The sequence below is a fragment of the Apium graveolens genome, chromosome 3, assembly GCF_009905375.1.
Source record: "Apium graveolens cultivar Ventura chromosome 3, ASM990537v1, whole genome shotgun sequence".
NCBI lineage: Eukaryota > Viridiplantae > Streptophyta > Magnoliopsida > Apiales > Apiaceae > Apium > Apium graveolens.
In genome coordinates, this window is record NC_133649.1 from 245,995,336 (window position 1) to 246,067,424 (window position 72,089).

A 72,089-nucleotide genomic window follows, 5' to 3' on the forward strand; every position below is an offset into this window, starting at 1 on the left:
AGATTCACCCCGCCTGTGATTTAGGAATAGGGGAACAATCTTTTAGTGTTGATCTGATTCCTTTTAAATTAGGGGAATTTGATGTAATTTTGGGAATGGACTGGCTATCTAGCAATGATGCTCAGATAGACGGTAAGGGGAAGAAAGTTAAGTTGAATATCCCAGGGAAGAAAAGAGTCATATTTAGAGGGAAGAGGCAGACACATAAATTTTTGACCATGGCCCAGGCTAATAAGATGCTACGAAAAGGAGATGAGGCTTACCTAGCCTATGTGGTGGACACACAGAAGGAGGTGCCCAACTTTCAAGACATTCCGGTAGTCAACGAATTTGAAGATGTATTTCCACAAGACCTTCCGGGACTACCACCCGATAGAGTGATTGAATTTGCTATTGAGTTGGCCCCAGGGACGGTGCCAGTTTCAAAAGTACCATACCGGTTAGCCCCATTAGAAATGAAGGAACTGGCTACCCAATTACAAGAACTTTTGGATAAGGGTATGATAAGACCCAGTGTGTCTCCGTGGGGAGCACCAGTATTATTTGTTAAAAAGAAAGATGGGAGCATGAGGTTGTGCATCGACTACCGAGAGTTGAACAAGCTAACCATAAAGAACAGGTACTCATTATCCAGAACAGGCGATCTATTCGACTAGCTAAAGGATGTTGTTTACTTTTCCAAGATTGACCTGAGAACTGGATATCACCAACTAATGATTAAACCCGAAAATATTCCAAAGACTGCGTTCTGAACCAGGTATGGGCACTATGAGTTCTTGGTAATGTCCTCTGGATTAACCAACGCCCCAGCGGCTTTCATGGATTTAATGAACAGAGTTTTCAAAAAGTACTTGGATAAGTGTGTGATAGTTTTTATCGATGATATTTTAATCTACTCAGGGACCGAGGCAGAACATGCAGAGCATTTAAGGATAGCTCTAGGAATACTCAGAGAGGAACAGTTATTTGCCAAATTCTCGAAGTGTGAATTCTGGCGGAATGAAGTACAGTTTTTAGGACATGTGATCAATAAGGAAGGAGTATTGGTCGACCCCTCCAAGATAGGGGCGGTCTCAAATTGGGAAAGGCCAACCACACCCACTGAGGTAAGGAGTTTCATAGGATTGGTCGGCTACTATTGTAGATTTGTACAGGACTTTGCGAAGATCGCAGCCCCTTCAACACGACTTACTCGTAAGATAGAGAAGTTTAAATGGATGGAAAAATATGAGAAAAGTTTTCAAGAATTGAAGAAAAGGTTGGTAACGGCCCCGGTGTTGGCGTTTCCAGACGGAAAAGGAGATTTTGTGATATATAGCGATGCATCGCACAAAGGATTGGGGTGTGTGCTTATGCAGCACGGTAAGGTGATTGCGTATGCGTCGAGACAACTGAAGGAATATGAGATTAGATATCCTACTCATGACCTTGAGCTCGCGGCAATAGTTTTTGCCTTAAAAATTTGGAGGCACTACTTTTATGGAGAGAAGTGCGAAATTTTCACAGACCATAAGAGCCTCGAGTACATATTCACGCAGAAAGAGCACAATATGCGTCAGAGAAGATGGTTAGAACTAATCAAGGACTATGATTGTGAGATTCTCTATAATCCAGGGAAAGCCAATGTGGTGGCTGACGCCCTTGGTAGGAAGGAAAGACTCAAAATGATAATAACTTTGGAGGAATTGATAAGGGATTTTGAGAAAATGGAAATAGAAGTAAAGGTAACCAGAGCCGGAACTAAAAAGTTGTTTGAGATCTCGATGCAGCCAGAGTTATTAGAAAAGATTAGATTGTGCCAAGAAAAAGTAATGAATGAAGGAAGAGAGTCAATGACTGGAGAAGAGATCCATACTGAGAGGGATGATAAGGGAATAATGAGGTATTCGTACAGGATTTGGGTTCCGAATGTTCAAGAGCTTAAAAACGAGATTTTGGATGAAAGCCATAGTTCAAGGTATTCTATTCACCCGGGGAGCACCAAGATGTATAGGGATTTAAAGGAGTATTACTGGTGGCCCAACATGAAGAGGGACGTAGCCGAATGGGTAAGAAAATGTTTGACTTGCCAAAGAGTAAAGGCAGGGCACCAGAGACCCAGTGGACTTTTACGAACCCTGGAGATTCCCGAATTGAAATGGGAACAGATAGCGATGGATTTTGTTGTAGGCTTACCAAGGACGAAAGCCAATCATAATGCCATATGGGTGATTATATACCGACTGAAAAAGTCAGCTCACTTCATTCCTATTAATGAGAGATATACAGTCGATAGATTGGTGAACATTTACCTAAAGGAAATAGTGACGCGACATAGAGTCCCAGCGTCCATTGTCTCATACCAAGACCCCAGATTCAACTCCAGATTTTGGAGAAGCTTTCAAGAATGTGCGGGAACCAAATTAAACATGAGTACCACTTACCATCCCCAAACGGACGGGCAAAGTGAAAGGACCATCCAGACACTAGAAGATATGTTGAGAGTCTGTGCAATAGACTTTAAAGGAAGTTGGGATGATCACTTGCCGTTGATCGAGTTTTCTTATAACAATAGCTTTCATACCAGCATCGGAATGCCGCCTTATGAGGCCCTATACGGAAAAAGGTGTCGATCTCCCTTATACTGGGATGAAGTGGGGGAGCAAAAGATGCTCGGACCCGAAGTGGTCAAAGGACCAAAGACATAGTGGATCTTATCAGAGGATGGCTTATAGCAGCCCAAGATCGACAGAAGAAGTATGCAGACTTAGCCCGAAAGGATAAAGAATATAAAGTAGGGGACTTAGTACTGCTAAAGGTATCCCTTTGGAAGGGATTAATGAGGTTCGGTAAGAAAGGGAAAATAAGCCCAAGATACATTGAACCTTTTGAGATACTAAGACGGATTGGGAAGTTAGCTTACGAGCTAGCCTTACCCCCGAACCTACAAGAAGTTCATAATGTGTTCCATGTGTCAATGCTAAGGAGGTATCATCGGGATGCCAGGCACATAGTGTAATACAAGCAGGTGGACATGCAACCAGACCTGACTTTCGTGGAGAAACCAGTGAAAATTATGGATAAAAAGGAGCAGGTGCTTCAGAACAAAGTGATCAACCTAGTCAGAGTGCTATGGCAGAATCATAATGTGGAGGAGTCAACTTGGGAACTAGAGAGCGAAATGCTAGAAAAGTACTTTCATTTGTTTTCTATCTGATTGCGGGACAGGAATCCTTTTAAGGAGGGGAGATTGTAATAACCCCAAAAATTTTGGACTTTTTGTAACCCTTATGAATAGTGATTTTGATGATTATGCTGAATAAGAAAACTTTTCATGTCACACTATGTAACAGTTCTTTTATTGATCTGAGATCTTATTAGTACTCTATATGGTATATAAGTGTATGTAAAGATTGTCAGAATCCAAATTCGAACACTTTGATTTTTCCCGAAAATCCACCAAATACCGAAAGAATTAAGTATAAGGTAACATGATTAAAAAGGATTTAAATTCAAGGATTGTAAGAGAGGATCATAAAAAGGAATATAAAATATTGAGAAAGGTTTAGGGGAACCCAAATAATAAGATCCCGGGTATGGTCCCTCAAACGATAAACGAGAACGAAAGTTAAGCGAATCGTATAATAGATAAGTGGTCATTAGCCAAGTAATTAAGAGTTAATCAAAGAGGTTAGTGGATGATGATGTCATCCCACCAATAAGGAGATGACATGTGTTAACAAGATGACTTAAGCATGGTGACATAAGCATGACTAGTGGAAAGGATGGTTGGTTGATTGTGAGCCATGCATTTTTCACCATGGTAAAAATTAATAAACAACAAAAGAGTAGAAACCAAGCCAAGGAAAATCATAACACATTTTGAAGGTTGAATTTGCTAAATAACCGAAAAGCTCTCGGCTTCTTCATTCCAAGCAAGAACAAAAAATCAATTTCCAAGATCCAAGCTTTGAAATTTGCAAGGTAATTATCCAAGGTTCCTTATACTTAGATATGGCTATCCTAGGAATCTAAGCCACAAATTCCTTCACAATCTTTTTCAATAAATTATTGAAGAAGAGAGTGAATAGTTTTTTCAAGAATTTTAAATTTTTGATCTTGTGTTTTAGTTTGGACATAGCTTTTGTAAGGATTTTCAAGGGTTGTTTCAAGCTCCTTAGTTACTTCTACTCACCAAGGAAGGTATAATCTCATACCCTAGCCTTACTTTTGAATATTTAGAGCTTGTTATGATTGGTAAAGTTTATGGGAAGCATGATTCTTGTATATTTAGAGTTTGGTTGGATTTGTAATGAGTTTGAGTTGTAAATCTTGGTTATTCGTTAATGAACTTAAGTATAGCTAGTAGTTCATGTTTGGGGTAGTATAAATTGTAAAATCTTGAGATATTGGGACTGATGTAGTGAGGTTTGGATGGAGTTTGGTTGTAATGTTGGTTGTGAGTTGGTTTGTGATTAATTTGAAGTGGTTAAAACTTGGTAATCGCGTAAACATAGACGTCGTAATGCCCGTTTTTATACAACAGATTGTTCTTCGTATTCGAGACAGAAATCTAACTGTTGAATCTGTAAATTTTCTATTCTTAGCTAGATTGTGTCGTAAGCTTCGTTTTGATATGTGGTTCGTTTGAATCCGATGTACGGTTTAGGAGAAACGACCGTTTTAAGTATCGGCGTTTCACGAACGAATAATTTCCCCTCGCCTTAATTTGAAACCTTGGTTAAGGTCCTTAGATAACTATTTGGAATATAAAATAATTAAGTAAGGTTAAAGGGTCAGTTGGTAGGGTATTCGCGAAAGCGTCGCCTTAAAATCCGTAACTGGTTAATTTATTAAAAATGGTGGATCCGAGGGTACTCGAGCGACTTATGTGAATCGTTAAGCGCAAAAGCGAACGTTAGGGTCTAATTGGTTAAAGACTAGTTCCTTAAGCGACCGTGAATTTAATTCCAACTTATATGTTGTTTATAGGTTACCAGACTCGCCCCAGGCCTTTTACCACCCCCAGTCGCTCATGCAAGTTTTCTACCCGTTATACTGTTGTTGTGATGTATATATGTATATTCATTATCTTGTGATAAGTGCATGCTTGTTATTAGCAAATCTTGCGATATATTGGAGCATGCTGATATGGTATATATGCATGCCTGTTTCGTAATCTTGATATCTAGTTGTTGATTCAAATTCTTATAAGTTGCATAATACCTATGCTAGAGATAAACAGTAGTTGCTTATACCCTTAGTATAGGGGACCCAAAGGTGAACAATTTTCTAAACCGGGAGTCGATGTTCCCGAGTATAGTATATATATATATATATATATTTATATATATATAGTTTTCTATAACTACTAATCGAATAAGGAATATTCGATAGTTTTGAATAATAATCAAACTTATTTTCGATTATTCATATAAAGATCGTACTTTCGTATAAGTATATCTTTTGTTATTTATTATTCATTTCAAGTATGAGTTTTAAAACTTCTACTTCAAATATTTTTATAAAGATTATCCTTATGGAAATATTATTTAAATAATAATATTCAGATATTTCCTAATATATCGGGATGGATTTATTTTATTAAATCATCATTACTCTAAACATTCTTTAAAATATTTTTGAGTCTTCAAAATGATATTAAAAGTTAGAGTGGATCCCAAAACTTGTTTTCAAATTTAAGATCTTCCTTTCGAAGGGGATTTAAATACTCGCTTAAAAATATGAGGGATCCGGCTCTGAGATGTATTTTATGTTCGCAACGAGGTTGCTGTTTTGATAAAAAAATTGATTACTTCCCAACATTCGGGAAGTAAGTCCATCTAATTGAGTCGGCATAAGCGATAGGCCGGGTTACGGTCTATCAAAGTGTAAGTGGCTGGGTGCAGTCCATCAACGCGTAAGAGGCCGGGTGGCGGTCCAGCACAAGGTCCTAATGCGGCCAGGGTGATGACCGGTGGGGGATTCATCCATCTACTAGTAGAAAAGGTTATATATTGGTATCTTTGCCTGATTAGCAAGATATCAGGTTTATGCCAAAATTCTCTTCTTTCCAAATTCATTGGATATGACAACTCTGTTTATACTTTTCATGGCAGAGGTTTTCAGGGAATGTATGAGCGATGTATATAGGTATATATATTTCGGGACTTAATGAAGTATCTCGTAACTTCATTTCTTTTTAATTAAATAATTCAAGGATTGAATCTATTCAGGTCTTAACTTGAGGTCCCATCTATGTGATGAACCTTTGAAAACTTATTATACTTTAAACAGTAATAGTTCAAGTAGTTTTCTAAAATGATATAAGTATAGTGAAGTAATTGGTAACTTCATCTCCCTTTAAGCTTATATCCAGCAAGTAGTTATCTTATATTTGATAAAGATTCCAGTAAGTTATCTAGTTAGATACTTGCATTATTGATTACACTACATATTATCTTGCGAGCTATAATGCTCACTCTTGCTTCATTTCTTCATCACACAACAATAGTTAGGAAGGATGGCCAGACTCAAGCAGACCCAGCGCAAGAGCGTGGGAAGCGTCCCGCGTCTTCCCGTTGATGTCATAGCTGCTATAGCTGTAGAGGTAGATCTATCTGTAGATCAGGCATTCTACTATTGGGAATCAATTATGTATAATTATAGCTTGTGGCAGATGATGACAATTAACTGTAAACTTATTAAGTAATCATTTTGGGTTGTAATAACTTTTAAATTGTGGATTCATTGGACTTGTACTTATTTCAATTTCATCTCTGAGACTATAACGGGTTGTGGTGTGTGTTATTGTGGGGTCACAGCATGAGGTAATTTATTTTTAATTAAGTTAAGTGATATTTATGGAAAGAAAGACCGTGACGACCCGAATCCCTGACCCCGGATCTGGGGGTGTTAGAAACACCCCCCTCAAATGTTCAGTTAGGCCATCTATGGCGTAGTGTCGTGTGCCGAAGTGTTATTCGTTCGGTCAGAGGACATGTACTCGATTTTTGTCCTTTTTTTCATCTTTTGTAATTCGTCCTAGTACATGGACTAGTTTCTGGTTATTTTCAAATACATGGACATGGACCGAGCGAATACTCTGGCGGGAACCGCTTTCTCACAACCCGAACAGACGGGGCGAAGGTTATTTGGGTATGTTGCTTCATTTCCGGTGGCTAATAATCGATCAAAATTATCGAAGGAGAAGGTAACGGGGATGTACGACGAGTATATTATCCCTCGTGGTGTATATTTGTTGTACAATGTAGACAACGATGGGAGGATCTTTGATACCTCGGTGATTTCTAAGGGATATGGACATCGGGCAGTCGATATCTCGGAAGTTGCCTTCAAGTGCGGCTTCCGGCTCCCGTTGTTGAGGATTTTAAGTCATCTGTTCGTCCAGATGGGCATCGTTGTGGCGCCCCAAAACCCGGGGTCAGGAGTCTCAGAGGCCACGCCATCTAAACTCACACAACTCACACTACAGTATATAAATACTCACGCTTCACGACCCCACACTTATCACACACACACACTTACAGGTTATTGTCTTGGAAACGAACCATTATAACTAAAGTAATTTTAAACCATCAAGTGATATTTATTACAACCCAAAAGTAATTAATCTTACCGCGGAGGAACCTTTAAGTAAGGCTAGTCCGCCGACCAAATATACGTTTCTTGTTTCTTACCTTACATAAGTCATACTTATAAATAAGCCGAACTATAAACAACTGAAAACTAATCCAACTTATTTTGACTACCTGTGGTACAGCACCAAACAATCTACGGAACAGCTGGCCATTTCTTACCCGTTTCCTGGTTGTGGTTCTCATGGCAGGCATCTTGATTCACTATTGTGTTGTGTCAATTTAAGAAAACAAGTGTGAGCTATAATGCCCAGCATAAGAAAGTACAGTATGAAAATGACTTTATAATAACATCATATATGATAATTATGTTTTATTCGAAAATAGTTTTCCTTGGTGATACACACCTTCTTATGAAAACAATTCTTTAAGGGATTTTAATATCCTGCGAATACCTTAATAGTAATCCCAACACCTAGGCTTGGGTTACGGTATTGCATCGCAATTCCAATTGGAAGAATTAGGACACTCGTTGGAGCCACCGTATACGATGTTCAGTCGTAATACGATAATAGTAACCCTTTCTACTAGTAGAAGTACGACACCTTCGTATCCCGGTTATCACCCTTGCCGCATTCGGGTTACGTGTCCCATTTTCGGGTATACACATACTTCACAAGTTCCTGAGTACACTGAGTACCTTCGCCTACGGTACCTTTGGTAGTCCATCTAGCACACATAGTACCAGAGTCTACCCTTCCCTTGTCCTTTAAAAGAATTCTATCAATCTCGAGAACTCGAACCACATCGAAGTTCCCCAAGCGTTTTGCTTGTTAATAGAAACAGTTTATCTCTCTAAGATATAAGTGTATATATATGTATATACATACTTCCGAGAATTTCGGAGGAAGTACTAAGGATGTGAGTTGACCGTTGTCAACAGATAATTAATATGGAAGAAAAGTTTCTCTTTGAAACTATATTCAAAATATTAAATAAGTCGGAATAATATTCACCGATGATCTGAAATTATTCGAATGATATTCCGAAATCAGAAAGTAATATTTTAAATTAGGATCTATGATTTTTAAATCAATAATAAACCCTTTAATAAATAATAAATAATTAAATAATAATCGATAAATAATTAAACAAGGAATGGGTTTACTCTCCAAAAGAATATTTAAAATAATATTCCTCAACTAGTTTGTGTGTCCATAATTAATAATCTATAGTGATTAATCAGGTTTGAAATAAATAAATGTTGGAGTATACTGTTCCCATAATAAGGAATAAGTATATAGTATTTATTATTCGAACCATAAAATATAGTTGAGGGAATATTATCGTTGGGAAATCGTTTTTAATAAAAGTTCGAGGTGTTTTAATGTTTCGTAAGTGGACGATGAGTCCCTTTTAAAACGTACTACTATGGACTTATAACTGTCCTATAATATCACCTGAATGATTTCCGGGTTTTATCTTAAATCCCGACCGACTCTCGGTCTTATATAATACGTCACGCTTAAAGCGAAATAACATTTCACGATATATATTTATCGTACAACATCGCTATATTATGCGAAAATTCAACAACTACGTATCATGGAAAACATGGTATTTATGCAATGATAATAAAACCATTCTTTCACAACACATCAGTAAAAATGGAGTTGGGTTTAGAAACTTTCATGGGTATCTCGAGGTGGAGGATGCTCTAGGTTCCGCTTGGAAATCTATAACCATAAACACATTTCATTTCGTTAGGTCCCGTTCTAATATACGGCAACCCGCACTCATGCGCTACTTATTATGCACCCTCTCAACTTACACTACCCTTATAATTCCTTTAAGTAGTATTCACATTATGGTCACTTCATTTTCCTAAGTATCTTAGGTTCATTCTTATTATCGCTGTCGGCTCCGCTTATGGATTCTCACGGTTTCTACTCGCGCGGTCTCGGCTCCGATATTTTTATAAAATTGAGAAATCATTATTTTCACTTGAAATTTTTTATGGCAGTTAGGAAACTCAATATGTTACTCTCTGTAAAAATTTCATGATTTATGAACACTTTAAGTCTATCCTTTATATTTTCAAAGTTCGTGATTCGTAGCAGTTTTTTTTTGTCGCGTAAATCACTTTTAGTAAAACGACCATAACTTTTGATCCGTAAATTGAATCAAGCGATTCAAGCGCCTAAACGATACTTATAACATTTTCTATCCTAAAAAAAGGTTATTTTTTCCAGAAACTACAGTTTACAACTTCTGTACTTTCTGCAGAAAGTTACGATTTGTTGGTTTTAACGGAGTTACGTTTACGATCGGGGTTTCGTTTACGCCCTAACTCTTAACACAACCACCAACAATCATCATATCATCATCAACACACAAAATCCTCTCAAGAACATCATGTTCTTGAGGCAACAATAATCAACCTTAAATCTATTTAACTTAATCATCAAGATTTCACCCATAACACTCATTATACTAGGTTTACTACCACATACTAAATGGATCTCAAAATGAATCTTAAATAAAGTTGGGCCAAAGATTTTTACCTTTCTTGAAATCTTGAGATGTGTTATTGAGGATGGTGGAGGCTTGAAAGTGCTTGGTATGATTTTTAGAACCTAAAACCACCATTGAAATCAAGAAACAAAAGAGAGGTTACTATTCATACTATTCACTAGTGAGTTTCTTGAATTTATTCCACCCATCAAACCTTGATAAAAATAGATGAAAGAATTTTATTACCTTAGTTTAATTTCTAGGAGGCTTGAGAATTAATTGGATGATTTTACAAGAGCCTAGAACTTGGAGATTTAAATTTGAATTCCCCTTTTTTCTTCAAATTGCCGAATGGAAGCAATTGGGATGGGGGTATTTATACTACTCTTGGTTGCTTCTCTTGGATGCTTTGCTAGGTTGCTTCTAGGAAGATGAGGTGATATCTTTGAAATTGATTTTATTCTCCTAGTATAGCATTCTAGGTTGATTCTTGGTTGCAAATCTTAGGGACAAATCTTTGTAGCTTGCTAGGTTACAAGCTAAACTACAAGGTTTAGATTCCTTAGCACACTATTTTGCTAGCTAGCTTGATCATCCTATGGTTAGCTCACTATTTGATGAAGTAACTCTGGTTACTTCCTTACCATTGTTTAGTTAGTGCGTTACATTTATTTAATCATTTACGCGTTCGCTCGGTTACTTAAACGTTCTTCGTAATACTCACTCGTAAATGGTTCGCGATGTAATTCCTTTCGTATTTATTCTTTATATTTTTATTTATCCTACTTTAATATAAATCCGTAAGGTTTTAATCTAATAATTATATTGTGATTCCTGTAATCCTCGATGAGTCGTAAATACTGTCATTTTTCAAAGTTCGTTTTCTTCGAAAACTAATAGCGTTTACATACACTCATTTAGTACGTATAATCGTAATATCAACTCCGAAACTCATTTTCTCATGCACTACATAGTGTGAGCTCAAAAATTTTTCCTGTCCTTCAGGGTTACTATTCATTAAACATTTTACAAGGTCTCAAAATTTTGAGTTATTACAGTCTTCCCCTCTAACAAGGATTCCGTCCCGGAATCAATTTGAAAGTAAGTGGGGATATCTATTCCTCATTCTGTCTTCAAGTTCCCAAGTTGACTCTTCGACATTTTGATTTCTCCATAAGATCCTAACCAGCTTCATAGTCTTGTTCCTCAACACTTGTTCTTTCTGATCCATTATCCTTATTGGCTGCTCGATGTAGGTCAGGTCTGGTTGTAAATCAACCTGCTCGTATTCTATTACATGTCGTGCATCTGCATGGTACTTCCTTAACATGAACACGTGGAACACGTTGTGTACTTGTTGCAAATTAGGAGGCAAGGCGAGCTCGTAAGCTAGAGGTCCTATTCTCCTCAAAATTTCAAAAGGTCCTATGAATCTGGGACTCAGCTTCCCTTTCTTTCCAAATCTCATCACTCCTTTCCACGGAGATACCTTCAATAGCACAGAATCTCCTACTTGATATTCCCTATCCTTCCTGGTCTGTTCGGCGTACTTCTTTTGTCTGTCCTGGGATGCTACCAGTCTTTTCCATAAACCTAGGGAAATACTTGTCTATGAATAGTCGGGTAAATCTATCCCATGGAATCACAGCTTCAGTTTATAGGTTTTGTTTGGACTCCCACCAGTAGTTAGCTTCTCCTTCCAGCATGTAATAAGCGAAAATAGTCTTGTGTTGTTCCTCAACACCTTGTATCTCGAAGGACTTTTTTATCTCCTTGAGCCAGGCCCGTGCTTCAACGGGGTCGGCAGATCCTAGAAACTCTGGTGGTTTGAGAGATTTGAAGGCTCTAAAGGCAGTAGCTGCAGTCTGTTGGGCAGAATGTGGTTGTGGTGGAATAGGTTGTTGGTTCAGATTTGCTCTTAACAGTTCCATAAATTCATTCATGGGGTTTCCTCCCTGATGGGTATCCTCAGCCTCTTCTTCTACATATTCTTCCTCATCATATTCATTATAGTTTAGGTCTTCTTCACTTTCCTCATTCACTACAGGGTCAGGTTCACCTCATTGTTGGTTAAAGATTCTGCGGGCTGTGCCCTGGTTCCTCTTCTACGGGGTGGCATTGTTCTGATATTAAAAATTGGTCAACATAGTTGTAATTATAACAGTTGGATTATTTTATTCATATGTAAGAATGTCATTTATTATCTAGCAGATTTTTATAAAGTGCAATAATATAGACATCATTTCTTAATAACTGCTTAGATATATATTAATAAGATTTCCCATTTATATCTTGGGGATGAAACAACTAGCCGAGTTCATACATGCCTGATTAGAATCTATCACTACTAGTTCTGAATACTGAAATGAAAATACATAAGCCGTGTACCCTGAAAGGGCTAGGAACACTATCTACTACTAGCTATCCTATCAAAATTGGTGACAAGTCACCCAGCCTTCTTCAAGGTCCATATCTAGACACTAGTCACTCAGTCACTATCACTGCGAGTAAGGTCACGCACCCTCCTCATCGCTCATACAATCATCAGCTCTGCATCAACTACCGGGATGTATCCTCCCACTACTGTCATCCTCATCTAAACCCTGGTACGGAGCTCGATCCCATCGATCTCTCTACGGGCTATGGCTGGAGAAGCAGCTCTAAAATCTCCTGGGTATCCTAGTCGGGTGGCTCTCTCAGCTGTCAGTGTCTAGTGTAACTCCGCAATGCGAGCAAATGCCGCAGTGATCTCAGCATTAAGATGACCCACTACCCATTCGTGTACGGCTACATGCATGGTCGCCGGTGGTGGTAGAGGTGAATCTGGGTCGCTAGAGGATATGTCATGAACCTCGTGGAACTGTGCACGTATCGCCTCCTCATCATCATCATCAGTATAGGGCATAGGGCTCTGGATCCCTGGGGGTGGTGTAGGAGAGCGAATAGCCTGGTGAAGGTACATCTCTACATCTCTCCATACTACGCCATTAGCTATGGGGACAGAAAGGTTAGTCTCCTCCTCTAGGACATTCTCAGTAGGGTCATCCTCTGAATCATCAATGGGTGGGCTCTCTGGCTCGGGAATAGGGTCACGCTCAGGAATCATAACATCATCAACAGGATCAACCTCCCTCGTAGGCTCCACCGGTACCTGACACAATAGGCAAGGTGTTACTAACTTAGAGTTGGAATTCCCTTGAGGGTAAAACGGTCAAGAATATCAGTGTAGCCCGACGACGAACTCGACTTGAGCTCTAATTGATTATTTTATTATTCTTATGTCTACGTATTTAATGTCCTATCGTTTCCAAAATTTGATAACCTAAGGCTCTGATACCATTTCTGTGGCGCCCCAAAACCCGGGGTCAGGAGTCTCGGAGGCCACGCCATCTAAACTCACACAACTCACACTACAGTATATAAATACTCACGCTTCACGACCCCACACTTATCACACACACACACTTATAGGTTATTGTCTTGGAAACGAACCATCATAACTAGAGTAATTGTCAACTATCAAGTGATATTTATTACAACCCAAAAGTAATTAATCTTACTGGGGAGGAACCTTTAAGTAAGGCTAGTCCTCCGGCCAAATATACGTTTCTTGTTTCTTACCTTACATAAGTCATACTTATAAATAAGCCGAACTTTAAACAACTGAAAACTAATCCAACTTATTCTGACTACCTGTGGTACAGCACCAAACAATCTACGGAACAGTTGGCCATTTCCTACCCGTTTCCTGGCTGTGGTTCTCATGGCAGGCATCTTGATTCACTGTTGTGTTGTGTCAATTTAAGAAAACAAGTGTGAGCTATAATGCCCAGCATAATAAAGTACATTATGAAAATGATTGTATGATAACATCATATATGATAATTATGTTTTATTCGAAAATAGTTTTCCTTGGTGATACACACCTTCTTATGAAAACAATTCTTTAAGGGATTTTAATATCCTGCGAATACCTTAATAGTAATCCCAGCACCTAGGCTTGGGTTACGGTATTGCATCGCAATTCCAATTGGAAAAATTAGGACACTCGTTGGAGCCACCGTATACGATGATCAGTCGTAATACGATAATAGTAACCTTTTCTACTAGTAGAAGGACGACACCTTCGTAGCTCGGTTATCACCATTGCCGCATTCGGGCTACGTGTCCCATTTTCGGGTATACATATACTTCACAAGTTCCTGAGTACACTGATTACCTTCGCCTGCAGTACCAGAGTCTACCCCTCCCTTGTCCTTTAAAAGAATTCTATCAATCTCGAGAACTCGAACCACATCGAAGTTCCCCAAGCGTTTTGCTTGTAGATAGAAATACCTTATCTCTCTAAGATATAAGTGTATATATATGTATATACGTACTTCCGAGAATTTCGGAGGAAGTACTAAGGATGTGAGTTGACCGTTGTCAACAGATAATTAATAAGGGGGAAAGTTTCTCTTTGAAACTATATTCAAAATATTAAATAAGTCGGAATAATATTCACCGACGATCTGAAATTATTCGAATGATATTCTGAAATCAGAAAGTATATTTTAAATCAGGATCTATGATTTTTAAATCAATAATAAACCCTTTAATAAATAATAAATAATTAAATGATAATCGATAAATAATTAAACCTCGAATGGGTTTACTCTCTAAAAGAATATTTAAAATAATATTCCTCAACTAGTTTGTGTCTCCATAATTAATAATCTATAGTGATTAATCGAGTTTGAAATAAATAAATGTTGGAGTATACTGTTCCCATAATAAGGAATAAGTATATGTTATTTATTATTCGAACCATAAAATATAGTTGAGGGAATATTATCGTTGGGAAATCGTTTGTAATAAAAGTTCGAGGTGTTTTAATGTTTCGTAAGTGGACGATGAGTCCCTTTTAAAACGTACTACTATGGACTTATAACTGTCCTATAATATCACCGGAATGATTTCCGGGTTTTATCTTAAATCCCGACCGACTCTCGGTCTTATATAATACGTCACGCTTAAAGTGAAATGACATTTCACGATATATACTTATCGTACAACATCGCTATATTATGCGAAAATTCAACAACTACGTATCATGACAAACATGGTATTTATGCAATGATAATAAAACCATTCTTTCACAACACAACAGTAAAAATGGAGTTGGGTTCAGAAACTTGCATGGGTATCTCGAGGTGGAGGATGCTCTAGGTTCCGCTCGGAAATCTATAACCATAAACACATTTCATTTCGTTAGGTTCCGTTCTAATTTACGGCAACCCGCACTCATGCGCTACTTATTATGCACCCTCTCAACTTACACTACCTTTATCATTCCTTTAAGTCGTATTCACATTATGGTCACTTCATTTTCCTAAGTATCTTAGGTTCATTCTTATTATCGTCGTCGGCTCCGCTTATGGATTCTCACGGTTTCTACTCGCGCGGTCTCGGCTCCGATATTTTTATAAAATTGAGAAATCATTATTTTCACTTGAAATTTTTATGAAAGTTAGTAAACTCAATATGTTACTCTCTGTAAAAATTATATGATTTATGAACACTTTAAATCTATCCTTTATATTTTCAAAGTTCGTGATTCGTAGAAGTTTTTTTTTTGTCGCGTAAATCACTTTAGTAAAACGACCATAACTTTTGATCCGTAAATCGGAATCAAGCGATTCAAGCGCCTAAACTATCCTTATAATATTTTATATCATAAACAAAGGAAATTTTTCAAGAAATTACAGTTTAAAACTTCAGGACTTTCTACAGAATCTTAAAGTTACGATTTGTTGGTTTTAACGGAGTTACGTTTATGATCGGGGTTTCGTTTACGCCCTAACTCTTAACACAACCACCAAAAATCATCATATCATCCTTAACACACAAACTCATCTCAATAACATCATGTTCTTGAGGCAATAACAACCAACATTAAATCTATTTAACTTAATCATCAAGATTTCACCCATAACACTCATTATACTAGGTTTATTACCACATACTAAATGGATCTTAAAATGAATCTTAAATAAAGTTGGGCCAAAGATTTTTACCTTTTGTGAAATCTTGAGATGTGTTCTTGAGGATGGTGGAGGCTTGGAAGTGCTTGGTATGATTTTTAGAACCTAAAACCACCATTGAAATCAAGAAACCAAAGAGAGGTTACTATTCATACTATTCACTAGTGAGTTTCTTGAATTTATTCCACCCATCAAACCTTGATAAAAAGAGATGAAAGAATTTTCTTACCTTAGTTTAATTTCTAGGAGGCTTGAGAATTAATTGGATGATTTTACAAGACCTAGAACTTGGAGATTTGAATTTGAATTCCCTTTTTTTTTTCAAATTGCCGAATGGAAGCAATTGGGATGGGGGGTATTTATACTACTCTTGGTTGCTTCTCTTGGATGCTTTGCTAGGTTGCTTCTAAGAAGATGAGGTGATATCTTTGCAATTTATTTTATTCTCCTAGTATAGCATTCTAGGTTAATTCTTGGTTGCAAATCTTAGGGACAAATCTTTGTAGCTTGCTAGGTTACAAGCTAAACTACAAGGTTTAGCTTCCTTATCACACTATTTTGCTAGCTAGCTTGATCATCCTATGGTTAGCTCACTATTTGATGAAGTAACCATGGTTACTTCCTTACCATGGTTTAGTTAGTGTGTTACGTTTATTTAATCGTTTACGCGTTCGCTCGATTACTTAAACGTTCTTCGTAATACTCACTCGTAAATGGTTCGCGATGTAATTCATTTCCTATTTATTCCTTATATTTTTATTTATCAGTACTTTAATATAAATCTGTAGGGTTTTAATCTCGTAATTATATTGTGATTCCCGTAATCCTCGATGAGTCGTAAATACTGTCATTTTTCAAAGTTCGTTTTCTTCGAAAACTAATAGCGTTTACATACACTCATTTAGTACGTATAATCGTAATATCAACTCCGAAACTCATTTTCTCATGCACTACATAGTGTGAGCTCATAAGTTTTTCCCGTCCGTCAGGGTTACTATTCAGTAAACATTTTTCAAGGTCTCAAAAATTCGAGTTATTACAATCGCGCTGGGACAGATGGATCCAAATGGGTTCATTCACATCAACTGTTTCAAGAACCATTATTTACAGGCAGAGGTGAAGCAACTCACGTGACTCTTTTGGTTCCACTACGACTTTCGTAAGAGCACGAAGAGTCCAGGCTTCTACACTACTGCCCGCAGGGCGGGTCGTCCGGATTGGACCGCCATAAATTCCAACAAAAAAAAGACTCACACCCACTGGTGTTTAATTAGTGGTCCGAAGCTTGGTCAATTTTCGAGTAGGTGAGAGGTCAACCCCACAAAACTCCTCATGTCAAACTTAAGCGAAAAGGAGACGGAGCTCTATGCTGCCTGCTGCCTTGGTCGATGCTAAGGTGGCGAAACTTACATCTGAAGAGTACCGAAGCCAGTATTAGGTTTATGGTTTCTGGGGGTGGGGGATAACAAATATTCGTCCTTCTTTCTCTTTCTTTTCTTATATATATATATATATATATATATATATATATATACATTTTAACTGCGTTTAATTTGCTTCACTTAATCATCCTTCTGTTTTTTTCGCAGTGTCTTGTATGAAGGCTCTTTTGGAGAGGAAGAGGACGAAAGCGGTTACGGAGAAGGCCGTCGAGGAAGCTGTTAAGTAAAAGGAGGCGATCCTTCTCAGAAAGAAGTGGAGGAGACAGAAGCTGGCCGACAGGAGCCTCTTGTTTCGGTTGAGATTGATGAAGAGGACCAGAGCGGCCAAGATGGTTTGGAGTAAGGTAACAAGCGGCAGAGGGGCTGAGACAGGGTCATTCAGACGTACGTCCCCAGCTAGGGAGTGTTGACGCGTGACCATAGGGTCTACCCGGAAATTGTTGGGAACCACGGACTTAGGGTGTTACTACGTTTTATGATAAAGATTACGAAAAGAGGATTACCTTGTTAATGGTTGATTCCATGCTCTTCTATTGTATTCTCCAATTCCCTTGAGCGAAGTGTGGCCTCCGTCTTCTCAAGTTATCCTCTCTTCTTGCTCCTTGGTGGCTACAATATGTTTTCACATAATCCCAAGCAAGAAGAGAATAAGAATATATATAGGCTACAATAGGGACCATGGATAATTAGGTTGGGCCTTCTAATTACATCTTGAGCCTAGCCCAATGTAATTAAATATTAATTCAATCCACTAAAGAATTAATATTTGCACTACCTTTCCTAATACCGTAATTTAATTAATTCGGTTCCAATATTATTTGCTTATTAAATTTCCCATGTTTAAAATATCATATGTCCATTAATTAAATAAATTACTGATAATTTATTTAATTAATATCTTTTATCCTTGATCATCCACTCAACCTTTATTTAATTATGCCAGAATAAATTCCACCTGCAGGGTTTCACATAATTAAATCTTTTTGAGCTTTTAAGGGGACATCATTAACCCGAATATTATCAGGACATGGATTCCTTCAATAAATAATATCCACCATGTATATAATTCCATCACCCAAAATATAATGATATAATTCAAAAGAATTATTTCATATATAAATCAAAACATGTAAATACACGTGTCAATTACTATTTCCGGATTAAGAACCTAAGCATTAATAATAACATAGAATCTTAGTTCTCCTTCTTAATCAGTATTAAGGGAACAATTCTAAATTTGATCCTGTTCAATATACACAAAGTATACTAGTATTATTTATTAGTCAATATAAACTAATCTAAATAATACTACAGCCATACCAGTGGATTGTCCAACACCACCTGTGCTGTGAACCTTATTATATTATATAACCGTATTTAACAATCTAATATTCTGTATCCCATTTGATACTAGATTGTTCACAATATATAATATTAGACAACATGTAAACATTCAAATGATTCTCAAATAAACTGGCCAGAAATAAATGTACATACTTCAAATAAATATTTTCAGTATACACTAACAAAAATGACGGTGACAAAGGAAGTTGCTCCGGACCCTTGCCGAGGGCTCCAGCTTCCAACTGATAGTTTGCTCGATATCGCAGCTACTCCGACGGAGGCTTGCACGGAGCTGATGTCATTTCACTCCTTGGTAAGTACTATTTATACTGTTTATAACTCCTTGTCATTCGGCCTGACTAGGTTTTCTGCCTTGTCTTATTTCAGGCGACCCCTTCGGCCGCTGCTGTTACGGATAAGGTGCATGATATGCAGGGTCGAATGTCCAGGGTCGCGGAGCTTGAACGAAAGACCCCTGCGACCGAAGAGGAGCTTCGAAGGGTCCAATTGCAGAACGAGACCCTGGACGGCAGGCAAAGGTGTTGTTTGAAGACAAGCAGCGGCTTGGGAGGATTTGGCGAAGGCCATTAAGCGCATCGAAGGGAGGAATTCCCAACTGAAGAAGGTTCAGAAGGAGTTTCGGAAGAAGCAAAAGATACTGGATCTGACTGAGGAGCGATACTTCTCGTTTGGTGCCGACAATGTGTTGGAGGAGGGCACATGAGCTTGGCTAGGACTACAAGCAACTCTTGGATGAGTCTTTTGAAGATCCCATCGGCCGAACCAATGAAGCGGAGCCCCTGATAGTCTCTTCTGGAGAAGACGAAGATCTCTTAGACCCCGAGTTTCAGTCCTAAATCACGACGTGTAATTTATTTTTCTTTTTATGTATATACTGTTGCCTTCGGGCTTTTCAACTTTAACTGCCATCGGGCAAATTATTTGGTGGCCTTCGTGCCTTTTCCTTTTAATCTTAACTGGACCTTCTATTTACTTTCCTTAGCCATTTATAGCTTGTCATATTTCATTTTTGGCATTGTTCTGCCTTAACAATATTTTTGTCGTATATTTTAGTATTGCATCTTTGATTTTATTTTGGTCTTAGCAATTTTGTATATTTCGCCCCAAGTGTTGAAGGGACAAGGGCTTTTCCTTCAGAAGAACAAGAAGAACATGGGTTCGATTCGCCTTATTTCGAAGGGTATGCCTTGTGTCTTTAAGACTTAAAAACCACCGTAAATGGCATTTTCTGAGATAGGTTTAGTGCGAGCAAAAGAACTTTCTTATTCGAGATTGTCCTTGAAAAAGTGTTCGCTCGTCTCTTTATCTTAAGGGAAGAATGACTTGTCTTCTTTGGAATTGTCCCTAAATAAGGCCTCATTTGTCCCCATATAAAAAACTGGATAAGACAGGGAGTAGTGGCGGACCCAGAATTATTATATAACCAGGGGCTAATTTTTTTCTTTAACAGTGACATTAATGGTAAAATTATGTTATACTTAGTGGACTATAATTGTTAATCAGCTAATCAGCTTGTTAACCTAGACTTAGACTTTGCTGACAGTTGCATGTGATTAACTTAATCTGGGCTTTTTTACCACCAGAAAATAATTTAAGAATCATCGGTAAAAGTTTAGTTCATTGACTCCATGTTGTGACAAGAATTATTCATAATTTAGACAGGAAAAGAGAAACTTTTTACAATTTTTTTTTAAATTATATAACTTAAGGAATTTTCAATTTTTTTGGATTATAACGACAAAAATATAAATATATTATTACTTAAAAAAATTATTGTAATTATGTAATTTACTCGTCATTAATTTATTTGGCACTACCTTACGGCTATGGCAAAAAAAATCTAACCATTAAGTAAATCAGATAAATAATTACTAATATATTAATATTATTTTGATTACACTTCCTTTAAAATATAATTTTTTTTAATTATAGGAAATAAGATAGTAAAATATTTAAATAAGAAAAAGATTTTTAATATGCAAATAAAAAGCTTCAAATGAAATACAGTGGAGCTTGAGTCACATAATTTGACAAATATGAATAGTAATTTGGGAAAATAGATTATTCTGCCCGGACTACAACCCACCATAGTCTTTGTGGCGGTCCGCCCCTGACAAGGGAGGATTATAACGGGAGAAACGAAAAAGCAAGCTTGATAACGTGTCCAGTGTAATAGGCTCTTGTTTGTAAGTACCGATTAGACTGGCTAAAAATGCCTTAAATGCGGTAATGTGGGGCTCAATGATATAATAAAATAAAAATTGTGGTCAAAAAATGATATAAATGTGGCACAAGCACAACCAAGACGGCACTTAAGGTTCAAAAGATTTCCAACTAAAGCACATGACTTAACGAGCGATGGAGGGTGGTCCGCGCCTCGCATTCAACATAATGTAAGTAACTAATGTATACAACTTTTCACAAAAATAGATAAATTTCGCTTTCCGAATTATTTCAGGCTCCAATTTTTACTTAAACCCTGACACGAATAATTAATCACCTAAAATATTTTCATTTAAATTAAACTTATTTATTAAGTCGCGCTTCGTAGTGCCCTTTTAAAAAAATATTTCACATTTTTTATATTTATTATCTGATCTTGATTACTTAGAGACTAAAATTATGAATAATAAATCAAAAGTTTTAAAAGTCGTTATTTCGTTAATTATTTTTATTTCAATGAGTCGCTATCTCATTATTCACAAATTATCATAAAATTATATTATGCAGTAGTTTTTTTCTAATTAAATATATAAAAACTTGAGAAAATAACAAATAGATTAAACGATATAAGAGCCGTCATCTCAATACTCTCGTCTTTTCGTTTGCGTAAGTATATAATAATAAGACGATATAATAATTTTAAAAAAGCATTGAGAAAATATATTATAGAGACTTGTCTTTGTAGTATTTTATACGCTAAATATTTAAAAGAATTTTTTTAGGAAAATATAGTATATTAAGTTGATTTTAAGAAAAAGATGATAAATGCTATTTAAAAAGAAATTTTGGAAAAATCAAGATAATAAGTTATTTTAAATAGAAAGAAAAAGTTTTAAAAGAATATTATGATGCTAAGATTGATTTTAAAAATTTTAATGAAAGGTTTTATAAAATATTTAGAAAAATACTATGAATGATGATGATATATTTAGGAGAATATAAGTTAATTGTAGTTTTTGATATTTATTAATTAAAAGAAATTAAAAAATATAGAATTAGACGATTGAGAGAGTCCCATGTCTTCTCCTCTATGCAAGTGTATTAATGACATGTTTAAATCCAAAATCCAAATAAGAAGCGCTGGCAAAATTATGATGATTTAGCTATGTTTGATATTGCTTCTGTATATAACAACATCAATTTTTAGTTTAAAATCAGTTAAATAGTTTTTTGGTAAAATTTAAAAAATTATTTTCGGAAAAGTATTTTTGGTCTAAAAATATTAGTTAGAGAAAGCAAGTATCCATGCCTTTAATAAAAATTGTCAAAATATATACGTATTAAAATAAATTACCAAATAATTATCTAATTTTTACAATAACACTTTTTTTAACGCTTTTTTCTAACAGAGCCTTACACACTTTCGTACAATGTTAAGATTATGGACATTCTAATACTTCAAAAGCAATCAATCTTAGGTTTTTTTAAAAAAAACTTCTCTTACTAGACGCATGTGCATCTAACACAAAAACGTTTTAAAATTGTGCTTATAAAATTTGTAATTTGACGCTTGAGTAAATAAACCTTCTAAGAAAATCAGAAATCGAAAAAGCAAAAAATACTACTCCCTAATTATATATTCATTTTGATTTTTTGGATCAAAATAAATAAATTTTTACATAATATTAAAAGTTTACGATTAATTGTTTTTAAAATCTAAAAATTACATTTTAAATTAGACTAGATGTACTTTATAAAAATATATATTTTTATAAGTATTTAAATTATTTAGTACACATAAATTTCAGTTAAAATTTAGTAAAGATGACCGGTAAAAAGTCAAAAATGGACATATACGCGAGGGAGGAGAAAGTATTGATCAAAGTGTTTAATTTTTTTTTTTTTGAAAAATACCATATTTGCATTATTCAAATCCAAATACAAAGTATGATTAAGAAAATTAGGCGGAGTAACATACCACTCCCCTACGTCTGACATATTGTGTAAGCACATGAGCTGCATTATTCGCAGAACGGTAAACAAAATCAACTAGCACAATGACTAATGTGCTTAAACATATGAATACAATCTTTAACTATCGTGCCAAATAACCCTTACCCCTGGCTGATCATTGTAGGCTGTAGCTAGCACATAAGAATCCGTCTCCACAATACAACTAGTATAGCCTCTGTTAATAATCCAAGATAATGCCTCCTTCAGGCCTAACGCTTCTGCTTCCCTAGGCTTCCAAGCACCTGCAATTCGTTTCCCCTGGATGCCACAAACCGAGCTTGGTCATCTCTAACTATAGCAGAGACACCAATGCTACCATATAGGAATATAGCAGCATCAATATTCACCTTCAGCCATCCTTCATTCGGCTTCGACCATACTCGAGCACCCATTGCTCCTCTGATCGTCCTCTTCTCATCCTTAACCTGGGCTTCTCTCCAATCCCTAATAAGATGGTTTGCAGCACTAATCACCCCAAAAACTGAACCATTAGCACGATCCCACACCCACTTATTCCTTCTATTCCACAAATTCCAGCATAGCAATGCAACTTGAATCCCCTGCTTCTTCGAGGACTGATCAAGCACTCTAGAAAACACGTCGCAAGCCTTATCTGACTCAAAACACTGTAACAAATGTGCTAGACCTGAAACCAACCATACCGTTTTTACAAAATCGCATAGGAATAGAATATGCGTATCTATTTCTGCTCCCTGATGGCACCACGGACACCAGACATCTATATTAACATGTTTTCCTTGTAAAGCTGCATTGGTTGGTAAACATACCCTACATAACCTCCACAGAAAGTTTGAAATCTTTTCTAGAAGCTTCATTGCCCATAGTCTCCTCCATAAAGTTGTATAACTACTAGTACATTCTCCTTGTAACATTCTGTTAGGTCTCACACACTGTAGAAGGGGGTTGAATACAATGTTTATCACAATCAAATCGAATATAAGAACACAGAAAACAGATTTTATTTAACACAATAAACTCTGTTACAATATGGAACTGTCCTCTCTCAGTGATGAACAACTTATCACGAGAGCTGCTAGGGTTACAATAAATAATAACTTCGATTATGATAACACACATAGTGTAAACCCTATGTCTGTGTTTATACACTACACAGTTACAAGATAAATTCTAATTGATATGGAATATAATTCCGCTTCCTAAAATATATCAACTAGTTATCTTTTCTTCCAAGTATTCTATTCTTCATAGAATTCCTTCTTCATGCATATCTCTTCTTGCGTTTGTCTTGATCTTTTTTCCTTTCAATCAGCCGTCTTCCTTATCTGAAAGTCTCCTTAAGTCCTGATATTATCTTCTGATAAATATCTCCTGACAACTTAATTTCTGACAACTTAATTTCTGACTTCAGTATAAGTACTGATTTCCAGTTAAGTACTGATTTGTCCTGTTAAGTAAGATCTGAAAACTAAACACAAATCATATTAGTCATGACATTATCAAATATATCTAACAATCTCCCCCAACTTGTAAATTAGCATAATATACAAGTTTAACAGATATTTGATGATGTCAAAAACATTAAGTACAAATGCATGAAAATTTGACTAGATAACTACAACTTACAGTCCTTGTAGCTTTACCATCCTCAAGGTCTGATAACAGCTTCAGTCTGTATACACATCAGAATTTAAGCAGTTGTAGATCTTTGACTTGGCTTCAATTACTGATCTCTTTGATATCAGGAGTTGTTCTGAGATAGTTCTTTAACAAACATCTCTCAACATATTCAAGTTCATTAACCATCCTCCTTTTAGCATTCTTCAATTCAACTGTATCTTCACCAATTTGAAAGATAGCAGCCCTGAGATCATTTATTCTAGCTTTCCTTATATCCTGATCTAGTCTGATTAAATATGCCTTGTCAGACTCAAGATTGAATTCCACAACCTTATAACCCAGAAAGTAGTTATAATCTTAGCAGAGTTAGGCTTCATCTCGACAATATCACCTTTGTGATCTCTGTACTTGGGACAGTATGTGTTGTCAGACCTTACAGAGTAAAGCTTCTTCTGTCTTTGAATTTGAGTCTTCAAATAATTTGCAGCACTATCTGTTAATCTGTTCTTCACTTGAAGTAAGAATAGAACATGTTCTAGTTCCTCAAAATACTTCAGTGGTATAGCATTCTGCCTAATATGGTCTACCCTTCCATCATTCATAAAATATAACAAGATGTGTTCTTTAAAAAATATATGGTAAACCATCTGTACAGATTCAAGCTGATTCAATCTTTCAGGAGTTGCTCCAATACCTGTTCACTTAACAAAGTTGGATAATTGGTTGTGTTCTGTATTCTTCTTTCATCAGCACTACCCAATCCAGATTTATCTCTTGCTTCTTTTCCTGTAACAACTCTTGCTTCAAAACCACTTGTTGCAGTCTTCAAAGATTGAGTCTGTTTAGCTTTGGTGAATCCTGGTAGGAGTAACTTTGAAGGTTTAACATGAGCAATGTCAGAGGTTTCCTTTTCCTTATCTTCTGATATCAAGCCAACTTGAGCTATGTCAGAGGTTTCTTGCTTCACTGTCATATCAGAACTTACTATATCTTGACTCTGAACAACATGATCCATGTCAGAGGTTGTTTGAGAAATATTCCTTTTTATCAGAGTAAGACTAGCATCTTCATCAGATATTTCTTCATCCATGAATGGCACATAAACCTTTACAGGTTCATCAACTTTTTCTTTGCCCTTGGACCTTGGATCTATCTCCACTTGTGATTTGGCTTTAGTTGCCTCAGGATTTGTCCTTTCTTTTATCACAATGCCTTAGCCTTAGTAAGTTTCTTTTCAACAACAGAAGCTTTAGCTTTGGAGTTGACTTTTTCTAACTTAAGTCTAGCTTCTTCTTCCTTTAGACTCTCAAAGTCCATTCCTGGATTTTCTTTCAGAAATAACTGTCTTGAAATTTCCTCATCAAGTTCCAGATATTCATCAGAACTTATCCTTTTACCAGTATCAAAACTTATTCTTCTCCCTATATCAGAACTTGTTCTTTGACTTGTAGTTCCAGCTTTGATTGATGAAAAACCTTTACCTTGACCATGACCTCCACCCATTCCAGAGTTTCCCTGGTCATCTTTTTCATCATCCTTTCCCTTCAGTGTCTTAACAGTTTTGCATTTGAACTTAATTACTTTCTCCCCCTTTTTGGCATCAGCAGGATAAAAGAAGCGAGACAAGCAATTCCACTGAGAATTGGATCTCATTGAGTTGATTTTGATGAGAAGGTTGATTCTTCAAAATTTCATCAATCTGAGCCTTTTGCTTATCCTGAGTTTTCTCAATGTACTCAATTCTGTCAAAGATAGGTTTGAAAAACCTTTTCTTGTCCAGCTTGACAAGCATATCTTGATGATTTATGGATTCTTAAATCTTGTCTACCTTGGCCTGAGTTACAGATTGTTGACCTTGAAGATGCCTTGTACTTAGTGCAGTAACTCTGAGCTGTGTCTTGAAATCATCATTGACTAGCATCTCATCAGCTTTAACCAAGTTCTCAGCAAGTATGTTTGAAGTAGGATCGAAATCAACTTTGTTCCATTCCTTAGTCCACTCCCTTCCTCTAGGAGTTTCACTCCAAGGTACTGGTGCATCTACTCGAACAAACTTCTTGATTAATTCAGCTTTGTTTGGAGCTTGTTGAGGAGCATGTCCTGATGGACCAGCTGCATCAGCATCTACTATTGGCAACAGCTTACCAGTAAGTTCAGCATTAGCAGCATCAAAACTTATAGAATCAGCATCATCAGCATCCTCTGATAAAAGAATAGTATGAGAGGCTAATGAGGCTTCAACATCATCCTCTAAGTGCTGATCTCCAACTAAGTTCTGATCAACAGTCAAACCTTGATGCTCACCTAAAATCTGATTTTTATCATCCAGATTCAGAATTGGTGTAGTAGGAATATCTTCATTAAAATCAGCATCTAGAATTGGTGTTGTTGGTAGAGTGATTTGAATTGGTGGAGCTTCTAAGTACAAAACCTCAGGAAGAACCAAGTTATGAATATCAATCTCAGCACTTGTACCTGAGTCATCAGTATGTACTTGTTCAATTATAGGTGACACAAGAGGAGTAGGCTCTCTGTCTTGAGCAGTTTCTGGTTATGCTGAAGGAAGTAATTCAATAACAATTGGTTCTGTTGGGATCAGAGATTCCTGACCCCCTTCCTTAGCTGCTTCCTCATCTTCTGATTTTGACTCAACTGTAGTCCCTGTGAGCTCTTTGCTTTTTCTTTTTCTTCAAGGGTGGAGACACTGTAGGAGCTTTATCATCAGGATTTAGCTTTCTAAGCCTTTTGAGAGGCCTAGAACTCCCAGTTACAGTGTCTTTATGAGAAGAGATCTTCTCAGCTTCTACTACAATAGGTTAAGACATGGGAACATATTCCTCATTGTCTGATTCATCTCTCAGAACAAGTTTCCTTCTCTTTGTTGAGTCTGAGGTACTGTCTTAGTCCTCTTGGGTTTGGAAGATGAAGGCTTCACAGGATGTGCTGAAGGTTGAGATTGAGATGACTGTGATGGTTTGAAATATGTCCTGATTGAGGGTTGAGTAGGTTGAGGTTGAGAAGTTTGAGGTGTTTATGTAGATGTGGTATGTTCTGATGGCTGTTGTGGTGGCTGGGATGTGGGTTGAACATCAGGGTAAATAGATGTGTAGGTTTGAGGATCAACATTTACCAGTATTTGTTTCACTAACTGAGGTATTTGTAAGGGTCTAACCACTTGTTTCTTAATGTCAGCATTTAACAAATCATTAAAAGCCCTTTTTGCAAGCTTAAAGGGTGGAATTAAATCAGTGGTAGGTTGGGGTTCATCAGCACAACAAAAAGTATATATAAGCTGACAGAATCTAGCAAAGTATACTACATTCCTATCCTCTGTCATCCTATCCCCTATGAAACCTAGCACAGCACTTGCAAAATCAACGTGAGTTTCATGAATAAGAGCATACCCGATTTGCTGACTCATGATTGGAATAGCATCAAAGTTAGAGCATTTATTGGCGAATGCCTTAGTGATGCAATCAAAGAAAAAGCTCCATTCTTTCCTGATATTTGCTCTTTTCAGTTGTCCAAGCTTTCCCAAACTTTTCTCATAACCCAAACTGGCCATAAGCTGCTGTAGAACAGGGTCCTCCACTGTTGAGAATGTACAGTCTTCTGGTAAGTGGAGAGCTTTGCGAACTGCCTTAGGAGTAACTACATGTTCAACATCATTTACTTCAAATACGATCCTTGGAGTACCAGTAGCACCACCATCATCAAAACATCAGTACTTGTTGGCTTGAAGTGGTTTGAGGTTGGGTCAAAGCATACCCAATCTCACTATTTGTTATAAAATCTTGCACATGCAAATCTGATGGAGCTTCAGCCTTGTTCAAGATTGCAGCAGAGTTATTTGGTATAAATTTGGCTCCATCAACAATTAAATCCTTGGGCGCCATCAGAAATAAGTGAGAAACTTGTTTGCCTGAAAGGTGTTTGTTAAAATGTCTGTATAGTGAACCGTCAGAAAATGTGAGAGAATAAGAAAAGAGAGAGAGTGAAATAGAATAAAAATATGAATAAAAGATTTGAAAATCTTTTAACTCTTTTACTTAGACAACCCACGTTACAACGGTTAATGAGGAGTGGAACGGACCTTTACACCTGTCAAACATGCAGCGGTTAAGGCAAAAGTTAATGGGCACGGTAAATAAGCAATTATGACTTTGCATGTTCAGTTTTTTTAAAAAAAAACTGTTCCCACTAAACAAATAATTATTACTGCTTTATCTCACATAAACCAATATTCTGGAAAAAAATGTGACCGTTGAGGTAATGACCAAGAATAAACCAAGTAAATAAATACTGCCACGTCAGCATCAGGACTTGATTATTATCAGAATTTAAAAGTCATCAGAATATTGCTTCTTAACTCGAAAAGTGAATGTTTATTCCTGTAATTCTTCACACAAATACTGATATGGGTACATCAGAACTTAATCATCAGAACTTCCATCAGAACTTATCCTCAGAATTTATGCAACTGACACTTAAACTGTTCATCCAAAATAACATTTATCACCACAGTAATTTTCATCATTCATATGGAGTGTATGTGTGTGCATTAAGCTAAATATCAGACAAAGAGTAAAGTCTGATTCACTTCAGTACATCTTAGAAATAAGGCATAACTAAGAACTTTGCTTAAAATCTGTCATTATTTTGAAGTCTGCTATAGAATGAGTTCATGCATGAGTCCACCTCAACTGTTTTGTGCTTATTTTATGCATCTTTTGAAATTCCTTTTTACAGTGGCTTCTCAGTGTAAGTGAGTCACAACTGCTTATCAAAATTTATGCTATTATCAGAGTATTTCTCCAGTAATCAAAGAATGTGAAAAGTCACCAAGAAAACTTTATTTTGCTTTTCTAATGCATATCACTTAATACCAGCAATGTACTTGGGTCTTCCCTTCCATATTTTTTACTCTAGATCTCAAAGGAGTACCTGATTTTTATTTCTTTTCTTTTCTATTGATAAGTGAGGCTTATCAGCACTTAGTACATGCATCAGATTTACTAACTGTTATTCCCAAGGAACTAACAATGAGATTTACAGAAGGGGGGTTGAATGTAAATCTCAAAACTTTTTCAAGTTTTGAGCAGTTTCAAAGGCTGTGTGTTTTGATGAACAAGTGTGTGTGAATTGTTTTGAGCTAATACAGACAGATATATATATTCAAACACAAATGTAAAGAACACACAAGACTTAAAAACTTTTCTGGTGGATTTGTTGTTCCACCAGAGATGTGTTATTTCAGAAAATCTGTGATTCACGAAATTGATCACAGTTGCTTCCTAGTACAAACTAGATGATTTTCTCTCAATGTTTTTCTAAACAGCTCTGGAAAATTCACACTCTAGTTACTAGCTGCAACTTAGTTTATATATCACCAAGTTTACAAGTGAAGACAAAAAATATAAAATACAATTGAAAAGATTCTTCACATATTTCTTCTTCATTTCTCTATCCAATGCAATCTAGGATAATCTGTGAATCTTTGAATACTTTCATGTTTGCACCAGAATGGAAATGCTGCATTTTCTTGATTCCTCCAAGAGACTGCCACATTCTAATTGTCTTTGTCAACCCATGTGCCTCTGTCAGCTTATGAATTGTCACTGTCAACTGCTATTGAACTTAGCATCCATTGAAGCTTTCATCCGTTGAAGGTTTTATCCGTTGATGCATTAGCAGTGAAAGCTTTATCCGTTGATGCACTCATCCGTTGATGGATGTTATCGGTTGAAGCTTTAGAGACATTCGTTGAAGCTTTGTTTCTTATCCGTTGAAGACCTTTAACTTTTCAGTTGATACTACTTCACTTATACAAAATTACAAGACATGAAATATTTACAATTAGCCCTCCTATTTGCATATCCACTAGTAGTCAACATGACTTATAATTTCCCCCAACATCTAAGAATTATAACTTGAATACAGAAACTGAAATGTGCTACAATACTAAACTTATTTCTAAGTAAAGCTACTCCATCAACGGATAGCCAGAATGGTCTTATCCGTTGAGGCTACAAACACCAGATTTGTACTTAAGTGTTTTGTTTAACTTATCATCAAACTAATACACATATTCCTAACAATCTCCCCCTATTTATGTCCACTAGAACTATAGGCATAAATTTGGGTTTAACTTGATGATAACAAAACACTTAATAAATATATGAATTGAAATTAAGTAGAAATTCAAAAGTGCTTCAAAAGTGTATGTACTGAGATAGAATTGAAGGATTACATTGTTTCAAAGGATGCTCCTTTAGACTGAGCAGATTATTTTCTTTTCCTTTGATCCCTTGTTTTCTTCCCTAGCCTCCTATCATTTTCCTCGACTTGAAGTTGGAGTTGTCTGTAGAATTCAGCTTCATCTTCTTCACTGATGTCCAACTTAGATTGCATGTCCTTGAGAGTTTCATTACTGGCAATTTTAAGCTGATCTTCAAGCCTGAAGAATCTTCTGACTCCTTTATTGTCTCTGAACTCCATCATCCAATGAGGTGATTTGTGAATTGTAATTCCACGCTCAGGGATGAGTAATGTTCTAGGCAAGGAATTGGGCTCCCACCAAGTTTTCCTTATGCTGGCAATCTTGTTGAGAATCTCAGTTTTGGCAATCCTGGTAAAGCCAGAATCCCTTTTGATAGCTGAGTAGACTCTAACCAAGGTAGAATAGCCTTCATCTAGAATTCTGTAAAGGGGCCAAGTCCCTTCCCCATTTCCTTTGTACTTGAACACTAATCTTTCTGGTAGCTGTCTATAGGCATCTATTCCCCTTACTTCCTCCAGCTCATCCAGGTAGAGTTCAATGTATGTCTATTCCTTTATGTCACAAATGTGAACATAATCATCCTTTGAGGCTTGTGGCTTAGGCTTGGGTTTCTGAGTGAATTTTCTTGAGGTTAGGGGAGGTGTTGATTTGGTTTTTCTTTTCTGTTTCTTTGGTGGTGGAGAAGTATTTAAGAAGGTAGGCAATTTGATGGTGTCTCAATCAATGGGTTCCTCCTTAGGAATGATTGTTTCAATGACTTGAACTCTGTCTTCTAACTTGGCCAGCCTCTTTTCAGCATCTGATTCTCTTCTCAATCTCAGTAACAAGTCCTGCATGGTACCATAGGGCATGACTGAATCCAGCTTCTCAGAATTGTAGAACTTCAAGTCAACTATATCCTTCTTGAGTTCATCCACACTCAGATTCTGTCTTAGTTGCTGTAGCTTCATGAGATGTAGAGAATCTAGGTGGGCTTGAAGAATAGCCTTGGTACCAGCATCTGAAGTTTCCTGAAGGGCCTTTTGAATAGCCATAACTTGTTTGACCAAGGAGACACTGAACTGTCCTGGTGTAGATTCCTTAGTCAAGGCCCAGTCAGGTAGATTTGGAACTGAACTAGGGTCTGCATCTCCCCCTAAGTTCATGCTTCCATCAAATGAGATAGAGTCATCATCATTAGAATTTACTCCAAATTCTTCAGATGGCCCACCAGCTTGAGAAGGCATCCTATTGACAGCAGCTTTATCCCTTTGTAGAGATTCTGAAGTATGTACTAGGTTCAAAGTCTATTCTGCCTCCACATTGCCCTGAGCAGCCAACAGTTGATAGGCTGACACATGATGAGTAAAAGTGTCAGCATCCAAGGAAATGTTATCAATTACAGCTTTGTAATGTTGCTGAAATTGTCTTTCCTTTTCAACATCATCCACAATCATTGACTCACTAGTAATGGCTGGATCCACCCTTATTCCTTCTGTACCTGCTTTTCTCTCAATTTCTCTATATTCTTGCATCAGGGGCTCCCCCTGGCTCACACACCTCACACCCTCACCCTCACCTACTAAGGTGGCACTCCTCTCACTTTCTTTTGCCATGATGAAAGAAATAACATGCATATTTAGACTCTCAAGCTCTCCTTTTGCCTGGGAGCAACCCAGCCTCTCACTCAAATTTTCACTCCCTTCCCTCAATCCTAGAAGTGATTGTACAGTAACCATATCTTCTACACTTGGAATTGATTCAGTTATTTGTGTAGAGACTATCAACGGATAGGAAGTATCCGTTGAAGTAGGAACTGATGGTATCAACAGATAACTGCTGTTAAGCTTATCCGTCAAAGAACAACCACTTGTCAACAGATGAGAAATATCCGTTGAAGAAGGAAAAGAAGTAGAAATTGAAAGTGACATGATTATTGAATCTGTGTGGATTGATTTTAATTTAGGAGACACAGATTCTTCAACCAAGTCTGAAAGAATTGGCTGATGATCCAACAAATCATCTAAAAGATGATGATCACCAGTATTTGAGTGGGGCTCCTCCCTGAGTTGTAAAGAGGGAGAATCAGGAATTGATGTGAATATCATGTCCACATCCAGATATGGTGATGGAGAATTTGGTGATTGATGTGTGTCAATTTTTAGAGAATGGGGCTGTGACTCCACATTTGTTGGAGTCACATCAAGCTGAATTTGAGAAGGCATAGATATAGGTAGTGTATCTGTGCAGTGTGTGCACCCTGTGTGGAAATTAAGGTTTTAACCTTCTTTCTTCTTGTAAAGGCTTTGACAGGTGAGTGTGTGGCTTCAGTGTCCCTCCCTCTTTTGGTCTGTGTCCCTGGTTGGGGACTATTTTCAATAGCTGCACCCTTTTGAGAGGATGCAACTAGGGATGAGTTTGAATCCTTTTCAACCACCACAGTCTTTTGAGAAACTGTGGCCTGGCTAGCTGGGGTACCACTCACCTCTCCTACCTTATCCTGGGGGGTTTCTTGATGTTCACCCCTCTCCTCACCACTCACACCCTGTTCACTCCCCTAGTTGTTACAACTGTTGTCTTTTGAGAAACAACAGAGGTGGCTTTCTTTGAATTTGTTCTTGAAACTTTAGGTTTGGTGGCTTTGGTAGGAATCTGTTGGGACAAAGACACAGATTCCATGGCCACACTTGTAGGCAAAGAAATAATGGGGTTGGAAGTAGTAGGAGTTGAAGAAGTATTTACCTCACTTACCTGAGGTGCATTCATTATTGGCAAATATACCAATGGCACCTTACTGTTGAGGTTAATTCTCAAAAGGTCTGCAAGGACCCTTTTCTCTTGTGCCCATCACTTCAGTTTATTACTCTCATTGTTTATGACCAAACCTTCAGCAACATGGTTAGCCAGTAACATAAATAATCTAGCATAGTAGATGTTATGAGGTCTATTAGCTTTGTTACCTAACCTGGAACCTAATTCTAGCATGACATAGTTGCTAAAATTAAAGTACCTATCAGAAACTAGCATATAGAACATATTAACAAGAGATGAAGTTATAGCATCAAAATTACTAATTTTCCCAGAGAAAACCTTGATAAAGGCATCACTAAGAAAACTCCATTCTTTCCTAAGGTCTTTTCTTCTAATACTCCATAAACTAGCAGAATCAAAAGAATAGCCTATGGAATCTAACATGCTAGATACATCATTATCAGTGTGTGGTGTCGTGGCATTGTTCTCAGGTAGTTTGAAAGAAGACTGTATATCATCACAGTTAATACAGTAATTCTTACCTTTGAGAGAGAAAGTGATGGCCATATCTATGGGATTGAACTCTGCAGTTGTCCAAATCTCCTCAATTAGCTCACAGTAAATGGTTGGGGCTTCCAGCATTGCATAGCTTAGTCTGCAATTTTTGATGAAGTCCATCATCTTGTGATAATCTGAGTGGGCTTCATTCTTTTCCACCAAAGCTATGAAATTGTTCTTCTCATAGACAAATCCAGACTGGGACATTATCTTTACTACTGGTGCCATTGTAGTGAGTAGAGGTTGCAGAGAAAAGTTGAGAGTTTTGGGAGAGAAAGAGAGTAAAAGCTTTTGAAAGATTGTAAGAAGGCGTAAAGTGAAAATTAGAATTCAAAAGGCTTTTATACTTTCTCGAATTAAAACGTAAGGAGAATGATTAAATAATTCTTTTAAGTAAATTACAGTTGTTTGAGAATAAAGAAAACTGTATGTATTCTAAAAACTGCCTTTAATACAAATACATACAACTGTGCATATATGTATATATGTATCAACGGATAAGTAAAAGAATCAACGGTTGTGACTTACTTAAAACAACTGATGTGACACTTCAACGGATAAGGTAAATAGTTATCCGTTGAAGATTAACACAGATTTATCCGTTGAAGGATAAAATTACCAGAAATGTATTTGTCTTTCAACGGATAATGGACATCCGTTGATAGAACAATTTTGGTTTTCAACGGATAGGGAATATCCATTGATAGAATAATCTTTACTTAAAGCCAACTTTGTTCTTGCAGCAAATTCATTTCAGGCTTCAAAGCAGATTATAATAAGGACATGAATTTATGAATAATTAAGCATACCTAGCTCACTTACTAATCTTGTGAATGTTGATTCATCAAGTGGCTTGGTAAATATGTCTGCTATCTGCTTTTCACTTGGAACAAAATGAAGTTCCACTGTACCATTCATCACATGTTCCCTTATGAAGTGGTACTTGATGTCAACGTGCTTGGTTCTTGAGTGCTGTACTGGATTTTCAGTAATGGCAATGGCACTTATGTTGTCACAGAATATTGGAATTTTATCAACAGTTATCCCATAGTCAAATAGTTGATTCCTCATCCAAAGTATCTGTGCACAACAACTACCAGCAGCAATGTACTCTGCTTCAGCTGTTGATGTAGAAACATAATTTTGCTTCTTTCTGAACCATGACACAAGCTTATTCCCTAGAAATTGACAGGTGCCAGTTGTACTTTTCCTGTCTATTTTGCAACCTGCATAATCTGCATCTGAGTAGCCAATTAGATCAAAACCAGACTCTCTAGGATATCAAATTCCTAGATTTGGAGTCCCTTTGAGATATCTGAAAATTCTTTTAATAGCCACTAAGTGAGATTCTTTAGGGTCAGCTTGAAATCTAGCACAGAGACATGTAGAAAACATTATATCAGGTCTACTAGCAGTTAAATATAGAAGTGAGCCAACCATGCCTCTATAGCTTGTAATATCCACAGACTTTTCAGCCTTGTTTAATTCAAGCTTAGTGGCAGTTGCCATAGGAGTTTTTGCAGATGAACAATCCATTAAGTCAAACTTCTTTAAAAGATCATAAATATATTTAGTTTGACTAATGAAAATTCCACCACTAACTTGTTTAACTTGTAAACCAAGAAAATAAGTTAGCTCTCCCATCATGCTCATTTCATATTTACTTTGCATTAACTTAGCAAACTTTTTACAAAGCTTATCATCTGTAGAGCCAAATATAATATCATCTACATAAATTTAAACAAGTATTGTAGAGCCATTAACATTTCTAAAGAAAAGAATTTTGTCAACAGTACCTCTTGTGAAGTGATTATCTAGAAGAAATTTTGACAAAGTCTCATACCAGGCTCTAGGTGCTTGCTTTAGTCCATAGAGTGCTTTCAATAGATAATACACATAGTCTGGAAAATTTGGATCTTCAAATACTGGAGGTTGGCTTACATAAAATTCTTCCTCCAATTCTCCATTCAGAAATGCACTCTTGACATCCATTTGATAGACTTTGAAATTGGCATGGGCTACATAGGCTAGAAAGATTCTGATGGCTTCAAGTCTTGCAACTGGAGCAAATGTCTCAATAAAATCTATTCCCTCTTGTTGAGAATAGCCCTTGGCAACCAATCTGGCTTTATTCCTAATGACAATGCCATTTTCATCCATCTTGTTTCTGAATACCCATTTTGTATCAATAGAGCTCTTGTTCTTTGGCTCGGGTACCGACTTCCATACCTTGTTCCTCTCAAATTGGTTTAGCTCCTCTTGCATTGCTAAAATCCAATCTAGATCCAATAGAGCTTCTTCCACTCTCTTAGGTTCCTCCTGTGATAGAAAACTACTATATAGACATTTATCTTGAGTAGCCCTTCTAGTTTGCACTTTAGATGTTGCATCACCAATGATCAATTCAAAAGGGTGATTCTTGGTCCATTTCCTTTGAGGTGGTAGATTAACTCTAGATGAGGTTGCCTCAGTATTGTCATGATGTGAGATAGAGTGTTAATTGGCTGAAACTCCCCCTGAGTTATTGATCCTTTGAAAGGAACTGGGAGTTCTATCAACTGATGAAGTAAATTGATTATTCGTTGATAGACTATGATCAACGGATGCTTCATTATGTACTTCAACGGATGATGCACTTTGTCTTTCAACGTATGCTGCATTACTTCTTTCAACGGATGCTGAATTGTAACTTTCAACTGATGCAGCACTTTGTGCATTATCCAAAGGCAGATTTTGAATTCTTTTCGAGGTGCCTTCTCCATCATTCTCATCTTCACTATCATCACAATATATATCAATGTTATCAAATTTGAGTCCTTCATGATGTCCCTCATCTGTTAGTCCATCAATCTTTTTATCATCAAACACAACATGCACAGATTCCATGACAATGTTGGTTCTTAGATTGTAGACCCTATATGATTTTCCAGCAGAATAACCACCAAATATTCCTTCATCAGCCTTTGCATCAAACTTCCCTTTGTGATCAGGTTGATTCCTTATAATGTAGCATTTGCAACCAAAGACATGAAGAAAGTTTAAAGTTGGTTTTCTTCTCTTGAACAATTGATAGGGAGTCATGCCTTTTTCCTGATTGATTAGATAAATATTCTGAGTGTAACATGCACAGTTAACAGCCTCAACCCAAAAGTATGTTGCGAGTTTTGACTCTTCAAGCATTGTTCTTGCAGCTTCAATTAGTGATCTGTTCTTTCTTTCCACCACACCATTCTGTTGTGGAGTCCTTGGAGCTGAGAACTTATGCATGATCCCATTTTCTTCACAGAACAACCTCATGGTAGAATTCCTGAACTAAGTTCCATTGTCACTCCTGATATTCCTTACTTTGAAATCTGGATGATTGTTGACTTGCTTGATATGATTGATGATGATTTCACTAGCTTCATCCTTCGATCCAAGAAAGTAGGTCCATGAAAACTTTGAGAAATCATCTACAATCACTAGGCAATATCTTTTCCTTGAAATTGATAATACATTGACTGGTCCAAAAAGATCCATATGTAGTAGTTGTAATGGTTCATCAATTGCTGATTCAAGCTTCTTACTGAATGATGCTCTCTTTTGCTTTCCTTTCTGACAAGCATCACACAGTCCATCCCTTGAGAATTCCACTAGAGGCATTCCTCTAACTAAGTCCTTTTTTACTAGATCATTCATTGTCTTGAAATTCAAATGAGACAGCTTCTTGTGCCATAGCCAACTTTCATCTGGACTTGCTTTGCTGAGAAGACAAGTAATTGATTCTGCATCTGTAGAGTTGAAGTCAGCCAAGTACACATTCCCTTTTCTAACTCCAGTTAGAACCACTTTGTTGTCCTTCTTACTTGTAACAACACAGGCTTCATAATTGAAGGGAACAGTATTCCCTCTGTCACACACTTGACTGATACTCAATAGATTGTGTTTGAGACCATCAACTAATGTAACTTCATCAATGATGACATTTTCTTTTGAAATCAAGCCATATCCCATAGTGAACCTTTTGTTGTCATCTCCAAAGGTTATGCTAGGTCCATCTCTCTCCTTGAACTCTGTGAGTAGGGTGAAATCTCCTGTCATGTGCCTTGAACAACCACTGTTCAAGTACCATAGATTCCTTCTTTTTCCCTGCACACAACAAAATCAATCAAGTTGATTTTGGTACCCAAGTTTTCTTGGGTCCAGCCTTGTTAGTCTTTTTCCTAGACATCATACCTCCAGCATCTTTTGACTTAGGTAACTTTGGATCAACCTTGGTCTCAGATGTAGTTGGTTGAAGTGTAGGGTTAGTCAGAATTATTTAGCACATTTGGTTGAATTTGATAAGGCATAGATTGTGCAAACACATTATTCCACATAGGCATGTTGTATGGCATTTGAGGCATACTGAATGCAGAAAAATAAGGATTATTAACATATGGCATGTTTGCAAAATGTGCATGCAGATTCTGTTGAGACATAACAGGCGTAGCATGCAGAGGTGACATAGACATGTTAGGCATGGAAGGAGTTAAAGGCATGGGAGCATTCTTAACTGGCTTGTAGTTGGCAGATAGATGATTAACACTCTTACAATGCACACAACTTTTTCTAGGAGCATATTTATCAGGTGTGTAATTGTTGTGTTTGTTAATTCCTACCTTCCCATTTCTATTTGATTTTCTTTTAGTTTCCTTTTTATCCTCAACCTATCTTAAGCCTATTTTTCAACTGATCTAAAGTCATGTGTCCTATATTCACCTTACTGGCATCTTTGGATGTGCTAGCTTCTTCTTTGACAAAGTTCTTGGAAGTTGAACCAAACTTTTTATTGAGATTTTTCAAATTGTTCTTTTTAGAATCACTTGCCTGTTTTAATTGATGAGCCTTCAACGGATGCTCCTTTTCTTCCTTCAACGGATAACTTTCATCATCCGTTGATTCCACATCCGTTGATAATCCATCAATTAATTCTACTTCCTTTTTGTTTTTCTTCCAGGCATTCTCACAGAGTGATTCAATTCCCTGAACCTTGACAATCTGAGCACTAACATCCCTAGATGTTTTCCAGGCCTTGATTACCTCTTGCTCACGTTCTAGTTGTCTAGAAAGAATTGCTACTTTCTTAATAGATTCTTCTAGTTCACTTTCAACAGTTAAGTATTTGATTTTAATCTTTTCAAGCTCAATTACCTTACCCTATAACACAACATTCCTATCACTTAAAAACAAATTATTCTCTTTGATTCTTGTGTTTTCTTAGCTAGTGATTTAAGGGAAACACGCAAATGATATAATTCATTGGACATATCATTTATGGCTTCATTGCATTCAATCTTAGAAAGCTGAGAGAGGTCAGTAGTAATTACCTGGTTGCTTGATGAACTAGTTTCATTTTCATCCGAATTAGCCATCAGGGCTAGGTTGACATATTCCATATCATCATCTTCATTGTCTCCATCTGCTGCCCAGTCATCTTGAGTCAGAAAAGCTCTTTCCTTTTGTTTGAGCAAATCGAAATATTTCCTTTTGTAATCAACTTGCTCAAATTTCTTCTTATCAGAGGTTGGCTTTCTGCACTCATTTGCAAAGTGTCCAATTATGCCACAGTTATAACATTTGAACTTAGATTTGTCCACCATGTTCTTGTTTGACTTAGTGAATTTAGCATTTTTCCTGAATTTCATCTTTGCAAACCTCCTGGACAGAAAGGCCAGATGTTCATCAACATCATCAGAGTCATCTTGACTGGAATTATCTTCAACCTCAGCTACTTGCTTATTTCCCTTACTTGATTCTGATTTGCTTGTGCCAATTTTGAGACTTGGCATTGTCTTTTCTTCTTTCCTGGCTTCAGTTTTCTCATTGTCATCTACAAGTGCAACTGATCCACCTTTTCTCTTTCCCTTTTCCAGCAGCTCATCTTGCTCCATCTCAAGTTTATAGGTCTTCAAAATTCCATATAATCTTTCAAGTGTGAAGTCCTTATAATCTTGAGTATTCCTTAGTGAAACGGTCATAGGCTTCCATTCCTTTGGTAGAGACCTCAGAAATTTTAAGTTGGAGTCCTTGACTTGGTACACTCTGCCATACAGCTTCAATCCATTCAACAGTTTCTGAAATCTATTGAAGGTATCATTCAGTGATTCTCCTTCTTCAAAGTGAAAGTATTCATACTGTTGAATGAGAAGCTGCATTTTGTTTTCTCTAACTTGTTCAGTACCTTCACAGATAAGTTGCACAGTATCCTAAATTTCCTTAGCAGTTTGGTTGTTAATGACATTATCAAACATATCTTGATCTAAACCATTGAACAGAATGTTCATGGTTTTCTTGTCCTTGTGAACCTCTTCAATATCTTCATCAGTCCATTCTGCTTTTGGCTTGGGAATAGACTATCCAATAGCAACTGTGGTAGTTACAGCTGTGGCCACCTTATGAGGGATGTGAGGACCATTTTCAATGCAGTTGATGTAGCTTTCATCTTGAGAGAGAAGATGTAGATGCATCTTCACTTTCCAGTGATGATAATTATCTCTTTTCAGGATTGGAATCATTACACCAATATCCTTCTTACTCATGATGTTAGTAGAATAGATCTTTAAACTCTTTATAAGTTAAGAGCTTGCTCTGATACCAATTGTTATTCCCAAGGAACTAACAATGAGATTTACAGAAGGGGGTTGAATATAAATCTCAAAACTTTTTCAAGTTTTGAGCAGTTTCAAAGGCTGTGTGTTTTGATGAACAAGTGTGTGTGAATTGTTTTGAGCTAATGCAGACAGATATATATTCAAACACAAATGTAAAGAACACAAAAGACAAAAAATGTGTGAACAAGTGTGTACAAACTAGATGATTTTCTCTCAATGTTTTTCTAAACAGCTCTGGAAAATTCACACTCTAGTTACTAGCTGCAACTTGGTTTATATATCACCAAGTTTACAAGTGAAGACAAAAAATATAAAATACAATTGAAAAGATTCTTCACATGTTTCTTCTTCATTTCACTATCCAATGCAATCTAGGATAATCTAGTGAATCTTTGAATACTTCCTTGTTTGCACCAGAATGGAAATGCTGCATTTTCTTGATTCCTCCAAGAGGCTGCCACATTCTAATTGTCTCTGTCAACCCATGTGCCTCTGTCAGCTTATGAATTGTCACTGTCAACTGCTATTGAACTTAGCATCCGTTGAAGCTTTCATCCGTTGAAGGCTTTATCCGTTGATATATTAGCAGTTGAAGCTTTATCCGTTGATGCACTCATCCGTTGATGGATGTTATCCGTTGAAGCTTTAGAGACAGCCGTTGAAGCTTTGTTTATTATCCGTTGAAGACCTTTAACTTATCAGTTGATACTACTTCACTTATACAAAATTACAAGACATAAAATATTTACAGTTAGCCCTCCTATTTGCATATCCACTAGTAGTCAACATGACTTATAATTTCCCCCAACATCTAAGAATTATAACTTGAATACAGAAACTGAAATGTGCTACAATACTAAACTTATTTCTAAGTAAAGCTACTCCATCAACGGATAGCCAGAATGGTCTTATCTGTTGAGGCTACAAACACCAGATTTGTACTTAAGTGTTTTGTTTAACTTATCATCAAACTAATACACATATTCCTAACACTAACATCAGAACTTAACTGATAAGAAGCACTATTCTAGTTTTTGACTTAGTAATAAGATACACAAAGTAAACTCCAACTAAGCTCAATATCAGAATTTGCTTGTGTTAAGAGATTTCCACATAAACAATTACTTCAGACATGGGATTTTTAGTATATTAAAGGTTACTAGTTCAGCATCTAGCACAATCATCCTCATTAGATTGAATAGTCACAGAAATATTCATATCACTATCAGAGTTTAGAAATTCACATCAGACAACAATCAACATTTAAGCAAATTTCCAATTTAGGCATATAATTCACAGAGATAGTAATATCTGTAAATACTGATCATAAAGTCTGATGTATCAGAACATAAACTAAGCAGATTAAGAAAAGGAACATGAAACCATTCCAAGTTCATTTACCAATCTTGTAAAGGTTGCTTCCTATAGTGGTTTTGTGAAGATATATGTTAGTTGTTGATCTGTTGGAACAAAATGCAATTCCACTGTACCTTCATTCATATGTTCCCTTATGGATTGGTACTTAATGCTGATGTGCTTTATCATTGAGTGTTGAACTGGATTACCTGTCATAGCAATAGCACTTTGATTATCACAGTAAATAGGAATTTTAGAATATGTTAACCCATAATCCAGTAACTGATTCTTCATCCAAAGAATCTGTGCACAACAACTTCCTGCAGCAATGTACTCTGCTTCTGCAGTTGTTGTGGAGATTGACTTCTGTTTCTTGCTAAACCAAGAAACTAATCTGCCTCCGAGAAATTGGCAGCTTCCACTTGTGCTTTTCTTGTCAATTTTGCATCCTGCAAAATCTGCATCTGAGTAACCTATTAGCTTAAAGTCTGATTCTCTAGGATACCACAATCCCAGATCAGCTATACCCTTAAGGTATTTGAAAATTCTTTTCACAGCTGTTAAGTGAGGTTCTCTTTGATCTGCTTGAAATCTTGCACAAAGACATGTAGAATACATGATATCAGGTCTACTTGCAGTTAGATAGAGTAGTGAGCCAATCATACCTTTGTAATCAGTAATATCTACTGATGTACCAGTATCCTTATCCAATTTTGTTGTAGTGGCCATAGGAGTGGATGCACTTGAACAGTCTTGCATTCCAAATTTCTTCAACAAATTTATGGTGTACTTAGATTGACAAATAAAAGTTCCTTCTTCATTATGCTTGACTTGAAGGCCCATAAAATAGCTAAGTTCTCTCATCATACTCATTTGATATCTTGACTGCATTAGCTTGGCAAACCTTTTACGAAGGCCGTCTTTTGTAGAACCAAAAATAATATCATCAACATATATCTGCACCAAAAGTAAGTCATTTCCATGGTTGAGATAAAACAATATTTTGTCAATAGTCCCTCTGTTAAATCCACTTTCCAGAAGAAACTGAGCTAATATCTCATACCATGCTCTTGGAGCTTGCTTAAGGCCATAAAGTGCTTTGTCAAGTCTGTATACATGATTAGGAAATTTTGAATCTACAAAACCTGGAGGTTGTTCAACATATACCTCTTCTTCTAATTCTCCATTACGAAAAGCACTTTTTACATCCATTTGAAAGACTGTAAACTTTTTGTGAGCAGCATAAGCCAAAAATATCCTTATGGCTTTCCAATCTAGCAACTGGTGCAAATGTTTCATCATAATCAATTCCCTCATCTTGGGAATATCCTTTTGCAACCAGCCTTGCTTTATTCCTTATAATTATGCCATCACTATCAGTTTTGTTTCTGAACACCCACTTTGTACCAACTACAGATCTGTTCTTTGGTCTTGGCACTAGGGTCCAGACTTTATTTTTTTCAAATTCCTTTAACTCTTCCTGCATTGCTTGCACCCAATCAGCATCTTGAAGAGCGTCTTCCACTTTCTTTGGTTCAGTCTGTGAAAGAAAAGAGTGATAGAGACATTCATTTGATGTAGTTGTTCTAGTTCTGACACCTGTATCAGGATTTCCAATAATTAAATCAGGGGCATGTGCTTTAGTCCACTTCCTTGCAGATGGAAGGTTTTCTCTAGAACTGGATGCTCCCCCATGATCCATGCTGTCTTCATCAACCTTTTCTGATGCTCCCCCTGAAATTATGCTCTATGAGTTGGATACTTCAAAATTGGAGTTCCCAGAATTATCAGAACTTGGCCCATCAGAACTTGATGAATCAGAACTTGAAGAGCCAGTTGTAGGTTCTGATGCTTCTCGAGATGTGGTTGTATCTTCAGTATGCCCCCCTGCACAGGTGCATCTTCCTTTGGCGTAGTCACCACAGTTTCAATAACATCAGAGTTTAATCCATCAGAGTTTGTAGTATCAGGATTTAGACTGTCAGGATTTATAGTATCAGAATTTAAAACTTCATTCTCAAATCTCAGCTGATCATGATCAATGAAATCTTCAAGTCCTGTAATCTTCTTATCATCAAAAGAGACATTGATAGATTCCATGACAACCCTTGTTGTAATACCCCCAAATCCGGGGTCAGGGATCTGGGTTATCACGAGATCCATTTCCCTTAATAACACTTAATTTTAATAACAACCAACTACTGCGTACTGTGACCCCACAATATACACACACACACCACAAGTTATAGTCTCAGAGATGAGTAGCAAAAATAACACAAGTCGTTTTATTCCATAATTATAAGCCATTACACCTCAAAAGGTTTTTGAATAAATTTATGTATTCCTTGCCATTATTACAATTCATAATTATACATATGTCTGGCACAACAAAAGTTGAAAGCCTAGCCTATTGGTAGCTCCTACCTCAGCTACAAGGGCATCAACGCCTACAGGAAACTACAGAACGTTTCCTAACCCTCACGAATTGGGAGCTTGGTCCTGTGCATATTGTCTATCTGTTGTTGTGTGATGAAAGAAGAAAGCAAGGGTGAGCAACAAGCCCACCGAAATAATATGTATAATGAATAACAATATATGAGCATTCTCATAGCACTCATGAAAGTCTTGGTCAAGAAGAATTGAACCAAGTTTGATCTCTTAATGCGACCAAGTCACAAAATATTTAGTATATATATATACTTTTCATAATTTTTAAATCCTCTTCCATGTATAATATACACAGAGTTCCAGTTTATAACTCTATAAAAATATCGTTGCAAGGTGATCTCATATATCTAACCTTGTCTCAACATTTTTGTGAAAATCTTTGTCATGCATAAGATAATCATTAACTAGATATAAGTTGAAAAGATGAAGTTACAAGATACTCCAATATACTTATATCTTTTCCGAATACTACTTGAACTACCACCATTCAAGTTATAATTAGTTCATCCCATAGATGAAGCTACACGACAAAACTTGTATAGAATTAATCTTTGAAATATCATCAAAATGAAATGAAGTTACGAGATACTTCATTTGATGAAAACATCATTTTGAAAACTCGACCCTGCTAACACTTAACAATCGCCCAGCCGTAGCCTTCTATCGAAGTGATCTGGGTAGTGTTGCAGAAATATCCAATTGGATGATGAACTCATTACGGGAGTTTGCCGCGCCAGGAAGACCACTTACGATGATCAGTCGCAGTAGTGCAACCCCACCATTTTCTACATGTAGAGGAGAACATGTCGGATTTACTTGTCAACCGAACACTGGACTCCTAAGGAATGGACCGTCTTAGCGAAACTTCCAGGCCATTTGGGCCAATATAATAAGGCTGGGCCGGCGCCACTCGACCACTTACGCCACTCCTAGTTCAGATGAAATCCATGACTCTAAAACGTAAAGCTTGTCCCCCCTTTCCCCAAGTAGAAACTTGTTGATACGGCTCCACCTAGAAGTCGTATCTAGTTGGAAAGGAAAACTCACCGATATTTCCCAGGCGGTGCCTGTTAATGGATTAACTTGTTCTAAGAATTTTACTTCCCGAGTGTTGGGTAAGTAATCAAAAACTCTTTTATCAAAACAGCAACCTTGTTGCGAATATAAAACACACCACAGAGCCGGATCCCTCAGTTTTTGAGCGAGTATTTAAATCCCCTTCGAAAGGAGGATCTTAAATATAAAAATGAGTTTTGGGATCCGCCCTAACCTTTAAAAATCATTTTGAGGACTCGAAAACATTTTTAAGAATGTTTGGAGTAATGCTGATTTAATAAAATAAATCAGTCCCAATATATTAGAAAATATCTTAATGTTATTATTTAAATAATATTCCCATAAAGAATAATCTTTATAAAAATAATTGAAGTAGAAGTTTTAAAACTCATACTTGAAATGAATAATAAATAACCAAAGATATACTTATACGAAAGTACGATCTTTATTTGAATAATCGAAAATAAGTTTGATTATCGAAACATTATTCTTTAATAAAATAAATAATATTATTTAATAAAATAAGCGGAGTCATAAGTCCTCGAATGAATATTCAAAACAATATTCATTAAATAAAATAAGCGGAGTCATAAGTCCTCGAATGAATATTCAAAATAATATTCATTAAGTGAAATAAAGTTATCGAATAAACCTTATTCGAATAATAGTTTTGAAAACTATTTATATATATATATAAATATATATAATATACTCGGGAGCATCGTCTCCCGGTTTAGAAAATATGTTCACCTTTGGGTCCCCTATACTAAGGGTATACGGAACTACTGCTTATCTCTAACATAGGTATTATGCAACTTATAAGCAATTGAATCAACAATTAGATATCAAGATTACGAAACAGACATGCATATATACCATATCAGCATGCTCCAATATATCGCAAAATTTGCTGATAACAATCATGCTGTTATCACAAGATAATGCATATACATATATTTACATCACAACAACAGTATAACGGGTAGAAAACTTGCCTGAGCGACTGGGGGTGATAAAAGGCTTGGGACGAGTCTGGTAACCTATAAACAATATATAAGTTGGAATTAAACCAAAGTCGCTTATGAATCTATACTTTAACCAATTAGACCCTAACGTTCGCTTTTGCGCTTAACGATTCACTTAAGTCGCTCGAGTACCCTCGGCTCCACCATTTTTAATAAATTAACCATTAAGGGTTTTAAGGCGATTCTTTCGCGAGTCCCCTACCAACTGTCTAACCCACTTTACATAATTGTTTCATACTCCAATTAGTTATTTAAGGGCCTTAACTAAGGTTTTAAAGTAAGGCGAGGGGTAATGGTTCGTTCGCGAAACGCCGTTACTTAAAACTGTCGTTTCTCCTAAACCGTACATCGGATTCAAGCGAACCATATATCAAAACGAAGCTCGTAACATGAACTATCTAATCATGGCAATGTTCAAAACCTAACAGTGAGTTCACGGGTCCTGATGTTAAGAACAGAACAGTTAAGGAAAATCGGGCATTATGACATTTATGTTTACGCGATTTCCAATTTAATTAACACTCTAAATTATCAACAATTCACTCACAACCACCAATACAACAATATTCAACCATCATACTACAAACTCAGTCCCCAAATCCAAATTTTACCAATTTATCCAACCAATCAAAGACCCAATATTCAAAACCAATACAAATCCACCAAAACTACTTATAATCAAAGATCAAGCCTTAATACTAACAATGCTTCAATAAAACTTAATGGAATCATAAAATCAAAGCTAGGGTTTGAAGTTGATACCTTCCTTGGTAGGTGTTAAGTTGCTAGGAAGCCTTAGGGAGCCTTAATCTAACCTCCTACAAGCTTGATCTTTCCAAAGAAATCAAGAACACAAAGTTAGGTTTTGAAGTTTCTAAAAGTCATATTGAAAGAACTGTCAAAACGAGGGTCTTACCATGCTTATTTGGACTGAGACTTGTGAACAAGAGTTGTAGGCCATCTCAATGCCTTTCTAAAGAGCTATATAACATACTATTTGAGTGAGTATTGAAGGAGATATGGTAGTTTGAAGTCGCTGCTCTGGTTTTGGCCGAGAGCTTTTGTTCTTGGAAAGCAAAAGTCAACTTCTAATTTGTGTTTTGTGATTTGTTTTGCCTTGGATTGGTTGTTTTGTTTTGTTTTGATTAATTAACCTTTTAACCATGGTAAATTTTGTGTGGTTTATAATCAACCAACACTTCCTTCCCTTTTTGGTCATGCTTATGTCATCTGCTTATGTCATCTTGTTACACTTGTCTTCCTCTTATTGGTGTGATGGCAGCATCATCCATTAACCTCTTTGATTAACCCCTAATTACTTGGCTAATGACCGCTGATCTGTTATACGATTCGCTTAACTTTCGTTCCCGTTTATTGTTTGAGGGATCATACCCGAGATCTTATTACTTGGGATCCCCTAAACCTTTCTCAATATTTTATATTCCTTTTATGATCCTCTCTTATAATCCATTGAATTAAATCCTTTTAATCATGTTACCTTATACTCAATTCTTTCGGTATCTGGTGGATTTTCGGGAAAAATCAAAGTGTTCGAATTTGGATTCTGACGATCTTTACATACACTTATTTACTTTATGGAATACTAATGCGATCTTAGAATTTCCATAACAGTACTCCTATATAGCGTGGTCTGATAATTTTCCTTAATCAGCATCATCAGCAAAAGTTACTATTCATCCGTGTTTCAAAAATTCCAAAAATTGGGGTTATTACACTTGTTCTTAAATTGTAGACTCTGAAGGCTTTTGTGGAAAGTGGATATCCAACAAAAATTCCTTCATCAGCTTTTAGATTAAATTTGGATAGCTGTTCAGGACGAGTCTTAAGAACAAAACACTTGCATCCAAATACATGAAAATACTTCAGATTTGGCTTCTTTTTCTTCACCATCTCATATGGTGTCTTTCCATGCTTGTTAATGAGTGTTGCATTTTGAGTAAAACAAGCAGTCTGCACAGCTTCAAGCCCAAAAATAGGTTGGTAACTTTGCCTCATCAAGCATAGTTCGTGCAGCTTCAATGAGAGTTCTATTCCTTCTTTCAACAACTCCATTTTGCTGTGGAGTTCCAGGAGCAGAGAATTCCTGCTTGATTCCTTGGTCTTTGCAGAACTCTTCCATAATCAAATTCTTGAACTCAGTGCCATTATCACTTCTTATGATTTTCACAGAGTCTTTAACCACTTTATCCAGTTGTTTGACATGATCAATCAAGATAGATACAGTTTCACTTCTTGTGTGCAAGAAATACACCCATGTGTATCTGGTGAACTCATCCACTATGACCATAGCATATTTCTTCTTTGCAATAGACATGACATTTACTGGACCAAATAGATCAACATGTAGTAGGTGATAAGGCTCAAGAATTGAAGATTCAGTCTTGCTCTTGAATGAAGATTTTCTTTGTTTTGCCTTTTGACAGGAATCACAAAGGCCATCAGGAGCAAATACTGATTTTGGCAAACCTCTCACAAGATCTTTCTTGACTAGTTCATTTATATTGTTGAAATTTAAATGAGAGAGTTTCTTGTGCCAATTCCAGCTTTCTTTAATTGATGCTCTACTTAACAGACTGATTGTAGAACCATCAATACTTTTTAAAAGCTTGGCTTCATAAATGTTTCCATACCTGTATCCTTTCAGAACAACTTTTCCTATAGATTTGCTTACAACTTCACAGTGTTTTTCAAAGAAATCTACATGATAACCTCTGTCACAGATTTGACTAACACTCAGCAAATTGTGTTTAAGTCCTGAGACTAGAGCTACTTTTTCAATGATGACATTCCCCAGATTGATATTGCCATATCCCAAAGTTTTTCCCATGTTGCCATCTCCATAAGAAACACTTGGGCCAGCTTTCTGCACAAAGTCTGATAGCAGGGCTTTATTTCCAGTCATATGTCCTGAACATCCACTGTCCAGAACTAGGATGTTTTTCCTGTTGCCCTGCAATCCCAAAGACCACTAATGATTAGTTTTAAGGACCCAGACTTGCTTGGATCCTTTGGCATTATTAATTTTGTTAACATTTGCAGCGGATTTAGCATCAGAGTTTATGTTAACATTTTTCTTATCAGCATTTACACTATCAGACTTTGCATCAGAACTTATACTACAAGGAATAATGCTAACTTTCTTTAAAGAAGGTTTTATTTGATAATAATCATAGTACAAACTATGATATTCCTTACAAGTATAAATGGAATGCCATAAACTATCACAATGAAAACAAGGATTTTGTGGCCTATATCTAACAGACTGACTCTTAACTCCTGACTTTGAAGGTAAGGAGTTTATGTTCTTATTTTTCCTGCAAAAAGAAGCCAGATGGTTAGATATTCCACAGTTATAACATTTCATTCTAGGAGCATTAGGAACAGGCTTATAATCATTATTTTTATTCATACCTTCCTTTCCATTCCTATTTTTCCTAGGGAGCTTTACCTTGTTTACATTCTTAACATCTTTCAGCTTATGCTTAAGCTGCTTCTTTGTCATTAAGCCTATGTTAACTTCAGTTGGCTTATCCTGTTTTGGTTTGTCAGAAATTAATTTCTCTTTAACTTCTGATTTATCAATATCAGACTTTACAGCTACAAACTTAACATGATTTATCTTTGGCTTTTGTTTAACAACTATAGGCTCAATTTCTACAGTTCCCTTATCATTCTTATCATCTCCATAACCTAAGCCTTTTTTACAGTTTCCACTACTTAACAAATTCTGAGTTGTTCTACCAGATTTAGTCCAAGTCCTAATAATCTCTCTTCCTTTTCTAACTCAGTTTTTAGAGATTCATTTATTTTAAGTACTTCATCCCTAACATAAAAGGCATCATCTCTATCTTTCTGAGATTTGATGGAACATGACTAACTCTTTTTCTAAATAATCATTCCTCTTTTATAAGCAAGATTTTCAGAAGTTAAACTTTCACATGTTAAAGTTTGATCTCTATAACTAATGAACATGGTTTTAAGATATATTCTCAACTCAGAAATATCATCAGTATGAAAGGCATAAGTAGTTTGAGGTACCTTTAACGCAACATTATCAGAACTGCTATCAACATTTGCCATCAAGGCATAGTTCACCTCACTTTCAGAATCTGAAGTGTCTATCCAGCTTTTTTTCTTTGTGACAAGAGCCTTGCATTTGTCACTCTTCATTTTCTTGCAATCAGGAGATATGTGGCCTTTCTCACCACAGTTGTAGCACTTGACATTTGAGTAATCTCCTCTGTCAGACTTTCCTCCTTTGCCTTCAGATTTTCTGAAACCCTTCTTATCAGAACTTGCACCTTTCCTGGAAAATTTCTTTCCCTTTCTGAATTTCCTGTATGCAATCCTTGTGATTCCTTTCACCATAAGAGCACACAGCTTCATCATCTCTTTATCATCATCTATCTCAGGTAAGCTTTCAGTTTCTGAGTCATCATCACTATCAGAACTTGATGACTCAGTATTAGACTTTATGATGAGAGCTTTTCCTTTGCCTTTTCTAGAGGCAGCTGCTTTGGGGGATTCCCCCTCAGCCTTTAGAGCAACTGTCCTTGACTTTCTTCCATTCCTCTCGCTTCTTTGTTCCATCTCAAGTTCATGAGTCTTGACCATCCCATAAATTTCATCAAGAGTTGTTTCTTCAAGATTATAGTTGTCTCTTATAGTGGTGGCCTTCAAATCCCAACTTTCAGGAAGAGCTAACAGGAATTTAAGATTTAAATCTTCAAGATCATATTCCTTGTCAACTAGTGACAAATCATTCAAGAGTTTGACAAATCTGTCATATAAACCAGTCAATGACTCATCAGGTTTTGAGTCAAAGTGCTCATACTCTTGAGTGAGTATAGTCTTCCTGTTCTTCTTAATTGAATCAGTTCCCTGGATTCTTGTCTCCAAGGCATCCCATATCTCTTTTGCAGTCTTGCAGTTAATTACCCTATTTGACATGACATTATCAATGGCACTATGCAGCAAGTGTCGTACCTTAGCATCCTTAGCAATCGATGAGATATCTTCAGCAGTGTAATCACTATTCTCCTTTAGAACAGACTTTGATGGTTCACCTGCAACTACAACAAAGAGTTTGGTTGGCTTGTGTGGTCATTCATTGATTATGTGCAGGTATTCTGGATCTGTAGCTTCCAGAAACATAGACATCCTCACCTTCCATATGGGATATTCAGATGGTTTCAGTATGGGAACTCTAATAGTCTCATATCGATTATGGATTTGAGTCTTTGGAGGTTCTTCAGTTTTGGTGGGCTTGGTTGGAGTTTGTTCTTCTTCAGACATGATTGTTTTTGGATCTTAAAATGTTTGTGTGTTAACAGACCTGCTCTGATACCACTTGTTAGGTCTCACACACTGTAGAAGGGGGTTGAATACAGTGTTTATCACAATTAAATCGAATACAAGAACACAAAAAACAGATTTTATTTAACACAATAAACTCTGTTACAATATGGAACTGTCCTCTCTCAGTGATGAACAACTTATCATGAGAGCTGCTAGGGTTACGATAAATAATAACTTCGATTATGATAACACACATAGTGTAAACCCTATGTCCGTGTTTATATACTACACAGTTACAAGATAAATTCTAATTGATATGGAATATAATTCTGCTTCCTAGAATATATCAACTAGTTATCTTTTCTTCCAAGTATTCTATTCTTCATAGAATTCCTTCTTCATGCATATCTCTTCTTGCGTTTATCTTGATCTTCTTTCCTTTCAATCAGCCGCCTTCCTTATTCTAGAAAGTCTCCTTAAGTCCTGATATTATCTTCTAATAAATAATCTCCTGATAACTTAAGTTCTAACAACTTAAGTTCTGACTTTAGTATAAGTACTGATTTTCAGTTAAGTACTGATTTGTCCTGTTAAGTAAGATCTGAAAACTAAACACAAATCATATTAGTCATGACATTAACAAATATATCTAACACATTTTATAACAGCTCTTCACCGTGAAAGTACCCTTCTCTTCCGGCAGCCAATACCATGAGTCCTGACTGTCAATCATCGGAATTGGGATACGCTGAATAAGTGCAACATCCCTAGGACAAAACAGATCATTCAAAAGATCAATATCCCAGCTTTTTCCTCCCACATTCATCAAACTACTAACCTTGATATCACCCAGCTAATCACAATCTAATGACTGCAAGAATCCATTTGTTGCATCCGGAAGCCATGATATATGCCATACAGTCGTAGTCTCCACATTTCCAATCTTTCTACGTGCACCAGATTTAACTATTGCTAAAGCTTGATAAATACCACGCCATACATAACTCGGATTATTTCCAAGCTCAGCCATCATCACATTAGTATTCGAGTAATATCTGGCCTTTATTATTGCACTCACCAACGGGTTTGCATCCACAAGAAGACGCCATCCTTGTTTCGCTAACATGGCCATATTCACATTTTTTAACTTCTTCAACCCTAGTTCTCCAAACTCTTTAGGCACACATAGACACTTCCACAAATACCATTTTATCCCTTTTACCTCCTACTCCATAGAAATGCATTCATCTTCTTTTCAACCTGATCATAAATGCCATCAGGTATTAGAAAGAGGCTCATCCAAAAGTTTGGCGTACTCCGTGCAACTGATTTAAGCAAAGTTAACTTTCCAGCCCTAGACAAATCCATATTACACCACGCCTGTAACTTACTATAAATTTTATCCCCAATAAAACCAAACACTTCCTTCTTTCTCTTACCGATATGCATGGGCATGCCTAAATATTTCCCCGGATTTCCTCTGTCATGCACCTGCAAACAAGCACAGATTGTAACACCCCCAAATCCGGGGTCGGGGATTCGGGTTGTCACGAGTTCCATTTCCCTTATCAATACTTAATCTTAACAGTCAACCAACTACTGCGTACTGTGACCCCACAATATACACACACACACCACAAGTTATAGTCTCAGAGATGAATACCAAAAATAACACAAGTCATTTTGTTCCACAATTATAAGACATTACACCGCAAAAGGGTTTCTGAATGAATTACATATTCCTTGCCATTATTACAATTCATATAGAAACATAAGTCTGGTGCATCAAAAGTTGAAAGCCTATCCTATTGGTAATTCCTACCTCAGCTACGGCGGCATCAACGCTTCCAGAAAACTGCGGAATGTTTCTTAACCGCTTGCGAATCGGAAGCTTGGTCCTGTTCATTTTTTCTATCTGTTGTTGTGTGATGAAAGAAAAAAGCAAGGGTGAGCAACAAGCCCACCAAAATAATATGTATAATGATTAACAATATATATTAGCATTCTTGTAGCACTCATGAAAGTCTTGGTCAAGAAGAATTGAACCAAGTTTGACCTCTTAATGCGACCAAGTCGCAAAATATTTAGTATATATGTATATATACTTTTCAAAATCTTGGAAGTCTTCTTCCATGTATAATATACACAGAGTTCCAGTTTATAACTGTATAAAATGTCGATGCAAGGTGATCTCATATATCTAGCCATGTCTCAACATTTTTCTAAAAATCTTTGACATGCATAAGATAATCATTTACTAGATATAAGTTTAAAAGATGAAGTTACAAGATACTCCAATATACTTATATCTTTTCTGAATACTACTTGAACTACCACCGTTCAAGTTATAATTAGTTTCAAAAGTCCATCACATAGATGAGACTACAAGATAAGACCTGAATAAATTCAATCTTTCAAATATCATTCAAAAGAGATGAAGTTACAAGATACTTCATTTGATGGAAACATCATTATAACTGTTTGACCCTGTCAATGCTTCGGCAATCACCCATCCGTAGCCATTCGATCGAAATGCACCGGGTAGTGTTGCAGAAATATCCTAACATGATGATGAACTCATTACGGGAGTTTGCCGCGCCAGGAAGACCACTTACGATGATCAATCGCAGTAGTGCAACCCCGCCATTTTCTACATGTAGAGGAGAACAGTCGGATTTACTTGTCAACCAAACCCTGGACTCCTAAGGAATGGACCGTCTTAGCGGAACTTCTGGGCCATTTGGGCCAATATAATAAGGCTGGGCCGGCGCCACTCGACCACTTACGCCACTCCTAGTTCAGATGAAATCCATGACTCTGAAACGTAAAGCTCGTCCCCCCTTTCCCCAAGTAGAAACTTGTTGATACGGCTCCACCAAGAAGTCGTATCTAGTTGGAGAGGAAAACTCACCGATTTTTCCCAGGCGGTGCCTGTTAATGGATTAACTTGTTCCAAGAATTTTATTTCCCTAGTGTTGGGTAAGTAATCAAAAACTCTTTTATCAAAACAGCAATCTTATTGCGAATATAAAATACGCCACAGAGCCGGATCCCTCAGGTTTTGAGCGAGTATTTAAATCCCCTTCGAAAGGAGGATCTTAAATATAAAAATAAGTTTTGGGATCCGCTCTAACTTTTAAAAATCATTTTTGAAGACTCGAAAACAATTTTAAGAATGTTTGGAGTAATGCTGATTTAATAAAATAAACCAGTCCCGATATATTTGAAAATATATGAATATTATTATTTAAATAATATTCCCATAAAGGATAATCTTTATAAAAATAATTGAAGTAGAAGTTTTAAAACTCATACTTGAAATGAATAATAAATAACCAAAGATATACTTATACGAAAGTACGATCTTTATTTGAATAATCGAAAATAAGTTTGATTATAGAAACATTATTCTTTAATAAAATAAAGAATATTATTTAATAAATAAGCGGAGTCATAAGTCCTCGAATGAATATTCAAAATAATATTCATTAAATAAAATAAAGCGGAGTCATAAGTCCTCGAATGAATATTCAAAATAATATTCATTAAATAAAATAAAGTTATCGAATAAACCTTATTCGATTAATAGTTTTGAAATCTATTTATATATATATAAATATATATATATAATATAGTCGGGAACATCATCTCCCGGTTTAGAAAATGTTCACCTTTGGGTCCCCTATACCAAGGGTATACGCAACTACTGCATATCTCTAACATAGGTATTATGCCACTTATAAGCATTTGAATCAACAATTAGATATCAAGATTACGAAACAGGCATGCATATAAACCATATCAACATGCTCCAATATATCGAAAGATTTGCTAATAACCATCATGCATCTATCACAAGATAATGTATATACATATATACATCACAACAACAGTATAACGGGTAGAAAACTTGCCTGAGCGACTGGGGGTGATAAAAGGCCTGGGACGAGTCTGGTAACCTATAAATATTATATAAGTTGGAATTAAACCAAAGTCGCTTAAGAATCTACACTTTAACCAATTAGACCCTAACGTTCGCTTTTGCGCTTAACGATTCACTTAAGTCGCTCGAGTACCCTTGGCTCCACCATTTTTAATAAATTAACCATTAAGAATTTTAAGGCGATTCTTTCGCGAGTACCCTACCAACTGCCTAACCCACTTTACATAATTGTTTCATACTCCAATTAGTCATTTAAGGGCCTTAACTAAGGTTTCAAAGTAAGGCGAGGGGTAATGGTTCGTTCGCGAAACGCCGTTACTTAAAACGTTCGTTTCTCCTAAACCGTACATCGGATTCAAGCGAACCACATATAAAAATGAAGCTCGTAACATGAACCATCTAATAATGACAATGGTCAAAACCTAACAGTGAGTTCACGGGTCCTGATGTTAAGAACAAAAGCAGTCTAAGGTAAATCAGGCATTACGACGGCTATGTTTACGCGATTACCAAATTTATACCACTCCAAATCAATCCAAAATCAACCCACAATCATTACTACAACCAAACTCCATCCATACTTTACTACAACAGCCCTAACATCTCAAGATTTCCAATTTATACTACTCTCAATCATGAACTAAAAGCCATACCTAAGTTCATTAACCAATAATCAAGATTTACAACTTCAAACTCATTACAATTCCAACCACACTCTAAGTATACAAGAATCATGCTTCTCATGAACCATACCAAACATAAAAACTCTAAATATACAAAAGTAGGGCTAGGGTATAAGATTATACCTTCCTTGGTGAGTAGAAGTAACTAAGGAGCTTGGAATCACCCTTGAAAATCCTTACCAAAGCTATATCTAAACAAAAACACAAGATCAAAATTTTTAAGATCTTGAAAACACTATTCACCCTCTTCTTCCATGAATTATTGGAAGATATTGTGAAGGAAATGGAAGCTTAGATTCATAGGATAGCTATATCTATGTACAAGGAACCTTGGATAATTACCTCACAATTTAACAATGCTTGGAACTTGAATTTAGATTTTCTTTTCTCTTGAAATGGAAAGGGGCCGAGAGCTTTGTTCTTGAGGAACAAAGTGAGCTTCTTGATTTTTGTGTTATGCTAATTATTGGTTGATTCCCTTTTGGCTTTGACAATTAATTAGAATATTTTTACCATGGTAACTTTTACTTGGCCTGGAATCATCCAACAAAACACTTCTCCTTGTCATGCTTATGTCACCCTTCTTATGTCATCTTCTTACACTTGTCTTCTTCTTGTTGGTGTGATGACATCATCACCCACTAACCTCTTTGATTAACCCCTAATTACTTGGCTAATGACCGCTTATCTGTTATACAGTTCGCTTAACTTTTGTTCTCGTTTATCGTTTGAGGGATCATACCCGGGATCTCATTACTTAGGTTCCCTTAAACCTTTCTCAATATTTTATATTCCTTTTATGATCCTCTCTTATAATCCTTGAATTAAAATCCTTTTAATCATGTTACCTTATACTTAATTCTTTTTGTATCTGGTGGGTTTTCGGGAAAAATCAAAGCGTTCGAATTTGGATTCTGACGATCTTTACATACACTTATATACCATATAGAGTACTAATAAGATATGAGAATACCAATAAAAGAACCCCTACATAGTGTGGCATGAAAAGTTTTCTTATTCAGCATAATCAGCAAAATCACTATTCATAAGGGTTACAAAAAAAGTTCAAAATTTTTGGGGTTATTACACAGATACTCTCCCTTTCTCTTGCACACGTATTAGGACTGAAAAACATATCAAATTTATTATAACAGTCATTGAGCCCGCTGCGCTTAGCATTTTCTTAATTATATTATATTTATTTTATTTAATTGCACTTATTTATTGTTTAAATGTATTCCAAGTTTATGAATTTTTTAATTGATTTGCCTTTGTTTAAGGAAATAGAATTTAAGAAAACATAATAAATCTAAAATTACATTGATGACAGGTGTAACCATTTGTTAAATAATGCTGTTTTTGGTGTAAATTTTTAAACCATATTTTAAAATGTTGACTTTTAATGAAAATGTTGTAGTGTGAACAGTTAACAGTGCATTAATGTTAAAATAATTTTTTTAACCTCCACCTACTACTTTGTCTGCCACGAAAGGTTACTTTCTTCCATTATTGAAACCCCTTTTCTTCCTTTATTCAAAGCTGTAACCGAAAATGGAAATTGGATCATCCAAAATTAGTTTCGTTTGTACTAACACGATTCAAAATTTTACGCATGGTAAACTGGTAAGCATTTTCAGAAATTTGATTACTTCTGTCATTTTTTTCATTTATCAATTGCTGACATATTTCCTGTGTTACCACTTTCTTGCAGGAGTTACCCAGTTCTTTTGCTTCTGAAATTGGCAGTTTCATACCGAGGAATGTTTCTGTGCATGTGAACTCTGGTAGAAGTTGGAGTGCTACCATTGATGCTAAGGTTAAGTACATCGAAGGTTTGGAAGATTTGATGGATTTTTATCTTATAAAACCATATCATCCTGTGAGACTGCATTATGATGGTAGTAGTAATTTCTTAATTGAAATATATAACCCTTATGCAATTAAAATTAATTATCATGAGGATCGTGTTATTACTGCTGGTCTTATTAATGGTTCTTCTGTGGCGAAAGAGGTGGAATCAGATATGCTTCGTTCTACATTTTACCGTAATGCAATGGATAATAGTGTTGGCCTGTATGAATTGGTGATCGAGACTAAACATCTAGCCGGTGACGAATTCGTAGCGGTAACTATATTTTTTAAATCTTATTTTGAGATTTTCATTTTACATTTTAATAAGGTTTAACTTCTTTAGGTGCTGCCAGAAAATGCATGCAGTAAAATTAATCTTCCAAAAACATGTTTCATGATAAGAATTGGATTTGAAAAGTTTTTCTGGAGTATTGATATAAAATGGAAATCTGGCTATGTCCTTTTTGGTGATTATTGGCTCCGATTTGTGAAAGCGGCATTAATCGAAGTTGGGGATACTATAGTATTCTGGCAGACGGAAAATGATTGCAGCTATGGGGTTTGTGTATATCACAGAGCAAGTATTTACCCAGAACTTTATGTATCAGGTTAAAAACATAACTATTAACATAAAAAAATGTAGTCCACAAATCCTAGTTTTTTAAAACTTTTTTGTAAAACAATTAATATTTTTGAATTTTGGATCAGGTATTTCAGAATTGCCTTTGCACTTCAGATTCCTAAAGTTTGTAACTGAATCAGCCATTATGAATAGAGAACTTGTAAGTGTTTTATATTAAGCATCATAAAATTATATAAATTAACTTAAGTGTACTAAAGTAGTACATTTTTTCAATGATAGGAACTTCCACATGTGTTTGTGAAGATATTTGGGATAACTATTAGGAGTGTGGTTAATATACTAGTCGAGGGAACTACCGCATTATATTTCACATTTTCATTTTCTGATAGTAAAATTTTTGGTTTGAAAGAACAATTCAAGAAGTTGCAAGTGCAGAAGGATTACATTATTATGTTCAATTATTTGGGGAATTCCACTTTCTCAATATCTTTGTATGATACGTACCATACTAATTGCGGACAAAATATGAGGGGAATTTTCAGTTCTGAGTTGTTTGTGGGCAAAAATAGTGAAGTACAAAGCAACAATGAGCAAATTTCAATTCCAGAAAATAGGAATATGGTTATTGAAGGTAAAAATTTCCAAAAGAAGTAAAGTCTTTTTAAATCTTAATTTTTTCCTTTTTGTAAAGAAATCATAAAGTTTTATATTTGTTTATTAGTTAATAATTTATGTTAAACATATTTCTTGCAGGTTTAGTATTGAGAAGTGAAGACAGTAATGATTCAGAAGGTAGGTTGAATTCTTTACGCCGTACAATGCACTTGTTTTTTTAGGAATTAAACCAAACAACACTTTCAGTCTGTTAAGTGGAAATTATTAAGTTAAAGTGGAAAAACTTTTTGCACTGTTGTGTACTTTTCAATATAAGTACTTTGTTAAATTATAGAACGGTAATTCTTTTATTTTATTCTGCAAAATGTAATGCAGAATATGGCTCGGCTACTCAAATTGAAGAGACTAATAAGGCTGTTGGAGATCCCCCAGGTACCTTTAAGTGTTACCAGAAGTAAAAATATGTTATAGTTTTATTTAAATTTGTATTACACAAATATTCTTAGTTGACACAAAATTACTGAATGAATATCCAGAAGGAGTAGTAGTTCATAACGAAGAAATCTTGGAGTTTCACGTTGTTCTTAAGAAATCACATATTGATCAGCAATGTCATGAGGCGGTAATTTCTTACTCTTAATATGAAACTAAATAACTTAGAATTGTTTATTCTGTATGTGTTGAAATTTCCAAATGTCAAAGGATGTTTTTAATTTCAGTATTTAGGACCTAACTTACGGAAGGTAGCGAGGAAGTGGAAAAAGAGGGTGAGAACCACGTTGTTATATGGAGATAGTCGTACTTCTGTCGAGATGCTGAAAAGAGGAAAAAAATGCAGATTTGGAATTGGTTGGGATGAATTCATAATTAACAACAAATTGGAAATAAATCAACATCTCGTCTTCAAACTTGTGGGTAAATTAAATTTCACTGTAACTTTGATTCGTGCATGAGATATTAAGTGGGTGTGAGGTCTCTTCATTAAAACTGGCTCTTTGTGGTTGCCAATAGAGGCAGAGTAATTATTTAGTATGTTTGAGGATAATTAAACAGGGTAACGTGCCTCAATATTGACTTGTTTGCATACAGTGACATGTAATTGTGCACTTTCTTCTATAAAATATTATTAAGGAATGCAATTGAAAATTAAACCCAATCACTTTGATATTCTTACTATAAATGTAAGGTTTTCATATGTAGTACCAAAACATAATCGAAAGATTTACTGGTTTTTTGCACTTAATTGATAATTTTGCAATGTAAAAAGAAGGATAACTGATACTTGTCATTATGGTTAACCGTTATAGAAGTGCCATTTGCCTAATTTGTATGATTTAATTTTTTTTACAATTTTGGATAGTACATTATAATATTATTACCGTCTTTTTTAAAGTCAGGGAATCCATGAATAATCTTTAGTGGCAGGGGTTAATTTATTGATTTTTATTTCAAATTTATTTAATAGAATTATATAGCTATTACATAAAGAAATTTGATTAATAATTTACTATTGTAATCCGGAATATAGTACAAAATGTCTTAAATGCTAAAGATAAAAATATTTAAATTAGTGAACATAACAAACTGGAACTTATAACATTCAAGTAAATAGGTATGTAAGTAAACTCAAATACCATTTCCTATTCACCACATACATTGACTAAACTGGAGAATGTAGTCATCGTCTTAGTGTAGTTGCTGTAAGCTGATTGTTCAATTAGGAAAATTAGTTATTCTCTGAAATTTCTTCTATATGAAAGGTGGATGTCGATGCCTTCATGAAGACAGAAAAATAAGAATTTTAAATCTGAATACATAAAGTAAAATTTGTAAAATAGTATTAAAGAAAGGAAAATTACCTCCGCTAGAGATTCTTCTATAGGTTTGGGCTGCTCTTCATCTGTGTCGTCGGACAAATAGTCTTTTGGTATGATGTCTTCTGCCACCACAACTGAGTTTATAGGATTAATGTTATCTTCTTTGATTGATAGTTGGAATCTATAAGTCTGGTCCTCGACTTTCTTCAAGAGCTTCTCAAGTTCGGGTCCATCATACTGCATTACAAGTATTAATATTCTTCTACGAAAAATTTATAAATAGAAACTATTAGATTATGTTATACCGGGTCGAATAGGTTATTTGCGTTTGCTTTGTATAGTTTCTGACCTGCTACATTGCCAACTTTAATTTCAACCTTTCTGGTGCCATCAATACACAATAAAGAAATTTTAAACCTACAAAAAATAATTAGTACAGTAAGATAATATAAAATTCCAAATCATAAGAATTAAATTTATTTTTGGAAGACATATTCAATATACCATTTAAGGGGGTACGGAACCTCTCTACCAATGCATTTGCAAAGTTGCAAGTTATCAACAGAATAAGTATCCTCATAGCAGGATGTGCATATGTTTCTAAACCATTGCGTAGTTTGCAGAACAGTAGACACGGTAAGATCACATAAAAACTCCTTCTGTTGATAAGGCATATAAATTTAGAACTTAGTTACGAAAAATAAATTTAAAAATTATTGCTGGTAGTATTTACCTCAGCTGAACTAAGATTGTAATTCATAATTTCTTCAACCGCAATGACCTTCAATTCTGGTTTTTTCCCTAATAAGTATTGTTGGTTCTTATAGTTTGGATCTTTCATCCTTAATGTCAAATAAAGCAATAAAATTGTTAAATACATATTTATGATTTTGTAATGTTTACATTGTTGGTGAAGTTAATTTGACATACATGTTGCGCATATCATGGACACTATGGTGGTTGCTATTAATGTGAAATGATGTTGCTCTTATGTTTGAAATATCAACATCCCCTGCATAATAATCATTGTCATTGCTAAACCAAATAATATCGTATTATGCACTGATATGTTACATTACCTTGCCACTCTGTTACTCTACCACAACCAACTATAAGAATAAGAGGTTCCTCAAACTTCTCCTTAAGAGCCTCCTCAAAGGACTCAGCAAATGTATCCCAGAAAGTTACTCTGATTGTTGTCTTCCCATCTGAAATATGAAACTTCATTTGGGTTTGGGGATTGCCTAATTTGTTTTTAAATCTTGCAAGAGTAAGCTCTGGTTCTTGAATAATACCAACTACATCTGAAAAACATTTACAAATATTAGTATATATATATATATATATATGGAAATTGAAGGTAAATTTATATAATAGGGGCAAGCTGTTTCCCTTACCGGCAAGGTATGTAGTCTGCTTGGCAAGCTGCTGGAGATCCGCAAGATCATAGAAATCAAAGACCATTTTATCAATGTAAACGTTGCTCTGTTCAAGTGGTCTAACTTTGGTATCGTTTGAAAATGCAATGTGAATTGGTTGGACTATGGGTCTAAATTTTTCATCTTCCTTATAATCTTTGACAGTAAAATTCTGGAAGGTGTATATGTCTCCTACTTCTAAGGCATGCTCAAAAACTTCAGACACTGAAGCTGGAACTTTTGCATGGATCCTGCACCTCTGTTTGGTTATTTATAAAAAAATTAGATCATATGAAATTGTAGCATAACATGGTACTTGTAAACAATTAAAATTTTACCTTGTTATCCACAAGTAGAAGGTTGAAAGATTTAAATGGTTCCCCATCTTTTGTGTAACCTCTCCATAAATTTAGAACCCTTCCCTGAACGTTCCAATCATACTTTCCCTTTCTTAGATCTTTGAAAGAGTCATTCTTCTTTGTGGCCATAGTAGATATCCTCTAGATATGCAAGTACATGTTAAGCTTTTGTTACTAATATATAGAGTAACTTGCAATGGTATTCATATTCATTTTGTTGCTTAATATTAAATTATTAAGAATGCAGTTGTCAATAAATGAAAAAAATTGATTAGATGACCAAGCATTTATTAGTTAACAGAACTTTGTATAGCCATAGCGGACAGGTTTTAGTAATTTTCTTCGTATCAATACGCAATAGTAATAAAACAATTTCTGATAATATTGCGTCATACCAAAATACATGGTACGTATTTTACACAAAAAAGGTGTCCATCACACAACATCCTTTATGTCTACAGAAGACATATATATTATATTTAATAATTTGACACCACCTACTGTAAACCAAAAGTAAGTTGTTCTAGGGGAAACTAAGATTTTTTCAATTTAGAACTTCGCTCTACGGGCTCGAATTCGCATTTAACAGCAACTTTAGTCTTTCGCCCTCATGACCTGTTTGTTGATTTTCCAGTGGGAGGACTCATCAAGGCGTTCATGCTTGGATCAGACACCTGGTGTTAAGGTTAAATTAATTATTTCATACATTATTTTCAGTTAAACAAACTGAGTTGTGAACTTTTATATGCTTACACAGATGATGGAAACTTCCCCAATTGGGGGACTTAGCTGTTCAGCAGGGTTATGAGTCCCTAAAATTTCCGGAGGATTGTCAATTTTTTTGGCTTCTGAGCTTCGATAAGTTTTCCTCCGAAGGGCATAACGTCAGGACATATTCTTTATTTGTAAATTTGTTCAGAGCAGGAGGAAATCTTTTTTCATCACCAGCCTAAAAAAATATGTACTTTGTGAGATGACATACGATTAGATATGCTACAATTTGTAGATTTTGAAGGTGATCAAAAAACCGAAATTTCAATGCAATTACTTGTAACCTGACTAAAATATTCAATCCTCATATAACTGTAAAAAGTAAAATCGTACAGGGGAATAAATGATACATCTAAGAGTAATACAAAATCATACCTCGCGGTTTTCATTCTCAAGTTCATATACATTTTTACCAAGAATTTTTTGAATTTCATCATCCGGAAATATTATAGGTAGAAAACCAGTACCATCTGAACAGACCATGCACAAACTGAACCTTCAAAATGTAGAACTGTTTTAGTACATTTATTAATAAGAAATTTTACAAATTTGGATTATGATTTGATATCTTAACTTTCGTAAAATTACCTTTTATCAGGACAGGGCAGGTTCCTCTTACATTCATTGCGCCAGTAACGACCATCTACAATGCTAACTTCTTTGTCACATTGGACATGAAAGTTCTCATACCATTTGCATTCATTTTCTATTTTCTTAATAACTACACAACATAAAACCTTCTTCTGCCAAAATAACGGACATGTTGTTGGATTTTAATCGCAGCGGGGGCATGGCAAAATACTTTTACACATATAAAATCTAAATAAAAGTATATAAATCGTGGTAAAAATATAGGGATCGAATCTAACCTTTAAAATAATTCGGAGACAAGGATCAGAGATCCTTAGCAGTTGCTCCTCAAGTGTGAAGCACTCCACCGGTATCCACCAAGAAAACGATGTTAAGGAGGAGGAAGGAGGTGGAGAGAATTGGGTTTTCCAAACTTTTTGGGTTTTTGGGGTTCTAATAAAAATAGGGTCTATAATAGTATATTAATAGGCAAAATTTTCAGAAATTTTCCCATAAATATTATTATTATTATCCCATTTATTATTCTCATTAATAATTAAAACACCTTTTAATTATTAATCCTTTTTCTAAATACTTTAGAAATAATTCTCTCTCTTGATTTAATTTCCAAAAATTAAATCCTTTAATTAATAATATTAAGAACTTTTCTTAATTAATTTATAATCAATTAAATCTCATTTAATTAATTATTAAATTTGCCAATTAATTATTTATTTCATAAATAAATAATTATTAGCCATTATTAATTAATTCCTCCACCATTAAATCATTCTCTTTTTATGGTGTGACCCTGTAGGTTCAATATTAAGCCGGTAGTAGAAATAAATAATAATAAAACTATTTTATCATTATTTATATAAATTCTCTAATTTATTAAATATGATTAATTAATTAATCATATTTATTCTACATCGTGAGGGATACTTCTCAGCATATCGCGACTATCCGGATAATATGAATTCACTGCTTAGAATACCAAGAACCTATTCAGTGAACAGTTACTGTACAATAAACTCCTTCTACCCTACAATGTCCCGATTAAATACAAGGCATGGATCTCGTGTCAAGCCTATCTAATTTAATCACTTGCTTACCATTTACTATGCATAGTTCTATGCAAATTAGAAACTCCTTTCTAATTTCATTCACTCTGGCCAGAGATTCCTGAACTAGCATAAGTGGATCAGCCTTGAACATTCGCTTCCTTCACTGGAAGGGGTAGATCCTTTATTGATCATACACTATCTTCGTGTACAAATTCCTATACCCAGTAGAGCCCTAATAATTGTCCCTGGAGACTAAGAACTAAACCAAAGCATAGTTCAGTGTACACAAGATGACTATGATGACCTCAAGTCAAAGGATACTTGTACAACTATCACTATGTGAACAACTGCTGACACGTGAGAGAACTCCATCAGTTGTTCAGCTGGGCGAGTCATGTTCAGTGAACTTATTCTATAATAAGCACCTACATACTAGCTATAGTGTCACCACACAAATGTCTATGAGAATAGACATCCTTCATAATGAAGCAAGCATAGTATGTACCGATCTTTACGGATTATTAATTACCAGTTAGTAATCCTACGACCAGGAACTATTTAAGTTTAGAGTTATCATCTTTTAGGTCTCACTATTATGATCTCATCATAATCCATAAAAAGCTTTACTCTAAACTATGGTATATCTTATTTAAACACTTAAATAGATAAAGCCCGTAATAAAAACAAAACAAGTCTTTTATTAATATCAATGAAATCAAAACAGATTACATAAAAGTTATTCCTAAATCCTAATACATGATTGGACTTAGGACATATTCCTTTCAATCTCCCACTTGTACTAAAGCCAATCACTCTGGTATCTAATACCCATCTAGTCTTTATGACGATCAAAGTGACTTTCATAAAGTAGCTTTGTGAGTGGGTCTGCTATATTGTTATGTGTGTCAACTCTATTTCAATACAACACAAGAAATGTTATCGCGCTCCCACTAACCCTTTTGTAGACGCATGGTTCATCTACGTTTTTGATAAAATCAAACTCTTTGATTGTCTCATCAAAACGAATGTTCCATCTTTCGAGAAGCTTGCTTTAAACCACATATGGTTTGCAGCAGCTTACACACTAGGTTTTCATTTCCCTTGGAAAGTAAACCATCTGGCCAATTGCCAGATTTCATAGTCGTAGTAAGCAGCAATCGCAAGCAAAATCCGAACTGATTATAACAGGGCTACAGGTAAAAGGTTTCATCAAAGTCAATCCATTGCCTTTGTTTGAATCCTTTTGCCACAAGCCTGGCCTTATAGGTCTCCACCTGGCCATCTGCTCTAATCATTCTTTCGTATACCGTATACATAGATTCCATTCCAGATTTCATGGCACTATGCCATTTCTCTAAGTCAACACTACTTATAGCCACATTATAGGTTACAGGGTCGTCATCATCAATGATCGACAACTCATTGTCATTCTCAATGACAAGGCCATATTACCTCTCAGGTTGGCGAGACACTCTCCCTGATCTATGAATGGGCTGTTCCACAAAAGGTTGTTCAGTCAGAACATGTGTTTCCACTTGAACCGTAGTAGTTTGTGCTTCTTGAACTTCATCAAGTTCAATTTTGCTCCCACTGTTTCCTTCAAGGATAAACTCCTTTTCCAAGAAGGTAGCATGTCTGGAGACAAACACCCGATGATCGGTGCAAAAGTAATACCCTAAAGTCTCTTTAGGATATCCCACAAAACTACATTTTACGGATCGATATTCCAGCTTATCTGGGTCAACTTTCTTGACATAAGCTGGACATCCCCAAATCTTAACGTGTTTAAGACTCGGTTTCCTTTCTTTTCATATCTCATACGAAGTTTGAGGAACAGATTTTGGAAGGCACCTTATTCAGTAAATATGCTGAGGTTTCCAATGCATAACCTCATAGGAATACTGGAAGATTTGCATAGCTCATCATGGACCGAACTATGTCTAACAAATTTCGATTTCTTCTTTCAGATACCAGTCTGGAGGAGTCCACTGGGAGACTATACCATTTACTTTGAGATAATCTAGAAACACTCCATTAAAGTATTCACCACCTCGATCTAATCGAAGAATTATAATACTATGTTTGGTTTGTTTCTCCACTTCATACTTATACTCTTTGAACTTTTCAAAGGCCTCAGACTTGTGTTTCATCAAACACATATCCGAATCTAGATCTATTATCCATGAAAGTAATGAAGTATGAAAATCCACCCATGGCTTGCGTAGACATTGGTCCACATACATCTGTGTGTACCAATCCTAGCAAATTTGCAGTCCTCTCTCCATGTCTACTAAATGGAGACTGCAATGCCACAATGAAGTGAGATTTTCATCATCCCTTTTCTTTTATTAGTTTATTCAATCTGAAGTAAATTATGTCACATATATACAGACCATTATTTAAAGTACCACGTCCATAAAGAATATTATCTCTAAGAATAGAACATTCATTATTCTCAATAATAAATGAAAATCCAGCCAAGTCTAACATGGGAATAATATTCCTCACAATCGAGGGAACAAAATAACAATTATTTAAAACAATAGTCTTGCCCGTAGGCATATGTAAATGAAATGATTCTACATCTTCAGCAGCAACTCTTGCTCCATTGCCCATCAGTAGAATCACCTCCTCTTCCTCAAGAGTCCTACTTCTCCTTGGTCCCTGCAACAAATTGCAGATTTGAGAACCACAGGCGGTATCTAATACCCAAGTAGAAATTTCATTTAATGACATATTCACTTCTATCATGAACATACCTGAATCAGAAGCGGCAGTCTCACTACCCTTCTTCTTCTTCAATTCTGCAAGGTAAACCTTGCAGTTCCTCTTCCAGTGCCCCACCTTGTTACAGTGAAAGCAAACAATTTTGCTCTTGGGGTCTTTTTTGAGTAAAACAAGCAGTCTGCACAGCTTCAACCCAAAAATAGGTTGGTAACTTTACCTCATCAAGCATAGTTCGTGCAGCTTCAATGAGAGTTCTATTCCTTCTTTCAACAACTCCATTTTGCTGTGGAGTTCCAGGAGCAGAGAATTCCTGCTTGATTCCTTGGTCTTTGCAGAACTCTTCCATAATCAAATTCTTGAACTCAGTGCCATTATCACTTCTTATGATTTTCACAGAGTCTTTAACCACTTTATCCAGTTGTTTGACATGATCAATCAAGATAGATGCAGTTTCACTTTTTGTGTGCAAGAAATACACCCATGTGTATCTGTGAACTCATCCACTATGACCATAGCATATTTCTTCTTTGCAATAGACATGACATTTACTGAACCAAATAGATCAACATGTAGTAGGTGATAAGGCTCAAGAATTGAAGATTCAGTCTTGCTCTTGAATGAAGATTTTCTTTGTTTTACCTTTTGACAGGAATCACAAAGGCCATCAGGAGCAAATACTGATTTTGGCAAACCTCTCACAAGATCTTTCTTGACTAGTTCATTTATATTGTTGAAATTTAAATGAGAGATTTTCTTGTGCCAATTCCAGCTTTCTTCAATTGATGCTCTACTTAACAGACTGATTGTAGAACCATCAGTACTTGTTAAAAGCTTGGCTTCATAAATGTTTCCATGCCTGTATCCTTTCAGAACAACTTTTCCTGTAGATTTGCTTACAACTTCACAGTGTTTTTCAAAGAAATCTACATGATAACCTCTGTCACTGATTTGACTAACACTAAGCAAATTGTGTTTAAGTCCTGAGACTAGAGCTACTTTTTCAATGATGACATTCCCCAGATTGATATTGCCATATCCCAAAGTTTTTCCCATGTTGCCATCTCCATAAGAAACACTTGGGCCAGCTTTCTGCACAAAGTCTGATAGCAGGGCTTTATTTCCAGTCATATGTCCTGAACATCCACTGTCCAGAACTAGGATGTTTTTCCTGTTGCCCTGCAATCACAAAGACCACTAATGATTAGTTTTAAGGACCCAGACTTGCTTGGATCCTTTGGCATTATTAAGTTTGTTAACATTTGCAGCGGATTTAGCATCAGAGTTTATGTTAACATTTTTCTTATCAGCATTTACACTATCAGACTTTGCATCAGAACTTATACTACAAGGAATAATGCTAACTTTCTTTAAAGAAGGTTTTATTTGATAATAATCATAGTACAAACTATGATATTCCTTACAAGTATAAATGGAATGCCATAAACTACCACAATGAAAACAAGGATTTTGTGGTCTATATCTAACAGACTGACTCTTAACTCCTGACTTTGAAGGTAAGGAGTTTATGTTCTTATTTTTCCTGCAAAAAGAAGCCAGATGGTTAGAATTTCCACAGTTATAACATTTCTTTCTAGGAGCATTAGGAACAGGCTTATAATCATTATTTTTATTCATACCTTCCTTTCCATTCCTATTTTTCCTAGGGAGCTTTACCTTGTTTACATTCTTAACATCTTTCAGCTTATGCTTAAGATGCTTCTTTGTCATTAAGCCTATGTTAACTTCAGTTGGCTTATCCTGTTTTGGTTTGTCAGAAGTTAATTTCTCTTTAACTTCTGATTTATCAATATAAGACTTTACAGCTACAAACTTAACATGATTTATCTTTGGCTTTTGTTTAACAACTATAGGCTCAATTTCTACAGTTCCCTTATCATTCTTATCATCTCCATAACCTAAGCCTTTTTTACAGTTTCCACTACTTAACAAATTCTGAGTTGTTCTACCAGATTTAGTCCAAGTCCTAATAATCTCTCTTTCCTTTTCTAACTCAGTTTTTAGAGATTCATTTATTTTAAGTACTTCATCCCTAACATAAAAGGCATCATCTCTATCTTTCTGAGTTTGATGGAACATGACTAACTCTTTTTCTAAATAATCATTCCTCTTTTTATAAGCAAGATTTTCAGAAGTTAAACTTTCACATGTTAAAGTTTGATCTCTATAACTAATGAACATGGTTTTAAGATATATTCTCAACTCAGAAATATCATCAGTATGAAAGGCATAAGTAGTTTGAGGTACCTTTAACGCAACATTATCAGAACTGCTATCAGCATTTGCCATCAAGGCATAGTTCACCTCACTTTCAGAATCTGAAGTGTCTGTCCAGCTTTTTTTCTTTGTGACAAGAGCCTTGCATTTGTCACTCTTCAATTTCTTGCAATCAGGAGATATGTGGCCTTTCTCACCACAGTTGTAGCACTTGACATTTGAGTAATCTCCTCTGTCAGACTTTCCTCCTTTGCCTTCAGATTTTCTGAAACCCTTCTTATCAGAACTTGCACCTTTCCTGGAAAATTTCTTTCCCTTTCTGAATTTCCTGTATGCAATCCTTGTGATTCCTTTCACCATAAGAGCACACAGCTTCATCATCTCTTTATCATCATCTATCTCAGGTAAGCTTTCAGTTTCTGAGTCATCATCACTATCAGAACTTGATGACTCAGTATTAGACTTTATGATGAGAGCTTTTCCTTTGCATTTTCTAGAGGCAGCTGCTTTGGGGGATTCCCCCTCAGCCTTTAGAGCAACTGTCCTTGAATTTCTTCCATTCCTCTTGCTTCTTTGTTCCATCTCAAGTTCATGAGTCTTGACCATCCCATAAATTTCATCAAGAGTTGTTTCTTCAAGATTATAGTTGTCTCTTATAGTGGTGGCCTTCAAATCCCAACTTTCAGGAAGAGCTAACAGGAATTTAAGATTTAAATCTTCAAGATCATATTCCTTGTCAACTAGTGACAAATCATTCAAGAGTTTGACAAATCTGTCATATAAACCAATCAATGACTCATCAGGTTTTGAGTCAAAGTGCTCATACTCTTGAATGAGTATAGTCTTCCTGTTCTTCTTAATTGAATAAGTTCCCTGGATTCTTGTCTCCAAGGCATCCCATATCTCTTTTGCAGTCTTGCAGTTAATTACCCTATCTGACATGACATTATCAATGGCACTATGCAGCAAGTGTCGTACCTTAGCATCCTTAGCAATCGATGAGATATCTTCAGCAGTGTAATTACTATTCTCCTTTGGAACAGACTTTGATGGTTCACCTGCAACTACAACAGAGAGTTTGGTTGGCTTGTGTGGTCCTTCATTGATTATGTCCAGGTATTCTGGATCTGTAGCTTCCGGAAATATAGACATCCTCACCTTCCATATGGGATATTCAGATGGTTTCAGTATGGGAACTCTAATAGTCTCATATCGATTATGGATTTGAGTCTTTGGAGGTTCTTCAGTTTTGGTGGGCTTGGTTGGAGTTTGTTCTTCTTCAGACATGATTGTTTTTGGATCTTAAAATGTTTGTGTGTTAACAGACCTACTCTGATACCACTTGTTAGG

At 35.9% G+C, this 72,089-nt stretch overlaps 3 protein-coding genes across 3 annotated transcripts; 1 reads left to right on the forward strand and 2 right to left on the reverse strand.

Annotated features, from left to right (window-relative positions):
* Positions 1 to 23,306: 23,306 nt before the first annotated feature.
* LOC141714927 (uncharacterized) lies at positions 23,307 to 53,232 on the reverse strand. Its single transcript, XM_074518422.1, has 3 exons — positions 53,020 to 53,232; positions 52,788 to 52,938; positions 23,307 to 23,743 (listed from the first exon to the last, which is right to left on the reverse strand). Exons 1-3 carry the CDS (start codon positions 53,230 to 53,232, stop codon positions 23,307 to 23,309), a joined length of 801 nt encoding a protein of 266 aa, XP_074374523.1.
* Positions 53,233 to 58,936: 5,704 nt separating this feature from the next.
* On the forward strand, positions 58,937 to 60,825 carry LOC141711022 (uncharacterized). Its single transcript, XM_074513484.1, has 7 exons — positions 58,937 to 59,185; positions 59,286 to 59,359; positions 59,440 to 59,791; positions 59,914 to 59,952; positions 60,151 to 60,207; positions 60,312 to 60,397; positions 60,495 to 60,825. The coding sequence occupies exons 1-7, from the start codon at positions 58,972 to 58,974 to the stop codon at positions 60,726 to 60,728; spliced, it is 1,056 nt and encodes a 351-aa protein (XP_074369585.1). The 5' UTR covers positions 58,937 to 58,971; the 3' UTR covers positions 60,729 to 60,825.
* Positions 60,826 to 61,891: 1,066 nt separating this feature from the next.
* LOC141714928 (uncharacterized) lies at positions 61,892 to 62,888 on the reverse strand. Its single transcript, XM_074518423.1, has 4 exons — positions 62,523 to 62,888; positions 62,326 to 62,434; positions 62,097 to 62,251; positions 61,892 to 62,009 (listed from the first exon to the last, which is right to left on the reverse strand). The coding sequence occupies exons 1-4, from the start codon at positions 62,531 to 62,533 to the stop codon at positions 61,892 to 61,894; spliced, it is 393 nt and encodes a 130-aa protein (XP_074374524.1). The 5' UTR covers positions 62,534 to 62,888.
* Positions 62,889 to 72,089: the final 9,201 nt, after the last annotated feature.

Excerpts from the sequence above, each read along its gene's own strand:
- LOC141711022 (XM_074513484.1), top strand. The coding sequence starts at position 58,972 with ATGATAAGAATTGGATTTGAAAAGTTTTTCTGGAGTATTGATATAAAA. Across the intron at positions 59,792-59,913 it reads TAGGAATATGGTTATTGAAG|GTTTAGTATTGAGAAGTGAA; the intron begins GTAAAAATTTCC and ends TATTTCTTGCAG. Across the intron at positions 60,208-60,311 it reads GGCTGTTGGAGATCCCCCAG|AAGGAGTAGTAGTTCATAAC; the intron begins GTACCTTTAAGT and ends ATGAATATCCAG.
- LOC141714928 (XM_074518423.1), bottom strand. Across the intron at positions 62,252-62,325 it reads ACAATCTTAGTTCAGCTGAG|AAGGAGTTTTTATGTGATCT; the intron begins GTAAATACTACC and ends CCTTATCAACAG. Across the intron at positions 62,010-62,096 it reads GTTCCGTACCCCCTTAAATG|GTTTAAAATTTCTTTATTGT; the intron begins GTATATTGAATA and ends TATTTTTTGTAG.
- LOC141714927 (XM_074518422.1), bottom strand. The coding sequence starts at position 53,232 with ATGGCCATGTTAGCGAAACAAGGATGGCGTCTTCTTGTGGATGCAAAC. Across the intron at positions 52,939-53,019 it reads GAAATGTGGAGACTACGACT|GTTAGTAGTTTGATGAATGT; the intron begins GTATGGCATATA and ends GGTGATATCAAG. Across the intron at positions 23,744-52,787 it reads TTGGCTGCCGGAAGAGAAGG|GTCTAGCACATTTGTTACAG; the intron begins GTACTTTCACGG and ends GGTTGGTTTCAG.